The following is a 72,089-nucleotide window of genomic DNA, read 5'->3' on the forward strand; positions in this document are numbered from 1 at the left end:
CGCACGACCAAAATTCGGAATAATTTACGCATATAACTTTTAAATTTGTTTTTATTTCTTTGGTACTATGTAAAAGATTGAACTAAAATTTAAATCACTGAAACCAGAATCAAAATCTTAATAATATGTCAAAATTTCATATAAATAGCATTAGAAACAGACGACTGGTGGCATGATTTTCAAAGTGTTGTTCGAATTGAGATTGATGAAAATGACGCTGTCGAACGCGTACCCGGCGCACGGAAATGTAATAAATTGTGTTTGGCGTATTTTATATTCATCAGAGACGGGTGAAAAAGAGTACAGAAAGGACATTACACACTACATTTTAATAGAAAGGTTGTTTTTTAATAGTATGAGATTCAAAGATATTTTTTCCTCTATATCGAAAAAAATAGTTATTGCATGTAAAGTAGAGTGCTGACTGTTTAACGCAGACATTTGCGGGGAATGTTCTGGGCCATGAACGTCATCAAACAAGGTGTATTCTCTGCTGTCTAAAATGTAAGGTGATCTTTCAACTAATTTAATTTTGACTAAAATTTGAATCTACTTAAGAAAACGGACAGTAGTGAATTTAAATTATTCCCTTAGTCAAGTGATTTTTCACTATAAAAAATATTCATTTGGATGTTAATAGCCTCAGGTAAAGCAGAAAAAGGGCCCATGACGTTATGAGAGACGTAAATTACGCTTGCTTTCGTGCGCCGATGTACACTTACATTGTTTTTTTATTTTTTCATAATTTTCTTATTAAATGTGGTATCGTCATGAAACTTAAAATACATGATCATAGAATGTTACTCTTTGCTGTGAAAAGAAAAGACATTTGATTTAGCAAAGAGAAAATACACTATGTTCCCCGTCTACGACTTTTCGGGACAACCCTCGTAATTTGTGGACATTGCAATTACAGGATTAAACAATCTAAGCTATTATACAAATACTGGCTTAAGAGTCATGCGGATCGAAATGGAGGATGTTGATGGTTACAGAGGATATGCACAATACAGTATTTTCCTCGTTGGTGACATTTCAACAAAATACAAGCTTACTGTAGCGGGGTATGGCGGAACATCAGGCTGTACGCTTAATTATATATAATTAGTTTAAATTAATATAATTAAAACCACTTATTAATTTACTATAAACGTGTTGCGTAAGAAACACCAATGAATTAGCAATTTGACTCCAAATCATCAGAAAATGTTAGAACACACTTAATTTTGTTTTTACCTATAAAATGTAGATGATGCCTTCAGCTATCACAACAATATGAAATTTTCCACGAGCGACCAGGATAATGATGTTTCTCCAAATAAAAATTGTGCTTTTGTTAACGGAGAACCTTGGTGGCATAGAGACTGTGCCAGGATGATCTTTACGAGAGACAATGTCAATGAACTTGGATGGTACTATTGGGACACGGGAAGCTATAAGCCACTAACGAAGATAACCATGATGGTTCGGAAACCAGATATTGTTGATACATCAGGTAAAAATAAATTACTTTCAATTTGGTGTACAGAGATTGCAATCAATTTTTTTGATAGATTGGGTGCAAAAACTTGTTCATCAAAACTTTACTTTAAAATCACATACATGTATACCCATGGGGTAAATTTTCCGTGGTTTGATGAAAACGTTTTAGTTTGGTTGGATTTCATTTCGAGGATAGAGGATTGTAAAATAGAAAGAATTGTGAAAATATTTTTTGTTTAAACATAAATTTGTAAGTCTCTTTAAAATATCTCGAAAACCATGAAAGTTAAACCTTATGAAAAACCGTGATCAAAGTCATGTAAATTGTTAAAGATAAAGAAAACGAATATTGGTCGCTTTATTTAAAATCTATAAACAATAATACTTGGCATAAATCACAGGCCTCTGGAAATTCAAGAGGTCATATCATTTTCCTAAGAGAGGTACGAGGAAAGTTTTATGGGAATTTGCATCTACTATCAATTTCCATCACTACAAAGATATCTTCTTAGATCTTTTAATGAGTAAAAGTCGTGGACATTTGTGTAATAGATCTTAATGGGCTATGTAAGACACAAGACAATGCTGTAAATGTTGTTCTTGTGAATTTCTCTTGTCAATTTTAATCAATATTTTTTTAATACTTAGAATATATAAAGAGAAAATGAAAAACTCTAAAAAAAAAAATAAACTAGTGAGGATCGCAAACAAAAATACGTAGAACATAAAAATAAGCGGGAACAAGACTTAACAGTAGCATCTCTTTTAAGTAGGACACAAGGAAAATCCTCCGGATAAATGAAGCAATCGAGTGCTAAAAAGCATCTTGGATTATATGAATATTAATATTAACTTTTTGTTAACAAATTCCGTTTAATAGGTGCCATTTTATTATTGTTGACGACCGGTAAACAAGACTCCAATATATATATTTACTCAATCATCTTCATATTTTACAGGATGTTCAGATTGTAACTGCGTTGGGAATTTGACCAGTGAAAGTGGGGTGTATAAAATAAATGTAACTGGAAAGCCAACCACAGTATATTGTAAAATGAAAGACGGGTATAATTGGATGGTACATGTCTATACAAATGATAAATTCTGGAAATGTCATTTAGTTACTTATTTATAAAAAAGTATATTTAATTCAAATTCAATTTTATTAATTTTTTCTTTGCATTTGTAAACAGATAATGATAAATGAATAACATACATGTATAATATTAATCTAAGGTTATCTTCAGAAGAACTATTGGTGATGTTCCCTTTAACAATGTTTGGTCGAGTTATGAAAATGGATTTGGAAATAAAGATGGTGATCACTGGATAGGTAAAGCTACATGTCAATAAAATCAATAAACTGTAATGATATACGAGGGCCGTTCAAAAATTACGCGGACTGTGTTATTATTTACTCTTACAGACGTCATATAGTTATGAAAATTCACAGAAATATGTATCTTGAAGATTCCAATAAATTTTGGCCAAAATTTATGTATTTTAAAAAATTATCTACGACATTTCTCGGTATGTTGATATCGCTGATGAAGAGGTACGGAGCACGACAAAAAATTTGAAGCAAAAGCATGCGGAATCCAAAATTTAACTCATTATTTTTCGATAACTCGCGATATTTTTCCATGATTTTCTCAAATATTTCTTTAAATTGTTCTATTATTATGTATTTAGATTTCTGACATGATATTTGAAGTACTAACAGAAATATAGTGATTTTTCTCCGATGCGATTCCCGTGAAAACGACTGTGAAAATGATGTCTCCTGAATTGACGGCGCACCACACTTTTGGTAAATTGCGTGTGATGCTCGAGATATCGCCAACATAGATCCAAAATATGCATAATTGAACATCTAGTAAACTGGAGTATTTGTGACATTCGTCCACAAATACCAAAATGAAACTTTAGACCGTTAGACCTCTGTGAAGAGGCTATACGGGAGGACGGAAAGACGATTATCGACGAAAACTTTATCCGGACTGTAAAGAACGTGATTGAGACTCACCGATATCATACTATATCTCATAAATACCTGCATTTTTTGGTTTTAAAACAAAAAAAGGAATATTCTTTACTTGTTTAAAAGATATTAAGCTTGACAAGAAATGGAGTTTGGATGTTGAGTAGATAAGGTAACTTAAACTGTACAGGTACTCTTGGGAAATGTTGAGAAAATGAAAGCTAAATCACACATTTTTTTTATAATGCCTGTGACGTCGAAGATTTTGCTGCTCCGTGACTTAATGATATGTCCTGATAAATCACCCAAAATCGATACCAATTTATAACAATTTGATTCGAAATTTAGAAGACCATATAAGTAAAGATTCTTTTATATTATGTATGACATTGTGCCCGATTATGTCGTCAAATATTTTTTCTGTGCAACAAGTCCGCGTAATTTTTGAACGGCCTTCGTACTTATTGAGAATTAAAAAAAAGACAATTACCAAAAATGGCAGAAATTTGAAAAATGTAACGAATTTCCAATATAACTATAATATATCTATATATTTTTGATGTTGTAAATCACGGTGATTTTTTATTTTAAAAATATTATGAAATGGTAAATCGTTATTTCAAAATTACTTTTTTGTTAGTTAAACTAAATGCATGAAAATTGTATATATTTTCATATTAACCTATTAGAAGATTCGCCTTGTAAATTTTAATAAATTTTAATTTTTTTCAAGATCTAGTAAGAATTTTTTCAAAGTTAACATTTTTTACTTTATCTATATAAAAAATAAACATATTTTTAGCAAAACTTTTAATAAAAATAACAGAGGGTCAATGAGACCTTAAATGAAATTACGCTAATTTGGAAAAGTATGATGGTATTCTCATTATAAACTGTCGTATGAAATGATATTTATAAGAACATTTGAAGGTGATGTCCCTTATTGAAAAAAAATTATACCTTTTTGAACTTTTGGGCATATCTTTCAGAAAAGCTGCCGATATTAAATTTCATTTTTTATCCCACTACCCCCCCCCCCCAACTAATAATAATACACGATCAATAAGCTTATATCGTGTACATGTAGATTATGGTTGTACACACATTAAATTGAGTGTTACTTCTAATTCCCTAACCCACTAACCCCCATATTATATACTAAAATTCTAACTTGAAAAAGTTCAATTTGTTGTAAGGGTTAAGCACAATTAACCATTTTACGTCATCCGTATGGAGCAGGGTAAGAATTGAGTGTAACTTTTATTTCCCTAACCCTCTAAACCCCCTTATTATATACTAAATTCTAATTTGAAAAAAAAAATCAATTTGTTATCAGGTTTAAGCATTATATTTACCATTTTACATCATCCGGATTGAAGAAGGCTAGAATTGAGTGTAACATTTAATTCCCTAACCCACTAACCCCCTTATTACATGTATATACAAAAATTCTAATTTGAAAAAGTTCAATTTGTTATCTGTTTAAGCATAATTAACCAATTTAAGTCATCCAGATGGAACAGGGCTAGAATTGATTGTAACTGTCCATTCCCTAACCAACGTAACCCCCTTATTATATACTAAAATTCTAATTTGAAAACAGTTTGTTATCAGGTTTAAGCATAATTAACCAATTTACATCGTCAAGATGGGGTAGAGCTAGAATTGAGTGTAACTTTTAATTCCCTAAACCACCAAACTCCCTTTTTATTTACTATAATTCTAATTTGAAAAAGTTTAATTTGTTATCAGGTTTGAGCATAATTAACCATTTTACATCGTCCGGATGGTGTAGGCTGAGGATTGAGATGGAGGATGTCCTGAGTTATGTAGGTTACGCCCGGTATAGGACCTTCCTGGTAGGGGGCGCTTCTGAGGGATATAAACTGACTTTATCAGGATATTCGGGCACTGCTGGGTGTAAGTAAATGAATTTTTTACTACATAAAGACGTCCCAATGCAATTTAAATACTAATTCAATGACACTTCTTCGACAGATCACGAACATTTCTCTCAAAATTGCTAAATTGTCATTCAAACCAGTTGATGCCTTCAGCTACCACAACAATATGAAGTTTTCAACGAAAGATAATGACAATGATGAGTCGGCAACAACTAACTGTGCCTTAGAGTATGGTCATCCGTGGTGGAATCGAGATTGTACACGTCTTAAGTTTACCAAAGACGATTTTAACAACCTCGGGTGGTACAATTGGTATACTGGAAGTTATGAGCAGCTTACGAAAATCACAATGATCCTTCAAAAAGCAGTCAATTGATAAACAGAAGTTTAGGTTGCATTGCTATTTAAAAGCGACTGTGAAGGCCAATAAAAATGTTAACTGTTTTACGAACGAACATTAAGTATAAGTAATTATGAAAATAGGTAGATGTACATATAGCTTTTCTTATTTTTTTCGTTTTTATGTTTTACAGTCTTTAACTATAAAATCACGTATTAGGGTGAACTATAATTAACAATAGTAAATATTTTGTCAGGGTGTCTTTATTCAATTATAAAAAAGCTCTTGATCCATTGTTCGAAATTTTTATCAAATCCATCTGTAACTAAGATGGAATAAATTAATTTTTTTAAAGTATATAAATAAACTTATATTGCTTTTTGTCGTACGTTACTCGATTTTTTTCTTTTCAACAGATCGTGCTCATAAAACATGTAAAATGTAATGTCTCAGGGAAAAATCCTTTAGTGCATAAATTTTAAGAAATGATCAATGAGTTTCTAATGGGCAAAATTTAAATTTTTTTTTAATATCAGCAATTCTGCGAGCATATGTCCTTTTTTATTTGCCTTATTGCTTTTTTGTTAAATTCTACCATATGTTTGGCAATTAAAGTATGAATTCGAAATATAAATATAATAGGAAAACACCGTTCTAAATCTGATTTAAATTAATTAAATGAATACTTTGCACATTTTTCATGAAGAATTTGGTAGGGGGATATATCGACCTTAATTTAGAAAAAAAATCCTTGAGCAGTTTACGTGCTTCCAATGTTTCTATGTTTGCAATTGACTATAAAAATTTTCAATGGATAAACAGACAAAAAATGGTAAAATGTTAGGCAGATAAAGATAAGATAATTCCTTTTAACCTTTAAACGTATTTGGGATGAGGGATTGGGGATTATAACTGAACTCTTCTTGGTAAATAAAAAAAGGATTTTTGTGTAATGTTCTTCTAATAAATTTAGACGAAACAACACGGACCTACAAAGAGGTATGCTACCCTATTAATCGCTTTTCCTTTTCGATATTATCGAATATCAAAGGGTTAAATAAACTCGTGAGAACTGGAAATAATAAAAATATATAAATGAAAAATATCAATCCCATTAAAAAGTATTTCAATATACAGCCTATGTGCTCAATATTTTTTAAATGTCCACAATTGCTTTAATGATGCCTTGACCAGATTAAGGAAAAAATATTTACCAATTAAAAATCACACGATAAAATATTCAAAATAATTGTGTCCATTTTAATTGGATACATTTTCAGGGTGTTTGAATATAATGAGCAAAATGTATTGATTACTATTATGATATGTTTTATTTCTTCGTCAAATGATTTTTGCTGCATGTTTGTTAAGCTTGATTTTTGTATAGCGATTCGTCTCACTTATATTTAAAGATATGCCCATGAAATACTTTCAGAGTTTATTATTTGCGATACTTTTGCATATATTTGTGCAAGAGTATGTCAGTAAATCTGTTTCTGTTGTCGAAGACAATTACTTTTTTGTTGGAAATGCTGCAATTGATGTCATTTTTATCATAAACGAAACAATCACAAACGGCTTTCCATTAACATTATACTGCTCTTCGGCGTGCTCAAAGAATTCAGAATGTCGTGGATTTCGAACAAATTCCAATTTTGCCGTTTGTTCTCTCATTGATAATGAATTCAATGCTTCAGGACAGGACAAAACAAACGTTCAGTATTTCAAGGTATGTAGAACAAATTATTTTTAGCACAACTTTCGAATTCACAATAAGGCTAACTGCTGTATTTATGTTACGAAACACTTTATAGACACTAAGCATATTCGAGACTCCATGAACTTATATGCTTGACAACGTTACACTTTTGTTAATACCTTTTTTCTCTCAAATAATTCTGAAAGATTTTTTTTTAATTTCGGGTCATATGACATAATTTGTACTTTAAACTCTAAAATGTATGTAAATTGATCATTGCATGTTCTATATACATATGTAGTATACGGGTAAGTACTTTGTTAATTTTCAAATTTTCAGAAGTAAAACCTTATGCAAACTCTTTATTTTTTCTACTGTTCTTCCATGTTTCTTTCAGCAGCTTTGAAATTCCAAATTTATTCAATAAGAAAAATTGAATCAATACGCTTTAATATTTTATTATATAGTAGCTTTTTAGTCCAAAGTTATCTAATATCAACATGAAATTTAGATGAATTTTAATCCTTTTGTGTTCAAAAGAATGATGGTTTTACCAAGATATTTTTCATATATAATCTATATTTTGATTTCTCTTACTTCATTTTTCGGATGGTTTATTTCGCCAAATCTTTACACAACCAAATGTATTACATTTACACTGCTTTATCAACCAATGCTTTCACATTACAATACATATGAATGAAACCACAATAAATATTTTTGCATATAAAACACAATAATGAGGTTCTCATCAGAAAAAACCATAATTGATTTTTGCGAAATCAAAAAAAAAAAAAAAAAAAAAAAAAAAAAAAATTGTAAAAACAGTGTAGTCTAATGGGAATAGCTTCTTGACATACTTAAGGAAAGATAGGAACGCGCGTATTTATATATTAAAACATTTACCCAATATCTTAAACACGTCAAATATCATCAATAATTTAGATAACTCAATGAGTCAAATATAAGGGACTAGGTAAATTCCTCATTAAATCTATAACTGGAGAGGGCAGCTTTTCTTACTTCATGATTTCTAATTTTCAGAGAGAAACATCAACACATTTCGAAATAGAGGAAATGTTAAGGCCAAGTGAAATTAGTTCAACAGGCACCCACTTAGTAACCTCAGTCGAGAAGGAAACGACTATTTTATACAATACAACTAACGAGTTATCAACATTGTCATCAACTGCAGCACAGATTATTGAGAACAGTACACTCACATCAGGTAAGGCTGGAATTAATTTATCGTTAATTGAGTGTTAAGGACAGATCACTCTATATATATAATCATTTACTCAAATCATTTAAGATAAGTTAACGTAATTGCAGACCGGAGGACCGGGCTGCTCTATACATATAAGTTTAAGTGTTGGTGTATGGGGATTGGGGTGGGAGTAGTTACTTAGAATTAAAGGTTTTCTAAACATTGAAAAGTTTGGTAATCAGAATGTTCTTTCCTTTAATAAATTACGAGATACATAAGATATTTACTTCCATAAAGTGAATCTGTAAAAATATATATGTCTTTCATAATTATTTAATATATAAAGTTGCTTATCATTTACTATCGAAAAAACGACAGGTCCCTTTTTTAGAACATCAAATTTTACTTCTCGGATATAAACGTACTCTGCACAGTTCGTGTTTTATATTCTAAAATTAAAAATTAATACATTTTTAAATGTAGGTGATTCGTGTGTCTAACTTCAATTTTTATATTTTATGCAGCCAACATTTACTTGAGGAATTGATCAAATTCAAAATGGAATCGTTTTTGATTGATTTTTATCCGACTACAAGTTTTCAAAATATTCGCGACTATCGTCTCCATCAATTAGACGCATGCCTTTTCACACATATCGAAGCGGTTTGATGATCAAGACTCATTTTCATTGTTTACTTTATATATTTTCCGGGCGATAATTGATGGTTACATCAATGTTTTCTTGTTTATATATATGTAAGTTTTATTTGATTTTAAATTGCAGAATGTTCTGATTGCAAATGCATTGGAGAAACAAACAGAGATAGTGGTGCTTACAACATAACACTCGATGGAAACTTGAACACCATCTATTGTGAAATTGATCTCAGATTTAACTGGATGGTAAAATATTTCATGAAATTGTGAAAAATTAGTATATTACGTATATTTCATTAAAAATAATTTAACTACTTTGATTTTGGTCTTTTATTTTAACAAATCATAAGGAAAACTTTTGTGTTTTACTTAAACGTCAGTGATTGAGAGATTTGTCGCTGTTATTGCAGAAAAATTTGCAATCATATGTAATATCTTAAAGAAATTCAGGTTCTATTCTATGAACGTTTGATTTTTGATGACTTAACAGGTTATCTTCAGACGTACCCTAGAAAATGTTGCTTTTAACAGAATATGGGATGATTATGAAAATGGTTTTGGAGACATAAATGAGGACTTCTGGATTGGTAATGTGCAATCTCCTTTATTTAACTGAATCTTATTATGTTCCCCAAACGAAGTTGGGGAACATATTGTTTTTACTCTGTTTCTTCTTCTTCTTATTATTATTATTAAGGTCTTCCGTCTTCACGGAAGACCTTATAGTGATTCTATTATTTCTTATTAGGGTCTTCCGTCTCCAACGGAAGACCCTTCTATTATTCTATTGTTTCTTTTTCACTATTATTATTTTTTTTTTTTTCGTCCAAATTTTGTGCAGACGATTTCTAAGAGATGCATGGACGGATTTCTTTGAAATTTTCAGAGATAATGTATCATGATCTAAACTTGATCCATTTTTTTTAATTTTTGAAAAATCACTTCCGGTCGGAAGTTATCGACCTTTAATCGAATTTTTAGTGACCATTTTGTCGACATAAAAACTCAAAAAACGACAAAAGCTAGAATGTTGTCATTTTCAGGACTAATAGATGACATGTTGTAGTTTTGCACCTATACTTTCAAATTTTCGTCAGTGCTTCCGGTCGATACCGGAAGCGAATTTAAAAAACTGCAATTTTTCAACTTTTTTGTTTTCCAATATTTTTCTTTGATATTAGACATCTTAAAAGTGACTCTTTTGCGAATGTGAAATATGTAATTTGTTTTAGAATCGACAAAGGCAATCTCGAGATTTTCGTATTAAAAAATTTGAAGCGGTGTTTTCAATGGCTGAATGGTTAACGCGTCGGATTGTCACGTGGGCGACCCGGGTTCGCTCCCCCGAATGTCCAATTTTTTTTATCACTTTTTCTGCAAGATTTTTCGTTTTTTACTTCAAAATCGGACGGAAGACCCACTCGTTGCTCACAACGAGATCATATCTAGTTATTATTATTACTCTTTTTTTTGACAAAATTTTGTGCAGGCGATTTCTCAAAAACTATTCAGCGGTTTTTCATGAAACTTTCACTAAATATGGTCCATTATATGAAGTTGTTACATCCGAAGAGAAATTTGGAAAATTCTCTTCTGGTGCCAAGTTATGGACAATTTTCTGATTTTAAAATGCGATTTTGTCGCCCCTTTTTTTCGAAAATGGCTAGGTATATGATATGGAGACTTATTGGAGATGATAGATCATGACTTTCTGGTTTGCAGAATCACCTTTTCGTGCGTCGTCAGTACTTCCGGTCGTTACGAGATGCAAATTAAAAATAATCGTATTTTCTAACTTTTTTGTTTTTCAATATTTTTCATTTATTTTTGGTATGTTAATAGAAACCCTCCTCATAATGCTTACTATATAATTTGTTTGAATGTTGATAAATCTAAACTCTAGATATTAGCATTCAAAAATCTGAAACGGGTCCAAAATGGCGGCTGTCTCAATCAACGCCGACATTTCGCAATAGGGGTTTACGGAGTTCGCCGAGCGTTTGTTTGAACGAAAGTAACATAAGGATAAATGAAATGTTAAGGAATACTTGGATTGTCACGTCGTAGTAACGTTGCAGTTTTGTGTCAAACTAACGTCTTCTATAATTGGTTTTGGCTGGTTCAAAGTAGAAAAAGGAAAGACTAAATGTGCAAATGAAATTCGATACCTGATATATTTTGTGCACCACGGAAAAACAGATCTTAAATCATACTTCTAAGTAATACGTTCTCAAAAAAGAATATCAATTAGAATTGTAAGTATAAATATTAACCACTGTTTTTTCTATGCACACTTGTGTCATATTAAACAAAAATAAGACAAAAATAAGAAAACAATTTTTTAAAAGATCGCTTCATGAGTTTATTTAAGCATTCTTGTCTCAAAGACCTGATTCAAGTTATTGAGCATAAATGATATCTGATTCCTTGACTGTCGTAGGGCGAGCCTTGTTTTTCGGCGAAACGTTTCAACTTTTTTCGATTAACTAGATTAACTAGATCGGGATAGTTCACTTTGGGGATAAACAGGAAATTAAAAAAAGTTAAAAATTCATAAATGTTTCATCGCTTTAGTGTTACATGCATATATACGATATGGAATTTGAAAAATGTGTTAAATATACTTTCTTAACCTCGAATCTTAGGCTGTAAGAATGTTTTCTTTTAATTTCATTGAAGCTATCACACCTATTGAATAGAACATTCCAAAGAAAAGGCGCGAAGATTAACTCGTGGTTTTTGGCGCTAAATTTTGAATAGTGACCCGACTTTCATAATTTTAAGAGAAAAGCACTGTTTCGTTCATATATACAAGTAGATTTAGAGTAGAGGTCCCGATAACGTAATATTTAGTGCGTTGGAATTTCATGCTGGCGACTTTGATTCAATCCCCCTTGTGTGCAAATCTTTTTTTTTTTTTTTTAATTTTTCAGCTCGATTTTACGTTTTCTTTCAGGAATCGGACGGAAGACCTCTCGTTGCTCGCAACGAGTTTCACATCTAGTTAAGGTCTTCCGTCTTCAGCGGAAGACCTTCTTGTTATTCTTAGGTTTCTTTTTCACTTTTATTATTATTATTGTTTTTTTTTCTTACCGATTTTGTGCACGCGATTTCTCGAAAACGGCTCGATGGATTCCCATGAAACTTTCAGGACTTATGTAACATCACTTGAACCTTATGCGTTTTTTTCTGTTTTGATGACGTCACTTCCGGTCCGGAGTTATATGCATTTTAATGATTTTTTAAGGGTCAGTTTGTCCGCACGATTTCTCCTAAACGGCTTTAGATAGACACATGATACTTTCAGGTATGGTAGACCGATGTCTGTAGATTTGCGGAATATATTTCATTTCTATCGGAAGTACCGTATGTCGGCGCTCGCTACGGCCCGAAAATAGTCGTATCGCAAAATTCAAAATTTTTAACACCTTTTCTACGATATCTTTTTACCTGGAAATATTTTGTTAAAACATATAGAACAAAAGAAGTGTAGAATTTCGCGATCTTTCAAATGACATCTTTTAAAAAGGGCTGGCCCCTAAAATTAAGGGCCTAGAGTGGCCAAAAGTTTTACTTTTATATCTCATTAAGTATTTAGAATTTGTAATACCTGAAAGAAGCAAAGTTGTTCAAAATGTCAAGCTCAATCTATTGGAGTCATCAAAATACGTCCGTCGTCGTCACTTCCGGCCAAACCGGATGTAGTCGAAAAACGCGTATTTTTGACGTTCTGAATCCGTTTTTGGGTAACATATGTCTCTGGGATCAAAAAAATTAATTTTCCGCCCGTCGTTGTCACTTCCGGTCAAACCGGTAGTAGCAAAAAATGGCTTATTTTGACAATAATTAGCATTAATTAAGGTGATTAATGCATTTTTGGCGTTGTTACTCATTTTTGTACAAAATGAAAGTTACTTCCGGTTACTTCCGGTCAAAAAGAACGGAAGACCTACTCGTTGTTTTGCAACGAGCTTTGCTCTAGTTATTATTATTTTTCTTCTTCCTGGGAAAAATTTGTCCACGAGTGATCTTGTAAACTATACATCCGACTTAGGTGAAACCTTTTTAGGGTTAGTAGGCATGTTGTGTATAGTTGCCAAACGAAGGTCATTTTGCGCGCACGTGCTGGCAAGAGCGCGCACGTGCAACACGTGAAATGACCAATATAATGGATATCGCCATAACTTTTCTATTTTTTGATGAAATATTTTGAAACTCATACTGTAAGGATATATTAGAATTATAAACAAGATGACATGGTCAATATAGCAAGATCTCACGCGCATGCACGTGCGCTTCGCTCTGATTGGCTGAAACTAAAGTCTCAATATCTTTCTTGTTGTACGTCATAATCATTTGAAATTTTGAACTTAGTCACACATTATGGAGATCTACAGCATGATATATAAGGATTTTCATGAAAGCATGTACATACACGTGTGCTGGCAAGAGCGCGCACGTGCAACACGTAAAATGACCAATATAATAGATATTGCCGTAACTTTTCTATTTTTTGATGAATTTTTTTGAAACTCACATTGAAAGGATGCATTAATAGTATCAAAAAGATGACATGCTCAAAATGGCTAGATCTTACTCGCATGCACGTGCGCTTTGCTCTGATTGGCTGAAAAGTCTCAATATCTTTCTTGTTTTACGTCATAATCCTTTGAAATTTTGAACATGGTCATACATTATGAAGATCTACAGTATGATCTATAAGAATTTTCATGAAAGCACGTAAATTTACGTGTGCTGCAATCTGATTTGTTGAAACCTTAAATGCCTATAACTTTCTTGTTTCTCAACAGAACAGGATGAAATTTAGAATATGAATAGGTATAATGGAATCCTACATGATACTACTATCAAAATTGAAGGCAAGGACGTGCTTGCATGTACTTGCGCAAGCGCAATGCGAAAAATGAACTATATACTTGAAAAACAGTAACATTTATATTTTTATGACTTTTTATTGATTCCTGGAATATAAAGATATGTTAATAGTTTAGACAACATGCCATGATCACCGTGCAATGCGTTAAATGACAAAAAGTTGATATCATTGTAGCTTTTAAAATTCTTTCTATAAAATTCTGCGATACTGAGCATATTAAAAAAGGTTTTAAAGGAAATTGGCACAAAAAGGGAGTTGGGGAGCGTTTGGGGAACATCTGTAACGGTCCCCGTTACAATTAGAACTAGTTAATCATAGTAATTTGATCATGAAGTATGAAATTGCCTTTTTGAAGAGGTCATTATTCATTTGTACAGAATCATATTTTTGCATACATGCTATAACCACTACATGTAGATGGTTATTTAAAATCACTACATACTGGCTCTAATTTGTGAATGAGTATGGTGAGAAACTGGACTACATTGAATATGTATGTTGTCAGGATTAAAGAGCTTGAGCTACTTTACAATGTCTGGTTGGAAAGTGATGAAGGTTGAAATGGTAGATGTCGATGGACTCAGTGGTTACGCACAATACAGTACTTTTCTCGTTGGTAACACTTCAACAAACTACAAACTTACCGTAGCAGGCTATGGAGGAACATCAGGGTGTAAGTGTTAATTTTTATTAATTTCGGAATTTTTACGCATCTCTTGAAAAAACTTCACATACAATGCAGATTGATCTAACTTGCTTGAAATTTACCCTACCGCTAATAAAATATGGTTATAAAAATATATGCATAAAAACTATCAGGTAAATTGATATTTAATACATTTCTGAAATGCAGATGACGCATTCAGCTATCATAACAGTATGAAGTTTTCCACAAAAGATCGAGACAATGATATGTCTACGAGTAAAAACTGCGCCCTTGTTCACGGAGAGCCATGGTGGAATAAAGACTGTGCAAGAATGATTTTTACGAGAGATGAGTTTGATGAACTAGGATGGTTCAATTGGTTTAATGGAAGTTACAAACCACTGGAAAGAATTACTATGATGGTTCGAAAACCAGAGATTGTTGATACGACGGGTAATATTTTTTCTCCATTGTCGCCCATAGCCATTATTCTGTATAAATATAAAAATAAAAAAAAAAAGACAATAGAATTTTCCATTCAACATACCTTAATCACAATTATGCAATCAAGAATTCAATATTTTCACTGTAACATTGCTCCACATCAAGATATTTATAAGTTTTTTTCATGGCTTAATGCAAATAAAAACGAAATAATACTTTTCAAAATTTATTAATGAAAAAAGTAAAACAAATAAATGTTAACCGACCAAAGGATTGTATAAGTACAATTAATAGAGTTATACAATTGTTAAAATCAGTTGTTAGTACTTGATATGTAATTTCGGCAGCTTCTTGTTTAATATTCTTATGATAGAAATCCCGATAAAATGTTTAAACCTGATCATATTTTTTGACTTGATCAACGATGATAACAATAAAAGAAAGTCCTCATCGAATCATGATGTTACCACAGTAAAAATTATCAATATTTTAGGTAAACGCATACATGTTTGAATGCCAAGAAACCTGTTCTGATCTCTAGAATTTCAGGGGCCTGTGACATTTGTCCCCCTCCCCCGAAATCGCATTGTATTTAGAAATAAAGAAGTTGGTTCACTTTAAGTATAAAATGGCCCTGTAGATATACCAATTAATTGATCAACACTTGATTTTCTACAGCTCAACAAACTTTTTAATCTCACATGGTTTTTCGCACAAATTAAGGTCACATTGTTATTATGTAATATTGTGTGTTAAGACATCAAAATACATTTTAATAGTATTTGTTTACATTATTTGAGTTTTATTTCGTTTACTAAAACATAATTCATACAAATCAACTGCTAGAACTTTGATATATTCTTGGCTGAAAAATAACAATTATTTCCATTTGATTTTTTGTAGTCTCTTGCCAATTGCAGCTGTCTTTTTATCCGTTCTTTTGAAAGCAGTAGCTCTTTGCAGATTCATAGACACAGGCACAGTAAAGCTACTGTAACTTGTATTTTCTGTATATTCTGACTATTTAGCGCAGCGCAGGACAGTTAAGGCAACATTTAGCTTAAATCAGCAATAAAAAATACCATTGAACTTTCCTCTACATTTTTTCCCCGAAACAGGCATTTTTCCAATATGCTTTCTATTTTGCAAGAACATATGGGTCATCCAAACTTTGCAGTATTTTTATCTGACTGTCACGTGACTTTTACATGTCACGTGGGTGCCTTTTATAGAAAAATCGTAAAACCTAACTTTAGTCAAAAGTTCAAGAGCAAGGCCAAAAAAGAAAAGTATTAAATACTGTTTTATTTATCGATAATCGCCAATAAAATATGAAAACCTATGCTCATTCAGTTAAAATTTATGGATATTTTTAATATTACAAATAATTACAAAAAAATCTTGAAAAATAGCGCATTTTTGTACTTCTTGGAGAATTTAACAAGGCATACTTTTAATTCTCAACAAATGAGCATTATTTTTTATAAACTACACTTAAAATGGAAGAAAATGATACCAGGTTTAATAATATTTATAATCGCCTTGCCCTTGAACTTTTTCATTTTATATATTCATTACGGGCGTTCATCAATTCAATGCACAATTCAAACGCACAAGTAACCCTAAAAAGGGAGATAACTCTAAATCCTCCAAGTACCGTCGAAAATATTACGATTTTATATATTCCTCTAATTAAGTAATATCTCCTTTACCATTTCATTAAAATTTTATTTCAGCAGTTTTTTTATTTGTTATTTTCGTTTTATTTTTCAGATGAATACGTCCAAGATGATACGATGCTTCTGCAAGAGTTCACCCGCGTTTACTCTGTTCTACTTTGTTGTTACAGAAATAAAGCATTTTCATATTTTCCTCTTTTTTCTAGTAAATCAATTTAAATCAATATCAAGAAAAACAAACAGAAATAATAAATTACAACAGATTTAATTTCATGAATTGGTACATAGTTCAATTTCTAAGTTAATAGTTCCACCCGGTGTCGGGGGGGGGGGGGGGGGGGGGGGGGGGGGGGGGGGGGGGGGGGGCATTTATTTTCAACTGTGTAATACACATATTTGAAACTTGGAAATAACAATCGATGCTTAAATAAGATCAGATTCATTACATGAACAAAATAATATAGTATACATTATAGTATTAACCATTATGTAAACACAAGCAAACATAAGCATACAACTTCAATATAACAGGACTTGTAGAATGAATATTGCCTCCCCTCACCCTATAAATATGTATACATATTTTTTTGTACATTTTTTTTTGCAAAATGAATTAGAAAACAAGCAATGGAATTATCGTGTATTATTCAATAATTTTTAGTTGGTTAAACTACAAAAAAAAAAAATAAATAAAATAAAAAAAAAAAAAAAAAAAATTTAGTGGAGTCAGAAATAAATAAAAAAAAAAATTGTACATTCAAAAAAAATTTTTTTTTATTTTAATTTTTTATTTACTGCTGGACTTCCCCTCTACATCAAAAACATCCTGTATTCCAGTTTCAAAGGTTGTTGAGTCCATGAGTATAAATTTCAACATTCAGCAGTGTCATCTTCAAAATTACAGCATGGGTAAATTCTTAACAGAGTTCTATCTAGTGGACAATCATTTTCCAAAAATTGAAATCTAAAAAATGAATTACTGCAACTTTTCAAAAGTTTTTCAAGCACGCACCTCCAAGGACAAAAATGTTTTGGACTGGTTACAAAATGACAAATCAACAGTCTATCCAACAAAACCAAAATTTGTTACCAACTTCTCTGACCAGCACAGACACAGTAATTATATATCTCTGGTCTCAAATTTCCCTGCACTTCACATGCCTTATTCAACATTTAGGCTCAATTTACGGAGGGTGCAAGATTTGCTGACTCAGCCTCAAAATTTCAAAAATAACAACAAAAACAAAGAAAGGGAAACTTTTATAAATCATTTCTCATATCAAACATGGCAAGAACTCCCTGAAAAAGAACAGAAGTCGCACACTCTCCTAAACTGTGACAGTTGTGCCAATTTCCACACAAGTTACTGTGAGCTCCACACATCTTTCCTTGGAGAGCAACAGAAAGTAAACCAATCATGCATCAATTTAGCAGAACATGTCATCTCAAAGTTTCAAAAATCAAAAAGCCCTACATCAATACATAAAAAGGGAATTAACATGATGAAAAGTGTTGTCAACATCATACAACCTGTAATTGAAGAAAAGGTAGGAATAGAGTTCAGTGGCCAATTGAGCCAGAATATCAAGTCAAAAATTACCTCCCCTGAAAGTCAGAGAAATGCAATAGTTCAAAATGTAAAGTCATCCAACAGAAATGTAGAAAAAGCAATGGCGGAAGATAATGTTGATGTTATGCACTTTCTGGCCTCAGGTAAATCCTACAATCTGCACGACAATGACAGAATGATGCACAGTTTCATTTCCAAAGATACAGCAAAGAAAAATGTTGAAAAAAAACTGCAAGTAGAAAAAACTGGTAAAACAAAAGTCAAGGTCCACCATGGGAAATTTGAAAATTATCAATTTGACAAAGAGGAATTCTTGTCCGACCTACAAAATTATCCCCCAAATAAACCAATAAACTGGACGCGGCTTGCGAGAAAATACAATCTAAAAACAAGAAGGGATCAAATACCCCAAAATGCAGGACAGGTTCTCATGCAATATGCGAAAAGTAAAGGCATAGACGTTTTCAAATTCAATAAAGCACAAAGAGTTAGTGGTAGAGACTATCTGCGTAGAGTTCGCCGCAGTAAAATCAAACTCAAACACAGAATAAGCGTTCCCGTACCAAGATCAGCCAAAAAACTTAAACAGATCATCAATAAAAAACTTACAACAAGGGAGCTAAATATTGGTGAAAAAATTGCACCAAAAACATTTCAAAGTACAAAAATTGATGACAAAGGTACTCTTGTTTGTTCCAGCAAAGTCATTTACGGCAGAAAGATCCCTCTGATCAACATCTTAAGGGAGGAAATAGAAAGATTCAAAGATGCAGGAATTTTAAAAGGTGAACATGAACCCTCAACAGGAAGACAAAACGAAGTTCAAAAAACCTTAAACATCAAAGTCTGGCATGACCATTCTGAAATACTCAGCCACTCATATGTAAATTTCATGGTTTCATTTCTATTTGACAACATAAATTTTCTAACAGATCAGGAATTCAAAACCAAATTTCCGCAAAAGCCACCCCTTGATGTCCAGTCCTTTGTAGAGAAACCAAGATTATACATCTTTGGTCAATCAGGTGAGCAAATATATCAGTATGCAATAAATTTTGTAAAAAAAATTATGTATACAAACAAAAAATTACATTCACAACAAAGCAATGAAAATTGCTTGGAATCTAAATGAATGATAAAAGATTTTTTTTTGACAAAGCTAAATCAATCATTTACTTTAAGATATACATGAATTAAATTATGTGTTAAGAAAGCATATTTAAGAGAATTATTTGCCCCCCCCCCATCCCCTCCACTCTAAAAGAGAAAACTTCCAAAACAAGAGGCCCAGGGGCCACATCGCTCACCTGAGCAATCGGCTAGGAAAAAGTACATATCAGATCAGAACTGAATGTTTATTGAGGGGTGGGGGCTTGAATTTAACCCCCAAGGGGTCATGATTTGAACAAACTAGAATCTACCTTACCTGAGGATGATTCCCTATATATATCACTAAGCATGGCTTTGAAGTACTTGAAAAGAAGATTTAAAAAGGTTTCCCTAATACAATGTATATATTCCTATGTAAAACTTTGATTGGCCATTTGGCTCCACCCTACAACTCAGGGTCATGCTTTGAACAAACTTGAATCTACACTACCTGAGGATGAATCCACATGAGTTTCATCTTTCCTGGCCCAGTGGTTCTTGAGAAGAAGATTTTTTAAAAATGCCATTAATTTTTCTCCGATTCATAATTATCTCCCCTTGGAAAAGGGCGTGGCCATTCATTTGAACAAACTTAAATCCCCTTCACCCAAGAATACTTTGAAGCAAGTTTGGTTGAAATTGACCCAGTGGTTCTTGAGAAGAAGATGAAAATGTGAAAAGTTTATGACAACAACGACGACAACAGACAAATTTTGATCAGAAAAGCTCACTTGAGCCTTAGGCTCAGGTGAGCTAATAATAAAACTATGAATCTCATCTCTATTAGCCTCCCCCTATAAATATTTTCTTTTCTCTCCAATACAAAAAAATATATATATGTACCGTAAAAAAATTTTCATTAACTTTAAAACACTGGTCACCTTACTTCCATCAAAGCACTAGAACAAACTGTAAACAATGAAATAATATGTAGTCTATGTAGGTCTTTTGCTCCCTTGTAATAATTTAAACATATGTAACAATCTGCTGTCATGTAACCAATATATCAAACATGTATCTAGCAAACAAAACAATTACTTCATATAGGAACTAAATTATACTAGGCATACTATTCACTTCATGGCACATGTCTTCCTAAAACTATGAATTCTATAAATTTTAGGAAGTTCAGACAAGGAGCAACTGACGTATACAGAAACCAGGCTGAAAGATATCGAGGAAATTCAAGAACCTATCGAGGGGTACAAAGCTCAACTGAGAGTATTTACAGGGGACAATCCTGCTAGACAATTTGAGTCCGGGCAGCAAAGGGGAGGCAACTACAGTTGTGTATGCGGTGTGAATGCAGCAGATCACCAAAACTTGGTATGCTGCTACAGGATACAGCCTATGTCTTTAGAAGATCGCAGGAAGTTGGTGACAAAAGGGGAATTATGGCACAAATTACAACAAGGAGAGACAAACCCGTTCCAAAAGCTAAAAAAAGAAGACCTTCAAGCAGAGCTAGACCATCATGAATATTTCTCAACAAATGAAACCAAAGGAGAACTACAAGAGGTAATGACCAAAATCCTCCATGGGATCTGTAGGCCACCTGCTCTTATGTGCCATGAGCCAAGCAAGTCAGCAGAACAGATACATATAGATTATTATGAGGTACTGGGCTGTGAGCCACTACATGACATCTGTAATGTTATACAAAATATAATTACAGAATTGCCTACCCATGTCCCAGAGCATCTAAGGAAAGAATTTGAAACTTTTTCTCAAACCACAATTGGCGACAAGAAACAACTAAAGGGTTCAGATGCAAGGCTCTACGCAGTAAAATTATCAAAATTCATGACCTCGAAACATCAAGAAGGGAAAATCGCAGAGAACTTTTTACAGCTCGTCAATAGTCTAATTGAAATAATTCAAATTAGCTATTCAAATGACAAGTCAAGGAACTCCAGACAAATTCTTAGATTATTAAACCAATGCTTCATATTTGCCACATTAAGTAAAACCATATTTGGAAAACCCTCTAAAATGACAAGCAGAAAATTCTTTGGGAGCCATTTTCATGGAATAACAGTTCACCTCCCAGAAACTTATCGACTGTTTTGCTTACGATCTATCATCCCGGAGCAAGAGGAAAGAAGCTTTGGTGACCTGAGACAAATTTCCCTGAGAACAACTAACAGGCAAGCAGAATATGTAATAGACAATGGGATACTTAGATTTAACGCCCAGCAAAAGTTCCAAACTAAGCAAGATTCCCTCAGGAAACAGAATTCAGTCATTAGTCACCAAGCTAAGCTACTGGAAAAACGGGGCAACTCTCGATTCACACAGAAATTCATCCAGCAGAATCCAATTCTTTTCCAATCTCATCTGGAGCGAATTGCAGACTTCATGCTGTGTGGGGAGAATGAGTGGTGGTCAAAATGTGAAGGTGGGATCCAATTCCATGACAGCCTGGATGAAGTAGAAGTCAGAGATGTAGGTCCTCCTGTCCACCATTTTAGGTCTTCCAACCTGCAAAAAGAACGACACCACATCAATACTGACTGGAAGACCTGCTTAGAGAAGTTTAGAACAGGAGAATTGGTGTTACCACTACAAAGACTGAGAGAATACAAGATCGGTGGCAAAATGATGTACATCTACCCCCCTACAGGTAAATAATTTACGATAAATTTCAAAATCATGTCCATGATAAGAAATCATCATAAATACTGTGAATGATCTAATCTTCACTTATGAACTTGTATCATTATTACTTAATATGCAAGTTTTTTTTTTTCTAATCTACAGTGAAAACTGTCTAATCCAACATCTGAATAATCCCACACACCATGAATTCCAACATTAAATTTCTTTTCCCATTCTAGTATTTTCATTAATTTTAACACTGTGCTATCCGACATCTTGTCTATTCCGACAAAAAATCTGTCTCCCAGTACATGTTGGATTAGACAGGTTTCACTGTATTTATATAGTAAATAAGGCCATAATAAAAATATTCCTAGATTCTCAACTCCGCTCGTCCAGATTTTTTTTAATCCCTGCCTCGATTTTTTTTTTATTTCTGTTTTTCTTTGTCTTAATTCTGATCGGGATCGGTATTTAAGTCTTGTTTTTAATCCCGCGATTGACGGCATGATTTTGACAGCTGAAAAGATTGTCATTGCTGAAATATATATTAAACAAGATAAATTGATTGTGAAAGATTGGTGATTATGTGAAGTAATAGATAAACAGACCTTTACTATGACTTTCATTTGAGTATTATAGGTAAATCTACATCAATTGACTACTGGGCAGGTAAAAAAAAATTTTTAAGGTGAAAAAATATAAAAATAAAAGCCACCCGCCCACCCCAATTTTTTAAAAAATTTAGATTTAAATCTAGGAATTTATTTATTATAGCCTAGATGACAAAAAAAAATCCTTCAACAAATATATTTTCAACTTACAGATCCAAGACCAAGTCACAGGAAAGATCATCTCAATGGACCCAAAGAGGATTTGTCCGAACAGCAGGTAACCTACAATTAAGGCTGATCATAATAATTTTATGCTTCATCTTTGACATTCATTAGATTTAAGTTCTTATTTTTCTATTGTTTGTAATGTTATTTTAACTTCTGACCTTAAATTAAAAAGCAATAAGAATTATAGAAAACTGAAAGACATTGCTATGAATTTGTTATGGACAGATAATCTTGAAATTTTTCTACAGGCTGTGGTGGTAAACTTTCTTTTTTTTTACTGGATGAGCCATTACATTGAATAACAGCAATTTACCAAATATTTTAAATACAAATGATAGTTTAAAAACTTATTTATTTTTTAAAAGGTATCTCTTGATGTACCAGAGCTGCAAACAATTCTAGTGGAGGTTGATCATGTGACTGACACAAATGAAGACACACCATGTGCTTATCCAACGACAAGTCAGGTACCAGCTAAAAAAAAAAAAAACTGCCATGAATATTTAAATTACAACAGGTGAGATGACAATTTTTTTTTTACTTACATGAAACAAAATACACAAAATTTCATTACTTACAATTTTCTGTTGGAAACAGGAAACACTTGATTCTCGGGAACCACAGGCAGGTGTTAAGATGAAACTAACCGTCATGGATGATGGTATGGAGCACGACACAGATAATGGCATGGATCAAGGAACTCTCCATTGTCTTGTGCCACAGGTATGGCCTGAAACATAATACTATTCTAAATTCCATCTTAAATTCATGAAGAGGTATATGTTTTGTAGCAAAATATTTAAACTTTTCACAAATTGCAGAGCTCGCAGAATCCAAACTCCTTGATCGAGAAGGAATTAAACAACAATATGCCTGTTTTTAATTCCAAACAGGTAATTACACACAACAATTTTCTGACTTAAAATATTGTTACAAATGACAAAAATTATAAAATGACCAGAAATAGGGTGTGTGTGTTTTATTAAAGATGAAATATTTTAACTAAATTTTTTTTAGAGAACAAATGTCATGATTATAATTTACAAAAAATTACAATACTTACCTGTAGTATTTTGTACAGATGATGTTCAAGGATTCCATTCTCTCGGAATGTGACATCACCGGCCAACCAGCATCTACAATAAACCAAGACAAACCTAAGTCAAAGGTATTTCTATTGAAATTTTTTTGAGTCATTAAATTTCATAATTGCAATTTACCAAATATTTTTTAATACAAATGATAGTTTAAAATCTTACTTATTTTTTAAAAGGTATCACTTGATGTACCAGAACTGCGAACAATGCTAGTGGAGGTTGATCATGTGACTGACACAAATGAGGACACACCATGTGCTTATCCAACGACAAGTCAGGTACCAGCTAAAAAAAAAAAAAAATGCTATGAATATTTAAATTACGAACAGGTGAGATGACAATTTTTTTTTTACTTACATGAAACAAAATACACAAAATTTCATTACTTACAATTTTCTGTTGGAAACAGGAAACACTTGATTCTCGGGAACCACAGGCAGGTGTTAAGATGAAACTAACCGTCATGGATGATGGTATGGAGCATGACACAGATAATGGCATGGATCAAGGAACTCTCCATTGTCTTGTGCCACAGGTATGGCCTGAAACATAATACTATTCTAAATTCCATCTTAAATTCATGAAGAAGTATACGTATTGTAGCAAAATATCTAAACTTTTCACAAATTGCAGAGCTCGCAGAATCCAAACTCCTTGATCGAGAAGGAATTAAACAACAATATGCCTGTTTTTAATTCCAAACAGGTAATTACACACAACAATTTTCTGACTTAAAATATTGTTACAAATGACAAAAATTATAAAATGACCAGAAATAGGGTGTGTGTGTTTTATTAAAGATGAAATATTTTAACTAAATTTTTTTTAGAGAACAAATGTCATGATTATAATTTACAAAAAATTACAATACTTACCTGTAGTATTTTTTACAGATGATGTCCAAGGATTCCATTCTCTCGGAATGTGACATCACCGGCCAACCAGCATCTACAATAAACCAGGACAAACCTAAGTCAAAGGTATTTCTCTTGAAATTTTTGTTAGAAATATATATAGAAAGTACAACAGTTGGGGCAAGTGCAAACTTAATAATCAGTTTTAGTTTAGATCAGACTCATCAAACAGCACATGGCATTTGGTGCATCTAGACTCTGACGTCACATGACATCATGTGTAAATTGCATTACCAAAACCATGTCTGAACATTTCTGACTTAATTAGAGTACATTTTTTTCCCATTTATCTGCAATATTTCCAATTAAATCAAGGCGAGTTTTTAATTATTTGCTGAACTTTTGTTGTAATTCTCACGAGAACATAGCTTTATGAAGCAATGTATTGTCGGTACATTTACTGCAGACAAGAGGCCCATGGGCCACATCGCTCACCTGAGAAGATTTGACCATTCTGTTCTTTACCAGATTTCCCCCTTGTTATACATAATGCATCCCCACCCTACCCCACTGATCATAATTTAGACATTTTGAAATCTACACTACCCCATGATCCTTCCATGGGCACATATGTTTCAGCTTTTTTGGCCCAGTGGTTCCTGAGAAGAAGATTTTTCCTATATATTTCTATATAAAACTTTGATTCCCCATTGTGGCCCCGCCCTTCTCCCGGGGGTCATTATTTGAACAATTTAGAATCTACATTATACCAGGATGCTTCCACATAAGTTTCAGCTTTTCTGGCCCAGTGGTTCTTGAGAAGAAGATTTTCAAAGATTTTTCCTATATATTTCTATAGAAAACTTTGATTCCCCATTGTGGCCCCGCCTTTCCCCTGGGGGTCATGATTTGAACAATTTAGAATCTACACTACCCCAGGATGCTTCCACATAAGTTTCAGCTTTACTGGCCCAGTGGTTCTTGAGAAGAAGATTTTCAAAGATTTTTCCTATATATTTCTATAAAAAACTTTGATTCCCCATTGTAGCCTCACCCTTCCCCCGGGGGTCATTATTTTTACAATTTAGAATCTACATTATACCCGGTTGCTTCCACATAAGTTTCAGCTTTTCTGGCCCAGTGGTCCTTGAGAAGAAGATTTTCAAAGATTTTTCCTATATATTTCTTTGTAAAACTTTGATTCCCCATTGTGGCCCCGCCCTTCCCCTGGGGGTCATGATTTGAATAATTTAGAATCTACACTACCCCAGGATGCTTCCACATAAGTTTCAGCTTTACTGGCCCAGTGGTTCTTGAGAAGAAGATTTTCAAAGATTTTTCCTATATATTTCTATGTAAAACTTTGATTCCCCATTGTGGCCCCGCCCTTCCCCCGGGGGTCATGATTTGAACAATTTAGAATCTACACTACCCCAGGATGCTTCCACATAAGTTTCAGCTTTACTGGCCCAGTGGTTCTTGAGAAGAAGATTTTCAAAGATTTTTCCTATATATTTCTATGTAAAACTTTGATTCCCCATTGTGGCCCCGCCTTTCCCCCGGGGGTCATGATTTGAACAATTTAGAATCTACACTACCCTAGGATGCTTCCACATAAGTTTCAGCTTTACTGGCCCTGTGGTTCTTGAGAAGAAGATTTTTTAATGACCCAACCCTATTTTTGTCTTTTCTTGATTATCTCCCCTTGCGAGGGGATATGTCCCTTCATTTTTACAATTTAAATTCCCCTTCACCCAAGGATACTTTGTACCAAGTTTGGTCAAAATTGGCCCAGTGGTTCTTGAGAAGAAGTCGAAAATGTGAAAAGTTTACAGACGGACGGACGGACGGACAGACGGACAGACGGACGGACGACGGACAAAATGTGATCAGAAAAGCTCACTTGAGCCTTCGGCTCAGGTGAGCTAAAAAAATACAATTGAATGAAAAAATCAAATGTACAGCAATCCAAATTTTTTTTCATCCAGGTGTGGTCATTCGAACTTGCAGTGACAAGCGTCACTTAGCGACGCTCACTTTCAGCTTTTAAGAAATAATGATTGAATTGTTTGTTACTTTTTTTGACAAAGCATTTTGTAAATATTCTTAACACAGAAACCTTGGGAAAAAAGATGATCAAAATGCCATGAATATATTGAACAAATATCGAATAATTACATATTTAGCACTGGCGTCTGAAGCAAATTGAAAGTGGGGGGCTATGTGTAAAAAAAAAATTGTACCTTCAAATAAAACCTGACAAGCAAAAAAAAAAAAGGAAATGTTCATTTCCCAAACACGAAAATCCTATTTCATGGGGGGTGGGGGTTAGGGGTTAGGTTCGAACTTCACTACCAAAAATTTTCCAATCACCACTTCTTTCCCAAATTTTAACCTATACTAAGACGTACCTGTGAAAAGTGGGGGGGGGGGCTAAACCTACGAAGATATGTTCAATGTCTATTCTTAGCATATATTTGGAAAAAAAGTTGGGGGCTAAGCCCCCCCCCCCCGGTTCCGACGCCTATGTTTAGGAAATTGTGAATGATGATGTTCTTTCTACTTTCATTATCGACAGTTACATATTAATTTCACTTTTCTATTGAATTGAAGACTTGCAAGAGAAAAGAGGCAGGGCCAGCAAATGGAGCTCAAGTTATTGGTACGTATTTCTCACTTTTCAGTAGATGTACTTAAAATAACTTTAATCCAAATCACATACTGATTTTTATCCACAGAATTTATACCTATCACGTACACCATAAAATTGAAATTTTTGTTAATGCATTTAAAAATTTTATATATATATCATTTCTATTCAGACAAATATGCATCAAAAAAATCTTGCCAAAGGAGATTGTTTGTTTGTGAAGATAGTGAAAATATTCCAAGTAAGTATATGAATGATTTAAATTATTAAAATTTATTATATTGTCTTCTGAAAACAAAAATATGTATGGACATTGTTAAATGAGATGTGAACAGGTCTGAGATAAAAGTTAATCATTTTCTAAGCCCTTTATAGTAATTCGGCTGATTTTTTTCAATCACAGATAGATTACAAACAACCACAGAAATGCTACATTTCTTACTTGGAGACTCGGGGCTCTTCACAGAATACCAAAAGTTCAGAAAGCTCTCTCGGATGCATCCCGCTGACAAAAGTTTTAAGCAGTGCTACGACTCTGTCCTGGCTCGTGTTCAAACAACAGTCTCTAAAATTCAAAATGATGCTGGCAAGAACCCCCTGCAAATGAAAGAAAAGAAGAAAGTCTGTGAACAGCTGATGTTACACTGGGGAATGTACTATTTCTAAATATTCATTTTGGTCAAAATTGTACAATTAAATGATCATATCTGACAGTTGTGTTCTGTTTACATAAAAATAATAAAAGTGAGCTGAAAATAATCAAAACAGTAATAGGCCTATATTGCACGGAGTGATGGGATATTTTCATACCAGTATCGTCATTGTCCACAATTTGGATATCAAAACGGTCTGCGTTCATTCATGCTGCTTGATACCCTGTGCACATGCTAAAATATAGTCTTCGGAGTGTATTTGCTACGATATATTGAGCCCTAAATGATTATGAAGTTGAATTTAAAGGCTAAATTTTAAACAAACAAGATGTTTTCAAAATCAGTTTAACACTTTGCAGACATCGCAGTCTCGATTTGAAACTGGGTCACCACATGGTGTTGTGAATGAAACAAAACTTCGCAATTAGGCCCCTTTTTGACCGACAAAATCATTTCGCTGCTATATAAACTTAACAAAATTCAGTTGCAAACCTTGGTTTAGTAAAATATATAAGTACCTACCCGATTATTCATCACAAATGCTGTTAAATCATCAATACAGCGAGAGCACCTGCACCTCACGTCTTTCCGTGTGAACGAGTGTTGTCAAGCGCCCTCACGACGTAGAATCCGAGTCATAAGACAATTCCATCGTGCTGATTCTTCGTAAATTCTGCCTCTTATTTGTCATAAGATGCAAATATGTGTAATTTGATAGTGAATTTTTCAATTTTTATATTTATACAAGCTTATTTTACTTCTCAGACGCATATTTTTCCGATTTTTCCTTATATGGAAAAAAGAAGGCGGAGCTTGCGTCGTTACGTCACATCTCATTATCCCTCATTAGCATATCGTTTTCAATGGGTAACCTTAACTGTACTGCGAGGGAAATAATAGTATCTTTCATCTGTATGACTGCTTTGTATGTTAATAAGGTCGCCTTTTCAGAGTCACCTTCTAAAAATCTAGAATCATAAAAGATTCATCCCACAACAAAATTTTAACCTTTCAAACCGTACATGCAGAAGAATTTTCCTTTTCAGAAAAAAATTTACTATAAAAAAACCAACAATACTTCATTATCCTACCCTGTAGTATGGTTTCTCTCTGCATTGTTATCCCTTTTCGGTGCTACATTTCGACAAAACCCAGATGAGTATGACAAATGAGCAAGAATTTTAAAAAATACTCACCTTTAAGAGGAAAATTTTAAATTTTCAACTACATTGTATCAAAGAAAGCACGTTTTATATTATTTGTAAAATACCTATGGTAGAGGCCTATAGTAGAAACATCGTACCATTTATTGATAAATTCCCCTCTAAAGCATCCACTTTGGAAACTTAAGATAATACTTTTAAAGGACAATCATACTTGACATTATATATGTAATATAATGTAGGGCTATGTCATCGTTCAGAGGTTCGAAAATAGTAATTTTTATTACAAAAATGTGACCTTAATTTGTGCGAAAAACCATGTGAGCTAAAAAAGTTTGTTTAGCTGTATTTGAAGCATTAAATAAAATAGAGACCTGGTGCTTTCATACCCCATTAAAACATTTCTCCTAAATGTTCAGGTCTTGGAGAACTGGCTTTATGAAATTGCAATCATGTTATTGATGTTTTAGGTAAACAGGTATAATTGAATACTTTCAGTGAAGAAAAATAATATGAGCGTACTTTCTAATCTAAAATAAATTAAATCATGTCCATTAATCCTCAGAAACAGTTCTATCATTTACTAGTTGCATACATGTATTTTAGATCAGAGGTTGCGCTCTGTATCAAATATCAAAAAATAGCTTTAAAAATTGGCCGTTTTGTAGCCTTTTTCAGAATATGAGGAAATTGACGCATTTCGTGACGTCATAATGCATTGACTAGCCAGAAAATGACGTCATTTTTGATAGATACGCAGTCGCCAAAGATCTAAGTGATATTTAATGCATTGTTAACTAAAACTATGCAGTTTCAGTTTTTCAGAAATTCACAGGGCCAAATAAGGCAAAAGTGAACATTGTTCTTTGAAAATGGATCACCGTTTGTTTTATGAATTTCATCTTACAGAATGTTCAGATTGTAACTGTGTTGGTGATAAAACCAGCGAGAGTGGCGTTTATGAAATAACTGTTGACGGAAACCTGACCTCTGTTTATTGTGAAATGAAAGATGGTCACACATGGATGGTAATTGGACAAGCAAATGAAATAGAATTTCTTTTATCTAACTTGATATTTTATTTTAATTGAAACAGAAAGTTTCTTATTTTAATGTCTATGATCATATGTCGTGTTATTAGATAGGCTTACATAATCAGAAAGATACATGCACTTGTATTTTTGCCTTTTCAGACCATTTTCAGAAGAACGATCGGTGATGTTCCCTTTAATGTTGGTTGGTCGAGTTATGAAACTGGATTTGGGAACAAAGAAGGCGATCACTGGATAGGTAAACCTTATTGTAATTAATATTGGGTTGTAATGTATTGCTTTTTTCATCGATTTTAACATGTTGAAGTGGTGACTATGATTAAGAAAAAAGTTGTTCTTACAACTAATTGTGTTATTTTTCCCAGAAAAAAACCAATAATTTTTTTTCATTCATTATTAAAGAAATAACACTGGTAAAAATGTACACTTATCTTAAAAACAAATATATAATGGTAATTGAAAAACATGGGAGCGATTTATGTTACATGTATAATGATATCGATATAAAAAGTGTTCGTTCGTTCATTTCATAATCAGGTTTAAAGATTATGAACCATTTCACGACTTCCGGTTGGAGCAGTTTGAGAATTGAGATGGAGGACATCGTTGGCTATTTTGGTTATGCTCAATATAGCAGATTCCTGGTGGACAGTGCCTCTGTTGATTATCAACTGACATTATCAGGATACTCTGGAACTGCTGGTTGTAAGTTACCTTTCAGGAAAATCAAGTAAAACTTTTTAACTCAAGGTCAATCGGAATTATTCCTATCGACCCTGAAAAATTATTGATTTCCTAAACTGTGTTTTTTTGCAATATGTAAGACTTAAACCAGATATTCCAACGATAAGTAATCCAAATATTCTTTACTTAAAGGAAAAATACTTTTTATTCTTATTGCTAGTGTTTTAAAGATGTAATACATGCAGGTCTTAGAAGAGGATAAACGTGTAAAACACAATGCAAACTTAGTGACAGCACATATCTTCAAACACAATGTGACAAAAAGAATTTGAACATAATCTTTCCATGTCAACGTATTGTAAACATGTCTTTAACGTTTCGAAATAAAATTGTCTTAATCTGTTAAACTGATTTTTTTATATGTAATTTATACCTACCTTATGCACCTTTCATACGAATCTAAGTGTAAGAAAAAAATTAAAAAGACGAAGTGTATGTATTCATTATGCAGTATCTTTGTATAAGCGGCGCACATGTATACAACATTACGTATATCTCACAAGAGTTTCATTTTCATTAACCAGTTGATTCCTTCAGCTACCACAACAACATGAAGTTCTCCACAAAAGATCGAGACAACGATTTATCAACAACGAAAAACTGCGCGTCAAATTACGGCAATCCATGGTGGAACCGAGACTGCTTCCGGGTCAAGTTCACTACCAACACCTTTACCAGTCTCGGCTGGTACAATTGGTTCACCGGAAATTACCAACAGCTGACGAGGATCACGATGATTATTAGAAAACCATTCGGATAATGAACCAAAAATGTGGTATTTTTTATACTGTGAATTCTCCTTATTGCGAAATGGCAAACTGTACAATTATGTCATGTAAAAATAGTAGGACATCATTGTATATATATTTTTCCTTTCTTGCTAGATTAAAATATTGAAATTGTTTATGCAGTACTTTTTTAGCTAAAGCTGACAATAAATAACTAGAAGGAATAAAGAGCAGTCAATTTAGAGGAAATTATAAGAAATCTCAATGTGATACATTTGGAGCATGAAACTTGGAGTGGAATTTCCAAAAAATAAATTTTGTTAAAGGAAAATATTACATAGAGCATTGCATCTGGTGGAAATCTATAAATCAGATCATATAGCAAATGTTCTACCACCAGGTTTCCGCCAGTACTCTTGTAGGAATTATCACAGTTCCGGGTCTTAGTTTTATTATGCATGGAAATAAAAGGTTCAATAGACCTATCAAAAACTTTTTTGTTGCAACATAATACAGTGGCTGCAACGGTATTGTTGACAAACCAATCTTGTAAAATCGTTCGTGTATCGTGCGTGATCGTTCGTGTAACATGCGAGATCGTGCGTGTATCAGATTCAATCGTTTGCTTTTTTAATCGTGCGAGATCGTGCGTTTAGAATCGTGTAAATTTCGTTCTGTAAATTTTTATCAGAATGTTATTTGTTAAATAAGCATTTATATTGTTGTTTGTTTTTTAATTTTTTTATTTAATTGCAAATAAAATGAATGAAGCACAATTTACATAAATAAATGCAGATCGAACTAATTATTACTCGTAACAAGCAATATAGTAAGTCGTACATTAAGTTCTCGTAAAATAGGGCGATCAATAATGTGATACACCGTACTTAGATCTTGAACGTTTTTTTAAATCTAATTTCATTCTTATTTACTGCTAATTTTGGTAAAGATATTTTTAAAATCGAGACATCAAAAATAGATATTCTTTTTCTTACAAATGCATAAATATTTCTCAATGCATACATAAATATCTAGTCGACGAATATACATGTACACGATATGACTTTCGGGGTTTTTGATTTTCTGTGTTTATATCTGGAGCTTACTTTTTAATATTTTTTTTAATTTCTGCACATAAAAAAAGTTAAATAATTGGCAAGTCCATTTTTAGAGATTCACAGACATTGAATCAATGGGAGCAGACGGATATAATTTGTAATTTAAGTCATCCATGCTGACATTTTTTTCAATCGTATCCCCCTTTCTGCATATCATGAAATACAATTCAATCAAATTATACGGCCCACATACATATACATCCTCTGATAGAACGGAGAATTACCTAAATAATTATTTATAATCTAAAATATAAAGTCTTACATGTATTTAGTTACAGAAATATCCATTTCCGGGTTTTCAAAAGTCTATGAAATATTAATATTGATAATTCTTTGAAATCTTAAATTAGTACTAAGCCATATTTCGTATTGAAAATATCGATTCCTAAATATTTTGAACTATTTTGAGTGAAGAATCGTGCGTTTGCGTTAGCAATCGTGAAAGATCGTGTAACGTGTAGAATCATGTGCGTGAAGGATCGTTCGTGTAACAGGTTTAATCGTGCGTTAATCGTGCAGGATCGTTCGTGTAACGTGATCGTTCGTGTAAGTTGTCAACAATAACGTTGCAGCCACTGTATTTTAACAGCGGATTATGTTACAAGTAGCATTTGAAGTTCTACAAAGCGTTTGGTGAAGGGAGAATATTTTACGAATTACTCTAGTTCTTGGTCAAAGGAGATGGGTGAACATGACGAGAGATAAGCCAATAGCGCGACAAACATAAAGGTGAAAAATTTCATCAAAATTTTCCTTAATATTTCATCTAACATTAAAGTATACTTTATGTAAAATCTCCACAACTTGCACAAATCTCATGAAAATTGAAATTATTTGCTTATGAAATATTATACACACACGAAAGAGGACAAAACGAGACATTTTTTTCACACTATAACACTATTTTTCGTTATGAGTGGGTCTTATCTCCATTTTTTAGAAAGGTAATCCTCAAAGTTTGCATAAAAACAAACATATTTTGGTTTCCAAAATTATGGAGCAATGACCAATTACACTTTAAAAATATAAGTTTAAGACATAACTTTCGTATCTTTTCCAGAAATACTTGAAGTCCCTTAAGTCAGTGGTCATATCACAAACAAGATTTAAATGCCACACATCATCAGGACTTATGTAGCGTAGTGGTTAGCGTGCTAGTCTCAATAGAGAATGCAACTCAGGATTTTTATTACCAGGGTTCGAACCCAATGGATACCACATCAATTTTTTTTTATATAAAAGAATAAATGTTAACGAAAAATTTTCCTCAAAACTTTTTGTTTCTCATGATTTCAAAAAAATCAATGATGAGAACTTTACTCTAAATACTAATTTCACAATTTGAATATGATTTTTATATATCTGAAGCTATTGGCCTTTCTGCACGCTAAGTTCACCCAACTCCTTATTCGAGCATAACCTGGTTTTTACGCTTTATAATCTACAGCATCATTAAAAAAAAACTGTGGGTATAGAATTGCGTTGCTTTTTATTGGGTCAAATATGCCGCTCAAAGACACAACCGTATTACGAAAGTGGTGTTCATATGTGGTAAGATCCAGCAATTGTTTGAATTTAGAGGTACATTTAGTAAATCTGGAATTTTCCAGAAATCCTGGGGACTGGAAATTAGAGGACTGCATGAATACAGATGAATCAGCCTGTTGTCGGTGGGGGAGGGGGGTTGTCCCCATACCAAAACAGGTTATGCAGAAATAATTTGTGTTCCTTTTTGGATACGCGTATTAACCAGTCCGAGGCTTGCAAACATGTATAGTGTACAAGCAATTAACTACATCAATAAAGATCAAACTAGTACTGATTTGCTAATAATGCCCCGTTATTGATCTCATGGTCTTATTTTCTGCGAAAGTAAGCAATGGTGAACGAAAGCTGCAGCTGCTTACTATTAGCAGCTGTACTTTATTCAATTTCAAATTATAATAATAAGCAAGATTTTAAAGATCTTTAAACATCCCATTTTGCTAGTCAATAATTCCCTTCCATTGTAAAATTTCATAAGTTTCAAGACATACAAATAGTACAACAAGCAAGTGTATGAAGTGTTCTTCTTCATTTTATTATGATAAAGATAAAGCTTATTTAAAAGAGCCGCCAAAGTACTAATTTATCCAGGCATATGGCCATAACTTGGCATTGTTCATCCAATACTTGCATTCTGTTTCATGGTAGTTCTTTGCAACCGATATAGTGGTATTCAGTATTGCCACAGAATTTTCGAATGTTTCCCAGGTTTCTGTGAAAGGTTTACCCGTATGAACAAAGGACAATATTTCCCTTCTCATAACCTCTGAAAACATTTTGTCCGACTGTTGAACTGTTATATAATCAACAATGGTCCCGAAAAACGCTAACATATCCCAAGCATGCATGGAATATCGAGCTGGAAAAGGTAGTCCAAACAGATGAATCGGAGCCGAGGGTGCTGACGTCACCACATAGCGGTAAACAGGTGATTTGAATGTTTTCGCTGCTTTCGTAGCTAAAATATCATTTGGGCACGTGACACGAATGTCGGAAACGAGGCTAGTAAACTGGTACTCCGGGGTAACGTTGTACATGGGATAAAATTCAAGTGCCCGTTTTGCGACATCCATTCCGAATGTTCCCAACTTTGAAGTTACGACGTTTTCATAATGTGACCAAGTCCAGTTGTAAAGATCATTATATGAAGGTTGGTAATCTATTTCTTGTCCAGTTGTACCTTAACATAATTTTTTAATAAATGAAAGAGAAGTAGCTCATCATTTATTTCATCGAAAAGAAAAGTAAGGTAAATTTTACTTTAAAATCTATACGCGAATTGAAAGGCAATGCTTTAGACTGTGAGTCTAAGAAAGGAACTTACATGTATTGTCAATTTGAAAATTTCTTCTTATGTTGAGTTAACGTAGATTTCATAAAGGAAATCCAAAACAATTCTAAAATTTTAGATATTCTCTTAATTTGTCCTATCAAATTAATCTTCTGCAATGTTTAACTGAATTGTATAATTCATATTTTTCCTTGTTAACAATATTACAATTTATTGCAGTTAACCTGATATGTATATAGAAAATTTTTGCAGGAATACGAGAATAAAGAAAACAGCCTAGCTCTGTTAATATCTGTGTTTTGACCTCAATATGTATTGTTTCAGTAGATTTTTCATGAAAGAGAAAAGTCTGAATAATTATGTAACTTACCAATCATAACAGGAACATCGATTGTTTTGCCCATTTCCCAAGCTTCAAATGGAGGACGAGGTATAATATAGCCTAGAAAATGAAACTAAATTTTATATAAATTTTATATATGGAGAAATATTCTTGATTCTATGGTCATCTGCCAAGACCACGAATACATTAATTTCCATTTGAGGTCTTCTGCAAAGATAACTATTTTGCGTCAATATTTTGATACGTCAAATTGATACGTATACGTCATTTCCGTCCATAATAATGACTGCTTTGTAAGAACATGGATATTTTGTCAGCTAAATAATGTTATAATCTAAATAACTTTTAATTCAGTAAATTTTGTAATATGCATTATACATGTATTACATAACAAAACAAAGTAAATTATTTTAATTTTAAAAATCGCTTACCGTCGACAATTGCCATGGCACCGTCAAATTGACCTTTGACCGGAAGATCACCCTGATCTAACATAGCCCAGAACGGATAAACGTTCCAAGGAACAGCTTTAATGACGTCATCTACCGGAAGATCATATAAACATTGTAAAGTGGAACATCCGGATCGTTCTAGAAAGATTTGATTATCCCGAGATGCATCGTCCAGAGTTTTATTTAAAATGGGTGAAGCACTCAGCATCCATGCTTTTTGGAAGAGACCACTTGAGAATGGAGAAGCTAGAAGCGCAAAAACACTTGTTCCACCTGAACTTTGGCCATAAAGCGTTACCTATTTTTAAAAAAGTGTTAAAAAAATGAACACTATACATGTATTTGCCTTTCCGTCGAAAAGTTTGATCTACCTGATATATTATGTAGAAAGTCAGTAACAAATATCTTACAAATATTTTTTTGAGATCAATATATTATAAGAAACATTTTTTTTTATCAAAATTGCTGAATTCATATCAAGTTTATGAAGACATAGTGTTATAAAATGAAATTGAGAAGTGTGTGTTTAGTTCAAGTTCACAGAATCAAACTTTTCAAAATTTAAACAATTTTCAAACAATTCGTATGAATATTTTTTATTAATGTTTTGTGGAACTATTCGCTAGCGACAAAAATATGGATAATATTTTCACCGTCATATTTGATCAAATGCTGATATTATCGTCATAATTATATCACAGTTAAACCAATGAAAGCGCGACATGTCAATCCAAAGGAAAATAAACCCATTCACTAAAACATATTAAAAAGTAAAAACAAATTCACTCATACTTTTTAAGTATTTATATTTGACTACTTTCACCCGAAATTAAAAAAAAAAACTAATGTGAATTAACTGACAAATATATGTACATACTTTATTTGGGTCTCCTCCGAAATTTTCAATGTTTGTCTTTACCCATTGGAGAGCAGCGAGTTGATCCATAAATCCATAGTTTCCAGACGTTTTGGTTTCGGAAGCAGACGACAGTATATCCAAAGCCATAAAACCAAAAGCATGCAGACGATAATTAAAACTCACGTGAACCATGTCTGTTTCCATCACGAGACTTTCGGTCGGACAATAAGTAGGCCAATTTCCATTTGCAAATTGTAAACTCCCGCCATGGATGTATACCATAACAGGAAGTTTGGCGCTTTTGGTAACTGTGGGCGTCCATACATTTATATAAAGGCAATCCTCGCTTCCTAGCGTTAGACTTTCGTTCAAGGGATTTTTCTGTGCGCAAGTATTTCCAAATTTTAATGCAGGGTAGATACCATGCCAACAGGTTCCCAACTCACTGTTAACGGGAATCGGTTGCTTCCATCGTCGATTTCCAACGGGGGGCAAGGCGTACGGAATTCCTTTAAATACAAAGCTCTTATCTTTGATTCCCTGAATTGGTCCACAGTCAGTAGAAATAACTAATGTTTGTCCCGCTCTAATCGTAGAGGTCCAAGAAAAAATGAAGATAGTAAATATTATCCAAGTGAAATATTTCATGGTATTGGCCAAGCGAAGAAACCAGAGACTGAAAACAAAAGGGGAAATAATAATGATAAATGAATGAATGAATAATCCCCAATTGATGGCATTTGTCAGGATTAGTGTCAATTTAACTAAATGGGCATCGACATACTCGTCATCAACTGTATTTCGCTATCTATCATAATATTTGATCTTGTTAATAATGGCAGCTGATGTTGGGACTTTGAACAGATTTGAGGAGAGGGAGAGAAAAAATAATAATGCGTATAATCTTATCTGGCAACAGAGAATCTTCTAGATTATAAAAAGAAATCTATTATAATATCATAAATGAATGGCATTTATTTTAATATTATAAATGAATTTGCAATTGGGGGGTGGGGGGCTTTTTTCCAAAAAAAAAAAAAAAAAAAAATTCAATTTAAGTTATTTAATTTTCAATATCCCACTCATTCACTTAAAAAAAGGTGCTAGTACATAAATATATAAATAGTGCTTTTTAAACTTTAATGGAAGTTACAAAAATCCAATATTCTCAACCGCATTCAACCGCATTCCTGTAAGACCGCTATAAAGGTTTAAGAAAGAGAACTTGTTGCTAATGATATTAATGACTTACACTTACAATTTCCTTTAATAAATAAATATTACACCGATGGAAGAAAGGTTACAAAACCGGTAAAATTTTACAAAGCGCATGTAGGTATTTGCCTGTCTCAAAATAGATAATATACATTTAGGTCAACTTTTTCTTAACTGTAATTTATTGTGCATACCTAGAGAGATAAGGCTTTAAAATAAATTGAGGGTACGAAGGTTACCTTAGATAAATATCATTTGCGTTTGACAAGAACGTGCCTTAAATATGCGAGTATAATGAATAGAGGATAAAATCTTCGTAACATGTTTCAAGAACAAGGGATTTTTACACTTTCACAGGATAATGGATATACCGTTTGTTTAATATGTACATGTATATATACATGTATATTATCAGCATGAAAAAAAAACCTTGATATGTTTCACCTTTTCATTGACATTTAATGACCTTGCTTGGAAAGACTAAATAACTGTTCTACTGAAATCATAGTGATAATCAAGCATCTAAAGAAATAAATGTTACCTGAATAGAAAGCACATTCACACCGGATGGAAGACGAAGAAGGTTATGTCATTTCAATAACGGAAAATCAATTTCCGAAATGCTCGGGCCGATTGCAATTCTTAACATTAGGACCAATGCCCTGAAGTCACTTGTTATTTTAACTGATCAAGAACATGATGAATTATTTACATTCATATTATCTAGATATCTAATACTATTCGGTAGTCTTCTAAATCTATACGCACAAGTTGCCTCTACATATAAAATGAAGAGTTCAAAATATCCTACAATAATTTTCATTGAGAATAATTTCTTCCGTATGGCAGCTTAAGGCGAGGGTTGAATTATCAAATTCCAAACGTCAGGGTCAAAAGGTCAAACATGTTGGTACCTAAAGGAAGGTCGCGTTTTACAAGGAATATATTAATTGTGAAAGATCCCTAGTTTTAACTGTAAAAAAGTTTTAACCAAGGTTAATTTTTTTGAAAAGTGGGTCAAACTCTAAGGTCAAGGTCAAAAATATTTATACCCACTAAAAGGTCTTGTCACAATTAATATCCGTGTGAAGAATGAAAGACCTAACTTCATATGTTCTAAAGTTGTGACGAAGGTTAAAATAGTGTATTTTTTGGTAAAAGTAGAACAAATTGAAGTTCAAAGTCAAAAGGTCAAATTTGATGGTATCCAAAGAAAGGTATTGCCACAAGAAATACACTTGACTGTGTTCATTTGATCATAATAAATCTTTGACGTTAAAATTGCAAAGTCAACATACAAAAAGAGCGCAGTTTAGAAATTTTGCGAAGTTTGAAATTTTGGCGAGTGTTTAATATTTTAATTGGTACTTATACATGATGAATTTAATAGTGTTTGTATAAATCTATATTTTTCTGTTTGTAAATTTTTGTCATGATACAAACAAAATTTCGAAAAAGATTTAATATCATCACTATCAAATTTGCCTGTAATATTTCAATAAAAAAAACAAATATTTTCAGTAAAGGTTTTGTCAGTTTTTTTTAATTCAAAAGGCAATATCACATATATTATGCTTTTCCTAATAAAAACTGGCTATAAAATCAAAAGTTTATATTACACTTTTAGCACCATGTTAACATATTCTGAAAATTGTTTATTGACAATATAATTTTATGATATATATAAAAATCAAAATATTGAGAAGAAAACTTTGTATAAAAATTCATTTTATTACTCACGCAACATACAATTTAAATCCCTACTAAACTCATTTTTCGAATATCCTTTACTGGGCTCTAATATTTCATAAAATTTTCAGAAAATGTGTTTCTGTCCAAATAAGTATTTTTATTATCAGCCTATAGTCACCTTGTGTCATGAAAGATCTATCAACATGATCAATTAATATGTAACTATTGATTTCGCATCTCGGTATCAATTTATAACATATTGGGCGCATTTATGGACTATATACTTGAGTTGTAGTCTCTTTAAACAAAATGTTGTAAAAATTCGCAAGGAAAAGCAGCTTAAATGGCTCTATGTAGTGCACGTGGTTGTTGTGTTTTCAACCAATCCATACAGAGCGGAAAACAATAACATAAAATTCAATTCTGCACTAAAATATTGCTGACATATATATCTGTACTGTGCATAATTGCCTATCGAGTTTATCAGGCATGGCGAAAATGCAAAACATAAAATTTTATTAGTAAAGGGCAAGACTAGCATTATGCATACTTGCGTTCCAGATGTGTTAAGAACCTTGGAAAAATTATAGTTAAAATTTTTAAAGGTGTGTGTTCGTTGACCATTTGAACACGTACAGCTGTAGATAAAAAGATATGTAGATATATCTTACCGGACTAACTACGTTTGGAAATTATAGAAATTATACAATTTTGAATACCTTCATGAAGTTTAGAAAACATATAATTTAATTTTGGTTGTATTATGTAGTTGTATCTTTTTAACAACGTTTAGAGGACTTAAACAAAAATGAAGAAATTATAGAATTTTCAATACCTTCATGAATTTCAGAAATCAAATGTCGTTTACTGATTTTTATTTGAAAATTAAAACAATCACAAGACAATGTATAATGCTATGTGGTGTTCTCATCTTTATTTTCAAATGAAAATCTGTAAACAGCACGACTAAAGTCACAGTCACCAAGTGATATCCGTAAATAAAAAAGAAAAGCAAATGATTCCGTGCTCCACCTTCGTGAGTATATAGATCGTTTTAGCAATCAGTACTACACACCAATAAGAGGAATATCAGCGATATTTTTAAATGTTCTGAATTTGCCAATTTGCAAATTTATAATTTTGCCGGCAAATGGTTATATGTATAACTTGAACTTGGTCTGAAAGTCTGTGATGTATCATAACTTCATAATAGTCGCGAAGAACGGAGTTGATCTTGCGTTGAAGCGTTGCAGATTCGATTCCCACTGTAGGGCGTGGGGAACGGTCTCAGGCGCAGATCCAGGATTTTTTTTCTAATGGGGGAGAGGGGGATGGGGTCCAATCCAGTTAAAAAAAAATTCAACCCAGAAATTTGTCGACAAGCAAATAAAAAAACCCCCACAAAACAAGATCTCGCCATAACGTGAAAACTCTATTTCGTGGGGCGTTGGAGGGTAGTCGTTAACTTCCAAATTTTCTTCATATGTATTAGGGCTGTCACGGTTCCAAAATTTTTCGGGTCGGGTCGGTTCTGATTTTTTTAGGTTCGGTTTCGGGTTTTTCGGTTCGGGTAGGTAATGGAAGAAAAGCTCATGATTTGTATTATTTTCAACAACAAAAAGAACATTTTCATATAATCTTAGAAATAGCAACATTATAACTTGCTTAAAGTAGCCTCCTGACTAGACAACAATTGTACCAAATTATTTAAATCACCTTATAATGACAACGTACTAACAAATGTCTCCTTTTTGACGCCATTTTTATAGCAAAATCTACTCTATTATACAAATCGGAACCGAACCAAATTCCGGAAAAACGGAACCGTACCCGACCTGAATTAATTGTTCCGCGGTGGCGGGTCATTTCGGGTACCCGTGACAGCCCTAATATGTATTCATACCTATGACCTTTCATGCCAACTTGACATATCCAAGTTTTTGAAGGGGTGGGTGATGGTTTTTGGGGGGGGGGCAAACTTTTTATTTAAAAAATTTAGTAAAAATTGCAGGGGGACCCTAATCACTCTCCCCCTCTAGATCCGCGCATGGGTCTTTCGGAAGAGACCCTATATACCGATCGAGATCCAAGTCGCGGCAGGTTGCAAGCAAATCGAAATTTATTTATCAATTGACTGTGCTTTTCATTACGTAAAAAAGTATAAATAGAAATTGGGCAGAATGTTCGCGACAATTTTTTTAATCAGCATTATCGCTTATACAGAGCAGGCTGCTCTGAATCTTGCATATAAAATACACATCAGGTCTATTTATTCTTTCACCTAAGAACATCTTACAGTTTTAAACAATTTTTTCTGAAGAATACATGTTTAGGTAACGGAAATGAAAAAAAATAACGAAATTCATGTATGTAAAGAAAATCTATCAACGAAGATCCACCCAATAAAAGATGGAGTTGATTATTTAAGATGGTTGTGTCTTAATCATATTAGTCGTGCTGAGTAGTACCAGAGCTGTGATTTTCTTTTTTATTGATAATACAAAAGATAATGAAATAGATTGAAAAAAAAACCCAGAAGAGCTAGAAAACGTGAATAGAAATAACTATTTATTTAACAAAATTTGTAAAATTACATTTAATAAAATGACATTTCATTATTTAAGTATTTTAAGAATTAACGTGAAAGATAAATGGTGGTCCGGGCAAATCATTTACTTTTCCGTAGACAGCACATTTATAGAAAGGACAGGGGCTTTCCCGCCAAGCGTATCTGACCTGTACCACGTGATTTCCATGGCCACAGGAAGAAATGTCTAAGGTTACAGTAGCAAAATCATGTGACGTCATCGTCGTGTTCATCCAATGAGTGTCAAATCCATTGCAGTAGGTTGTGGTCTTATTCACGCAACATATCTTCAGATGAAAACACATTCTATGCAATTGGCAGTCATCAAGAGCTTAATTGAGGTAATTGTTTATAAATTAAATTCATAATTACTAATTTTACACAGACAAACTTTAGATGTTTTTTTTAATACGAAGAAAGCATGTTTGAATATTGCATGTAGTTGAGTGTAACAATGAAAATTTTCACCCCAAGAAAACCATTTTCAACCGAGGGCGAGGTTGACAATGGTTTTCGAGGGGTGAAAATTTTCAATGTTACACTCAACTACATGCAATAATTATTATACTATACTAAATGTTTAATAAAAATACATATAACAATGAACCGTGCTCGCATAAATTTTGCGCAGTCGGTATTTTTGGGAATATTATCCGTCGTCAAGCAATATATAAATGGTGCCTGGTTTGGAGGGTAACAGTTGAAATTGACACCCCAAGGAAAACCATTGTCAACCAACGCGACGTGTCAACTGTTACCCTCCAAAACAGGCACCATTTATTTTATTACACTGAATGTCTTCTTAAATTAAGTCAGCAAAAAAAAAATCGTCGATCATCTTTACGTTCACGTTTAGAAAGGAAGAAACTATCGCTACTTCTAAAAAGATTTACTGACCTTTTTATTGTTTGTTTGATACTATAAGAGTCTTTTATCATATAAAGTTTTGTTGTATTTCTGCACTCGCAAGCATGTTTCGTCTGTTTTCAAGTAAGCTACATCGGACGCAAGCTTTTATTGACGTCAAGTTTATTCCAGTTCTTTCAAACGCGCAACTGACGTTTTGAGAATTCTACGGTGAACCGTACGCGCATAATATCCACGCATGTGGCATTACCGTTGTGTTATCCGTTGTCACATGCGTTGCTAAGGCTGAGGGTAATACAACGGATTGTTAACTGCGTCTAAACCAATCAGATTTTAGTATTTAACATGAAAGTATAATAATGTTGATTGTTGCTTCGCTGGAGGACATGGCTTCATTATTTAGCGGGTATAATAATGTTTTTTTTTAACAACTGATTCTCGACCTATCAGATTCAACTAATTTACATGAAAGTATGATATAAATAAATGATTTCATATGGTCTCCTGTGCAGTGTTTGCTTTAGAGTCTCTGATTAAGCTGATGATCTTGTAGACATCTTTCCATTAAGTCAACATTATAAACTGACGCTCAAAAACCATACAAACATGCGTCCAGCCTTTCAAATTCTTCACATTCATGAACATGTGAAAATTACATTAATTGGATTGACATTAATATGTACAATGTACATCTGATTTTTACCAAAAATTTTTTGATTTTACCTCAAAACCGCTGTTTGATCTGACTTCAATAGGAGTTAGTCCTCGTCCATACTCAATAGTAAGATGGCGGTGTGTGCTGTCAATCACAGCAGACGTAGGAAAAGGTCCCTCAAAATCTACATCTCTCTCATGGTAGGCCACGCCTAGGGCTGAAAGGTACAGCCGATAGGCTACGTCATGTTTGTAACGGGGATGTATGCTGTAATGGGAAAATATAGTTTGTATCATAAAAATATTATTCAAGTGATTTTTCTCTTTTAAATCTTATGAGTATAACAGTGAGCATTTATTAAAAATGAATATCTTTATGATTTTAGTGTATGTAAAGCACGACTATTGCACGAATGTATATATAGTGCACGATTGCTATCAGAGAAATGATTTTTTTTTTCATTCCCAGGCTCAATTTCGTTACGAGCTTACTAAAATGTAGCATACATATTTATGTATATGAGGATTTAATATGCAATGGATCAGAAGTGTTCGCCCCAGGCACATTACTACATGGACATGTATAAGCATAGTAAACTCCATGCATTAACACCATGTGATTAACAACATCATTTCATTTTTCAATTCATTAGACATGGAACTTATATGGATAGATAGTTGAAAATTATATATTACCTTCCGTAGGGTGATTGGAAGTCAGGGAGATCAATAGCTACAGCCATAAACACATTGTGTAGAAGTGAATTAGGAACGTATCCGATGTTAGCTGTCTGTGCCCAGCGAAGTTGTGGAAAGCCTAGATACGCCTCCCCTTCTTTCCACGGTGCCAACTGCAAAAAAGTAGAAAAGTCTTTTCAAATGCCTGAATGATTAATTTTCGTACACTGTGGAAGAATTTTTGGTCATATTGATATATTTTTGAAAGACTTTCAACTGAGAAATTCAAATGAATTTCACACATCAAATTTCCAAAAAAAAAAAAAAAATAAAAAAAAAAAAACAAAAAAAAAAAAAAAACAAACAAACAAAACAAAACCACAAAAAAAAGTCGTTATCTTCAGCCTTTTATTTTAGAAACAAGACATCGATATTAGATAAGTTGATTAACTAATTTCAATTTATAATCACCTGTACAAATCCAAAGGGAAAGGTGGGGTTGGTTGTTCCCAGTGATGCTTGGTTGAATTTCATTCTCCAGTCTTTTATCATTTCAAGAAACTGGCAAGAGTAATGATATGCGTGTTTGGCGTTAGACTCCCCTTAAAAAGAACAATAAAAATAATCAAATCTCCTGGAACTATATAATTAAAAAATTCATAGATATAAAATTTTCAGGCTTTCCTTTTATATTTTAAGATATGTGTGGCTGGCTAAAAATTGTTAATCAAAAAAGAACAGGATCCATTATACTGTATAAAAGAATAATATGCAATTCAACAGAAAATTGGAGGCATCTTGGGTAGGTTGATTTACCTTGGTACCAGATAACACCTTTGATTGTATTTCTCAGCAGCGGATAAATCATAGAATTGTACAATTGACTATTGGAATACTGGTTCCTGTAAAAGTTAATTCAGATTAATGAAACCAGAAGTAGGCCTAAATGTATATTGGATACATTTTTATTGTGATAATGTCTTTTATTTACATGGATTTATACTTCAAAGACGGTTATTGTAGAAAGGAACCTTTTTCGGCCATGGGCTCCAGAACAAGCAGATAAAGCATCGGGTGATGACCAAGCTTCTATTCTAGTACCGCCCCAGTTTGTCTCAACCAGTCCGATTGGATAGTTAAAATGCTGTGACAAGTATTTTCCATAAAGCCAGCAAACGGCAGAAAACCTTAGAAGACTCTCTGAGGAAAAAGAAACGCAATGGGAATTATCAGTCAAAAAGACATGTCCTAAAGATTTGTATATGGTCAAAGTTCAGATAGATTAGGTCATAAACATACGCTGATTTGGTTTTAACCACGCTGCGTCTATGTGTTTTACATCTGTATAAACTGTCGGCGAGAATTCCCGGTGAACATGAAAAAGACGGATGTTTTGGTAATTTGCACTGTCTGCATATTCCTCTGTCGCATTCAAAAGCTACAAAAAGCAGTATTAATTATCTGCATACACTTGTAAACACAATTTATGAGAAAGTGAAATAACGAGTGGCAAATCAATTTCGTTTTTTTAAATTTGTATCTCACCCTAGAGGCAAAAAACTCCATATTGCTTTGTCCTGAACAAACCCAGACGTCCCCAAAGAGGACGTCAGAGATTTGAACTGTTCCCAGACTTGAAGTTGCAGAGACATTGTATGGGCCATGGTCCGTGGGACTTGTAAACTTAGCTTCCCAGATCTGATGGCTGTTAACAGTAGTCCTTGCAACTTCATTGTTGTTTAGTTTTATGTGTACTACGTCACCAACTTTGGTAGAGTGACCCCAGATTGTTGTTCCTGTTGAACTCTGTTGTAGTACCATGTGGTCATGATAATAAGAGGAGAAGGTGAAAGTCGCCGAAGCTTAAAAAATAATTCGTATTTCTATAGATTTTGAAGGTAATTCCAACAGCATTGTCACTCAAGTTTGCATATCATGCAAATTAACACATCAGTTGGTCAATTTTCATGGAATATGTAAAAAGGTTTTCAAAGAAAATCAGGATGGTTACAAGTATGTGCAGCTTTAAAAAAGAAGACTTCCTTCCAACCGATTTAATACAAAACTGGTATGAGAGGGAAAGATTGCAAAGGATCGTCTCATAATATTACCTTCAGGCACAAACGCTTTTCCTTATTTTAGCGGACACAGTTGTCCTTTGCAGATGAACACTGAATAAGAATATTGACTAATTTAGCGAATAAAATTTTAGCGGGCTATCATCAGAACGCCAAAATAAGCCAATATTAGCACCTCGCTAAAATAACCCGCTATACGGTAGTTATCACTACACTATGTTTACATATTGCCATTATTTCGTTCCTCTTCGTATAAAAATCCCATTTTTACATCAATTGATTGACTTAAAACTGGTAAACTCTTTTCCAATTCATTCATGTTTCACTTTGATATATCTCGATTGACATCACAGAGCTTATATGTTTTATGATTGGACGGTTTGGCTTACAAGGGATGTGACCGGTCAACCGGTCAACAGGGGATGCTTACTCTTCCAAGAAAACTGACCCCAGTTCTGAAGTTTCCAGAGGGTCTTTTTTAATTGCCCCCTCTACAGATTTGTACTGCTTGAAGAGTTTTTAAAATGACAGCGCATTATTCGTAAGTTCTGTGAACCAACTTGAAATGATCTGTCTGTTTGTTTCAATATTTTATACATGTCTACATGTAACATAAGTGAGTTTCTGTGTAAAACGCACCACACAAAATTCGCATCAATATCGCTTTTAAAAGATTTTTAAAAAGTATATAGTAGACAAAGTGTTAAGGCGACTATGGTAGAAACGTGAATTACTTAGTAATTAAAGATACATGTAAAATTATTAAACTTTCAATTTGAGTTGCACCTAAATATCATAACCATACACCATCTCATTGTATTATATTTTAGTTCAGATTTGCCATATATACTTTTAAGATTTTGCTTACTTGTATAATTCTACGGATTAATAAAGTACAATAATTTTTTTTACTTTCCAAAAAATCCCTGCAAAATGATGGATTCTCTGCAAAAAGGTGCGAACATGTAAATTTGATGAACTGTTACACACCTACTTGAAACACATAGCAATATCTTTTCATATTCCGAAAAATTCCAATATGCATCGAATAACAAAATAATTTCCATTCATAAAATTCCAACAGCATCACAAAACAATTACTATACGAGTTTTCAATGAAAAAATAAATCTTGTTGAGTCCTTGGCAGGTATACATGTACCGTAACTGTGTTTCAGTTTAGAAGTGGAATGTACTCTTTATTTTCCTGCAGCGGAAAGTATAATTATAAAGAGTTACATGCATACTGCCTTGCGTTACTTGTAGATTTCTAGTTATGTGGAATAGCCTTCTTGTATAAATAAGTACAATTTAAGCAGGTTAGCAGCAAAAAGCATGTTGAATCTTTTAATGGATGATCGCCTCAGAGGATATTTCTGCAGCGGAGAGGATAAAAGAACTTATATTGCCTGGCTAAAAATACAGCTTCTCTAGTAGTTTATTCTATTAATTATTTCAAGTAAGTTAAGCAATGACAAACATCTTCAACTCCTCAATGGGTGACCGTTTCACATTATACGTCATTTTTTCATATCAAGCCTACCTAATTTGTCTGGACATTTTATGGAATTAGTTTTTACGAATAAATTTGCATTTGCGTTTAAAACAACTGTGATCTTATCCGCCTTAATTACGAGGAATGACATATTTTCTTTTACACTTTATAATATTATTATATCAATATAATTTTCAAGGAAAACTTACAAGTAGGCGTTATAAAGGCGAAAAATGTGAAGAGTATCACCTGCCACATGGTCGGTATTTTTGTTCCTTATCTGGCGAGATTTAGAGATCTAGCTCTTATCGGTGTTATTTATGTCATAGATGTTGAACCCAAAGGGTCACTATGGAGATAAAACTTTAAAAAAAAATCATAAAATGAACTGCATTTCTTTTATTTCACAGTATTTTAATGACGGCAAAAACATAACAAAAAAATCAAAGCAAAATGAAAGGAAAAGTTTCCAATTTTTTGGGGATCTAGATTATGAATTAATTATTTTTTTTCATTGCTTTGAACAAAAAAGTCGCAATTTCAATTTTATTGCAGTCTGAATTGTACCTGAATATCTTTGTCTTAATTAATTTTAACCAGCTGCAAATCAGTTGATCGTAGATTGAAAAAAAAAACATCCTGGAAGAACAACTAATGAATCACCTATTCACCATTCTAAATATTGATTGCAAGATCTTACACACTGGAAAAAAAAACAACTTAGTAAAAGTCACTAAGAATACTAGTAGATTTACTGTCCATACAGTCACCACCTTAAAAGTAGTTTTTAATGGGTATTGGGAGAGATTTTCTAGATAACATTAGTAAATCTTAAATTCATAAGTAACTTTCACTAGGTACGTTTTTACCTTTCCTCTGCTTCACAGGACAGCCTCTACACACTACCCTAGCTAGTAAACAAAATGATGAAAAATAATAACGAAAGTTCTACGAAGCAAACTCGTTAATCAAAACTAGGTTTTTCTTTCAGTGTATGTATAATTTATGCTGTGTTTTGCACTTGGCTTTGAAAGATAATTAAGGATAAGATAGGAAGGAAAACTTGTGAAAAAATGATAGAATGTCATATTTCATTGCCATCTCAGGAGCTAACGTGTAAGGTGAATTGAGGGCCAGGCAAAGTGTTATTTTTTTAGTACACTGCACATTGGTGAACAGCGAAATTATTTTCCCGACAAGCATATCTGGCCTGTATCACGTGTATTCGATGATTTCGATGATTGCAAGGTAAAATATTCAGAGTTATAAAGTCATGTGACGTGATAGTTGAGTTAAGCAGTATGTTTCAGATGGGTTGCAAAATTTTGTGGCATGGTAAACAGCAGACTTAAGAAGCAAAAAATGATTTTGATTAGAAAAGTTTATAGACCATTACATATCAACTACCTTACTACATGTACTCCTTTGCAGAAAACGTATACTTTTAGTAAAATATGAATTAAAAGCAATCATTTTTATACGTGACAAAAATTTTCCAAATGCGTAATTTTTCAACATGAATTGCAACATAGCTCAACCTCTTTCTTCATTTAAATGAAGCACTTTTTGCTGCTGTTATATACTGATCTCCTAAAGAAAGGAGATAACGCATTGTTCTCTTCACTGACTTGCACTTTAAAAATCGATTATCAAGTGTACCGCAAGAAACTTTATACATTGATGACAACGTCTTATCTCACATTAACATTATCTTACACTGTCTGAGTTAGACACTTGCTTCTCATGACGAAAACAATTGCGATAATTTCTTCGGTATATAGAACCTTGATTTAAGACAATGGTGACAAAAGTATTGTTTTTTCACTTTCCTCTTGGAAAAGTGTTTTTGTAAAAACACCTGATATGCGGGGGAAACCTTGGGTATCGGATTTCAGCGATCATTGTGACGCCATTCATATGTTGTTCTGACAGACCTCAAGTGTCAAAGTTCAAACCTTTATTATGTTAGAAGAGAATTATTCATAAAACCAAATTTTATTACAAAAGAAAACCTCTTGTCTAATGTCATATTTTAAAGAATGTGAATCTTGTATCTACGACTCCGTATTATGGCTGTCATATATATACATATATATATATATATATATATATATATATATATATATATATATATATATATATATATATATATATATATATATATATATATATATATATATATATATAGGCATATTTTCTAGTATTTACATTTCTAAGTTATTTTTTAAAATTTTATATTCTAATCGCTAAAAATATATATTCGTTTTTCTTTTAAAAAAAAAAATAATTGTACACACATAAATTATTTCAACTTTTGAAAATTAAATCCAACCCAAAGTCTTTTTCTTTTTAAAGATATCAATATTCAAAAGTTAAAAAAACAATTTTTGTTAGGTCACACAAAAAATAATCCTTTGTTGACATTTGTTGACATTGCGTGAAATCACCGTCGAAAAATTAAATTTATCGCTTACATGTATAACTCATGAAGAACAAACCCGAGCATTTTTTCCACAACAAAGTGTACATTATTTTTTGCCCTCGTTACTAAACTCCCTTTTTAAAAAATCTTTTAAAATATCTGAGTTTCCTTTATTCTGTAAATATGCATATTAATATAAAAATTACTATGGATTATATTCAATTAATTTCTTAATTTTTAAAAGATATATCATGACTTAGGATTCTACTTAATATAAAAAAAAAACTGGGTTTAATTCTCTTCATAACTAGATATAACCGATAAAAGTATTTTTTTTCAAAGGTGACTTCAAAACAGATCTTAACTTCCCGTCAGGAACTGCAGTTTATCAACAAGGTTTTTGGTCTATGTTTTCCATGTAAGGATTTTTGTTATAAACTATTAAATCAATCTTATAATTAATTTTTATATATTATCTATGTAATGACATACTTTTATTGTTTCAGATAATATGTGCCTGTTTCGAATGAAGCGGCTTTAAGATTCTTTGCAAACAGGAAGACTGTTCATTTCCTTATTAACTACAATGCATGAATATTTTCATTTTACGTCATAATTTGACGTCAAATCTATAATGCAAACTGTTTTGCTTTCCAAATGACAGTTGAATGACATAAAATTGTGGCAAAACATCAGAGAAATAATGTAAATATAAGAAATGAATTTCATTTTTAAAGATTAATGAGCTAACACGCTTCATTAAATATGTTGTCGTGAATCTACAACAATGAAATTCATTTCTTAAATATAAGAAAATTGCTATACTGATCCCTATGAATGCAACATTCCCCATTTTTAGAAATGCTATTTCACATTTTATTTTTTTTGTTTGGTCTTTAAAATACATTTATTTTTTTCTTTTCTTACAGTAAATCTGTTCTTTTTATTACATAGTACGTACTCCTCCTTGATGGCCTGTGCTTTGGCAAGAGAAACAGATGTCTATTTTAGTACATTTATTTGTTTAATACGCCGAAGCCTCTTCTTACACTGAATCTAATACCTTTATATGTCTGTTTTCATGTCTGCCTGTTTTTTTTTTTGTCTGTCCGTTTGTACATGTAATATCTTTTTTTTATCTTTTAAATTAAAGGAATTATTTTTTTTTTGTATTTTTATCACATGTAGTATCATGCATATTGATACTGCGTTCGAAAAATGTCATAATAATCGCATCCAAATGCATACGCTATAAAGCTGTAAGGTGTAAAATTTATCTGTCCAAAACTAAATTCATATATATATTTTTAGCTATCACGTAAACATTACATGAATTTTGTAGAATACTCAAATACATGTATAATATAAAAGTTCGCTTTCAAGAAAATAATTGCCATTAGAATCAGATTTCATAGTTATAAAAAAATTTATTTTGCTACCACATTTCTCCTCATCCCTAAAACGTGATCGACCTGTTTTGAGGTGGAAGTTTTGGATTATAAAACCAATATTTTACAGTTAATGCAAAAAAGATCATTTTAGCAAATGTTCAGCACCAATACCCTACACGTTATTAGCAATAGTCTCCGGACATAATGTTGATAATTTTTCAGAAGAGTAGGAGTAGAGTAATGCAACCTTCTTTATTTATTTATCACATTTCGCATAAAAAACCGTAAAAAGCAATAAATACATATTTTATATACATAAAAGAACCCTCATCGCTTATGTTCAGGAAACCAATAATTTGTACGTTGTCTTTAGGTCCGTCATTCGTGAAATTTGTTAAATCAAGGATTTTTGAGAAGTATATTTTGAATAAGAACTCATATAGTGTGACTGAAAATCGCAAATAAAATAGGGGGTCAGTGTGCATCTTACTTATCTACGGTACAATTAAGTTGGCCTTTTTGCACTTAAATTTTGACTCTTTGGTTAATTCCTTTAACCTTTATCAAATTATATCAGATGTAACTATGGCAATAAATATAATTTTATTTTACGCAAAATAATTGAAAAATATTTATCATTGAACAAATCTTGCAAATTAATGCGCGTAAATTATTATATGACCTTTTTGCACTAAAAAAAATCATATATGAGGTATTAAAATACTAAATTGGGAAAAAAAATTTTCTTAAACCAAGCTTTTACGGCTTAGATGGTGTTCAGTCACAAGTATTGAGTACTTTGAAATAATGAAAGAAAAAGTTAGGGTCAGTGATGTTAGTATTGAAATATTGGTCAAAATATGTGATTTTCAGGCAAAAAATGGTGTAAATTTTATCTTGACTTATTTGACACATCTTCATTTTTTTGGCAAAGTTTGTTAAAGGAAGGTGTAAAACTTGTTCTAAAAATATAAATTAAGACCTATCTTAAATATTCCAATCAATATCATAACGGAAAATATTCTCCGAGTAAAAGTATGTGAGGCTAAAGTTCCAAGATATTAAATTTAATAAATTTGCAGATTTGCAGAATTATCTGCTAAATATCCTTCCACCACAAGAAATAGTCCCTAATAAATTTTGCTTCTTTGTAGCTTTTTGAGCAGTATTTTCGTTTAATGTTAGAACATTATCATTGTCAAATTTAAACACATGTTAAATATGTAATAAACATTGAATTTTAATAAATAGTTTTGAAATAAGAGGTTCTGTGTGAACTTTTCTAAAATGTGAGGAGTGACATAACTTTTAATCTTTAAGATAGTCTCTACAATTTCTACCATACCTATTTGTTTAATTATGTACTTCTTTCTACAACATCGCTTTGCTACATAATCGGAATCACATTGGTCTATTACTCATTAAAACAGAATAACGCTGCATTGTTTTGTTTTTGTGAGTTCAATCATCTCTTGATATTCGATATTGTATTGTTTAATAATTACATTGGACCTTCAGATATCCGGACTCCAGATATCCGGATGCTTCAGTATCCGGACAATTTTTCATCGGAACAGAATTTTTTTTAATGTTTATTTGTTTTGTTTATAGGGTAATTCAGATATCCGGACGCATCACATATTCGGACAATTGACTAGGAACCTAAGCGTCTGGATAAATGAGACTCCACTGTACATTTGCAAATGTTTTCCTCTCTATGACACAACTGAAAGCAATGCGTATCTATCACTGAATATTTTTAATGCACATATGCTTTTTGTATATACGGTGATTGGAAATCTATCGATCTAAAACACCATACTACGGACAGGGGGATAAAGGGTTAAAACATGAGTTTTATTTTGCCGTTACAATAATTGAACGCCGAGGATATGTCATGTCATAAGCGAAATTAAATCAAATATCATGCTCACCAGAAGTTGTTACGTTTGCTCTCCCATTAATTTTTGTTACACGACGGATAATGTTTTAAAATATAAATCACATTTGCAGTTACAATAGAGAGTTAAAAAATCTAAATATAATCAAGGAATCAATATTTTTTGATAGATATAGTTTTATAAGGTGCTAAAGCACGATACTTAATTTGATATTAACGTTCGACGTAATTCAATAGTGACGTCAAAAATGGTCGGCGCGTATACAATGGATTGCAAATATGGCATTGAATTTGAAAAAAAAAACTATAAGTAATTAGCATATGTTTTGTATTAATTTTTCATATTGTACATATGTTGTGTATATGAAAAAGTTGATCGTCATTTTGCTAATAAATGACCAATTTCGATTCAAATATGTGTTCGAGTTTAATTGATTGAAAATCAAACGGAGTAGTATCATTCTGAAAAAAAAGAGTTGACAAAAAATATTTCATGCATTAAAAATCATTATCAAGCAAACTCATATTTAAAATATGAATTAGTCACAAATGTAAATATTAGTAAAAAGGTATCATTTTAAAACAAATATTGGGGTATAAATACGTTGATACGAGATCAAATTCCCCATACATGTAACGCCCTTGTAAAAACAAATATTAACTTTAGTTCATGTAATACACCTACAATTGAAAGCACTTAAAAACTAAACGAAAATACGGCTGCATTTCATTTCCGGAATTTTTGGTAATTATCAACTTTTCATTTCCGAGATTTTCTAGTTTTCATTTCCGACATTTTTTTGTTTCTATTTCCGACATTTTTCAAATACATAGTAGTACCTATAGTTATAAATTTGATAACTTTACTTATGAAAAATTTAAAGTAATAAATCATCAATAAATCATTGAAATCCAATTTTGTAAATCTATCAGGGACTTGGACATAAGTATGGTGCTGTCACTGGCATTAAATGTGGTGAAAAAGTTTTATGCTCATTGAACTCTTTTACCTAGACTTTGTGCTACATGTATGCATATATATATATGTAGTTTTATCTTTTTATATATTAATATTTTGGTAAAATACTTTTAAAATTCCATTTTCTTTTACTTAGGAAACATTGGATTGCTGCACAGGTAAATTCCGGAAATGAAAAAAAAAATTATGTCGGAAATGAAAACAAAAAATGTCGGAAATGAAATAAAAAAATGTCGGAAATGCTATGCATATTTCCGGAAATGAAATGCAGCGGAAAATACATTATTGAGTGCAAAGACGTTTGTGTGAGGCGTCATTTTCAGTGCTTAAATCGGAAACGGCTCTTACTCACTTTATACAACGTGTAGAGAAGAATTTACAAAAAATCTCAGCATATATGGTTAGGACTAAAAGGTGATATTATCTGCTTAAGACTTACTTCGGACATTTGTATGTAAACGTTCGAATATGGAATTTAGAATCTTGTCGCGTGTTACAGCAAATAAGTTATATTGTACAATTGGACTTTTGCGAGAAGCACTGACTTTTACAGTATACAGCTGTTTACTTGGTCATTTAAATCTGAATCATGTATGAAAGTACAGAATTGATCATAGATAAGAAAACCTTTATAGCGATTTTAGTGGCACTAAAATGTGAAGTCCTGGAGATGTTGGTAGATTGGTTGTCATGTTCTTCAAGGGCAACTAATTTTTGCTTTTAAATAGCCTATGACTTTGCTTTTATTTAAATGTTAAGACAACTATTTACATCGAAAAAAAGCTTCTGCACATTGTCCTAGTGTAAAAGTAAGCCGTCAACGTTAAAGTCAGCGCTCCTCACAAAATTGCAATGTGAGTATTGCTGACAAATTGTATTAGCATAAACATTAACAGAGGTATAAAAACACACCGTACTGTTTAATAACATCAAAGAAAAAACACGTAACGCAATTTCTTTATATTTAAAAAAACCCAAAGAAATCCCTGTCAAAACCAAAATTCTGTACGAAAATAAATTTGAGAAGTGGTGTTAATCAGATATTGATTCTTCAAAATCCCAAGGAACTTTTGAAAATCGATATGGCGATACGATATACTAGCATCTCGGTGAGATGGAAGAACTTTTTATAAGCTATGATTGAATCAAAATTACATTATTGTCGTCCTGTACATAAATTTTTATCTTAAAAACTTTATATATTGGATAGTAAAAAGAGGTTTTTCTTCTGCTTTATTTAAGTCTAATGGATCATTATGTTCAAGTTACATACAAATTTATCATAACAGCACATTTTAACAGCAAAATAAAATTTTCAAAAATACAGCTCATATTGTTTTAAACTTAAATTAACGTACTTCAAATAAATCTACATATTCTAAAGTTCATCGTAAAAAATCTGAAACTATTAAATATGAGAAATATTTCTACTTGAAAATACCTACTTTTTCCCAAATACTACTTTGAAATGACCCATCTTTGCTCATTTTTATTACAAACAGTAATGATATTATCAGAGAGGAATTTTGGCACATTTAGTGTGCTGAAATTGATGAAGCTCAATGGTAAAAAAAACCAAGATGTGTTTGTGAAACACTATGCGCCCGGCGGCAACAGAGTTCTAAAAAGCAATTATTAGCAAATGGGTCTAGATCTCGGTCAAGGTTACACAATTATTGTCCTTATTGTCAGTTGAAAGTGTATGCATACCAATTATGAAGTACCTATCTCTCACGGTTCAAAAGTTATGGCGAAAATTCGAAAAAGATATTTTAAGCATATAGGTCACAGACAACGTCACAAGGTCATTGACCTTGGTGTCAATTGAAGGTGCTCAATTAGTGGAGTAACACAATCCAAAACAAAAAGGGAAAATCAAAATTCCCTTTTTTTCACCCAAGGTTTACAATCTGAAGTCATTTTGGTCTTAAAATCCTTATATGTGTCTCCACAAGTTCCCTTTTTGAAGATTTTTTTTTAAGTATTTGAGGAACGTTCCTCTTTCTACACTTCAGATGCATTTGTTATGACCAGATTTTTGAGGAACGTTCCTCTTTCTACACTTCAGATGCATTTGTTATGACCAGAGATTTGAGGAACGTTTCTCTTTCTACACTTCTGGTGCATTTGTTATCACCAAACATTTGAGGAACGTTCCTCTCTCTCTCTCTCTCTCTCTCTCTCTGAACTTAAGATATGTTATGACCAGGCATTTGAGGATTGTTCCTCTCTCTGAACTTCAGATGCATTTGTTATGACCAGACATTTGAGGAACGTTCCTCTCTCTGAACTTCAGATGCATTTGTTATGACCAGACATTTGAGGAACGTTCCTCTCTCTAAACTAAGATGAATTTACTATCACCAGACATTTGAGTAACGTTCCTCTCTTACATGTGCACATACAGCGTGTATTTTTAAATACTTTAAGAATCTTAAAACATGAGACATTTGAGGAACGTTCCTCTCTCAAATTCACTTTTTCTGAAGACATCTCATGAATGGTCAAACATCAGGCATTTGAGGAACGTTGCTCGCTCGAATTTAATTATTACTGTAGGCATCTCAAGGATTGTCAAATATCAGGCATTTGAGGAACGTTCCTCTCACAAATGGTTGTCTCATGAATTGTCAAACATTAGGCATTTGAGGAACGTTCCTCACTAAAATTTAACATTGTTCACACAGGATACGTACATGTATGAGGAACGTTCCTCTCTCAGATTTGTATATGTTGATACCTTATTCATATTAAATCAGGCATTTGAGGAACGTTCCTCTCACAAATGGTTGTATTTCTGCAGCTGTTAATTTATACCTCATGAAGCTTGAAACCTGTGCATTTGAGGAACGTTCCTCTGTCTTGTAATGGATATCTGTTGATACATTGTAAAGCCCATTTAAAAATAACTTTAAAGAAACGTTCCTCTCTAACATTATCATGTGTTTTGTGATATTATATTAGTTTTTAACATTTTTTATCTGTACACACTCTACAAAATATATATGAAAAATCAGTTTGTCATTTTATAAAGTACTTTTTGAATTAAGGCTTTCATAAAGCATAATATAAACTAGGTACAGGAACAAACAAATTTTTCACTTCAGAACAAGCATGTGCAATGTGCAGTGTTCATGTATCAACTCAAAGGGCTTTTTCACTGAATGGCAGTGTGATCACATATTATAATGTCTTGGTTAACAGGTTAATACCCACAGTATTTTTCCTTTCTACCATGAAATTAAACCATGTGATGAAGGTCAACCATGTTTCTTTCTCGGTTACATCTTTCCCTCATAATAGAGACGATTCCAATTCCTTGGTCTCCAAGGGTTAAATTCATAGCATTTTTTATCAGTCACAGTAAAACAGCCTCAATAAGTTTCTTGGGTGTCATCTTCTGTAGGAAAAATCTCACATTCAATACAGCGGCATGTAGTATTATCAAAGATGTGATTCAGGCAAAGTTAGAATAATCAAAACAATGTGTACATAATAACAAGTTTTGATGTCTCATCTAAAAATTAAATAGACTGGAAAAATTGATATAAAAAAAATAGCAAAACTTAAATTAAAATTTTGAACTTTAAATTGCCCATGAATTATGAAAGCATTTCCATACTGTATTAAGAATATTGCAAAATTGACACTTTCTATCTTTCTCATACTATTTTAATGAAATACTGTAAATGTTTTATATTTAGAGTGTACTATATTTGGCGGAAGTTGATATTTTAAGAAGTTAGCGTAGGTATGATTTAGCCCATTTTAATGTTTTATGTTTAAGATATTTAGCATTGTACTTAAATTAGCGGATGTTTCTTTCCGCCAAAAAGCTAAAAAAAGAATACACCGCCAAATGTTACACGTTTACAGTAATAACTCTGATTTGCAAATTATATCTGAGAACAGTCATTCTCCTTTATATCTTGCATGTAACACTAATTTTAAAACTAAGTGACAATTGGAAATGTAAATTATAATAATATATAGGTCTTAAGCCCCGTACTCCTCCAATGAACATTTTATATACATGTATGATAATATAAGTCATCAAGTTTAATTTTTTTTCTCTTTTTCCATAGTGCATGCAGCTGTCATATAATATTTCATGGGTTTTATTAATGTATTCTTTAATTTACACGAACCTATTTTCATTCTGAATCTCAATTAATTTGTATTATATTGTAGTACTATTGTGTATTTCTTAAAACTGAAGAATTGATTCTTTAATAGGGATTTGTCTAGTAACCCTAATTCCTGCATCATTCTCTACTTTAAAGATAAAGACTTTGAGACCTTGATGTCTTCCTGGCCCCAGTTCACAGTGTAATTGTTATTAATCACTGCCAATCATATATGCTCATGGAACACTAGCTATAGGCGATCAGCTCTGGCAACTATCTGTCCCCTGTGACTTCATGGACAGTAAAGATCAGTGCTGATGCTATGATGACTTGATCGTGTTATAGATAAACATGTCTCTGCAGTCAGAAGATTGAAGCAATTTACATTGTAGAACAGAACTCAAACAGTGAGAGAATTAAGATCTTGTTAGAGTTTAAAATTTTACTCCCTTAAAATCTGGATAGTTTCAATATATTTAAAAAACAAAAAATGTAATGAACTTTATATACGCTGTAAAACTTTACTAATTATTCTAGTTCGGGAATAACAAATATCAGGCTAAAATCTGGTTTGTACATATTAAATGCAAAGAAACATTACACAGAATTATTTTGTAAAAAAAAAAATAATAATGTGAAAACAGCATCTCCTGCACTTAATTGTCAGATCTTAAGGAAGCAGGAATAAGAATCCATATTTCCAAAAAAAAAAAAACCACCTTAAAAAATGTTTTATTGATTTAGAATATTTTATTAAATTATTAGCACATGTATTAAAAGAAATGTTGTACTGAGTAATACAGGTATACAATTGTATGTTTTATTGATTGGCTATTGCTCATCTTCCTTCCCCCTTTTCAAAGTTAGATACTTTGATAATGAAACTATCTTTGATTTAATTGTTAATTTCAGAGACATACACTCTGAATTTCACAGATTTCCTATATCTTGGATTGCAGTGTGGGTCATTTGGGATTTAATAATTTAGCCAGCTGCAGCAAGGTCAAAAGTCTATGTTATCTGTAAAACTTGAGGTCAAGTGATATAACCCCGGTCTTATCTGCTTTCATTATTTAGAAATAATTTAAGAAGATTTTCTTCAACTCTTTGAAATTACATTCACCAACACTGGAACACTGAGTTTCTAAGAATAAAGAATTTCATTGGTGTACATATCAGCCATGTGTTATAAAAATGAACCTTTCTAATGAAACTGAATAGTGCATCTTTACTCCGCTTTAACCTAATAAATAAATAATAACAAAATTACGGTTATACATGTATGCATAAAATGATGGAAGTATCAACTAGTGAAACTGTTACTCGTATTTTTAGTAATACTATTTTTCTTTTATCAGGGACCGGACACTGAGTACACACGACATGATCTGCCGATCTTAATAACCATACATATAACATGTATAACTACCGTAATATACAATTTTTTAAGATCTGAATTATAAATACTTATTTATAATTAAATAATACATGTACTTAAGTTATTGTTAAAGTATTAAACTAATCCTTAACAATAGGTGTAATTTAGGGCTGGGCAATAATATCGATATTTCAATATATTGCAATACAGTGACAAAAAATATCGTATCGCAATACGATTTTGTAATATCGATATATTGGCAATATGCTTAGATTAAGGAATTTTGTCATAATACACATATATTAATATAAAACTGGACTTATGAAAGTTTGTTATTAAGCCAAACAGTAAGTCAGAAGTTGTTTTGTGGGTATATTCAGAGTATAACTTAAACGAAATCAACAACATTTTTTTCCGTGTTGGTTACCTATCATAGTTATGTACATTCTGCATGTAAATTAAAGTAAATATAGTAAGAAAATGCCATTTTTATTATATTGAAAATATTGCAATACATATCGCAATACAGTTGAAAATATCGCAATATATCGCAATACGAAATCTCAGGTCAATACCCAGCCCTAAGGTGTATGTAGGAATATAAATAAGATGCCACCTTTGGATTTTTTTAGAATAAAATATATTTTTCAGTGGGATAGTGATGATTGACAACTAAAAGAAACTTCATATTCACTCTATTTTGGACTGCATTCCATTTTGATTAATATTAAAAATCTGTTAAAACAATTAATGAAATACATAAAATGTGAGTTTGTATTTAATTATTTTTTTTTTTTTAGAAAAGATTAATATATAGAATGACAAAAAACCCTTTGAGATAAATTTGTTTTGTTATATATGTTTCTTTAAATTGTACACGTGTACTTAAGCTTTGATCATAATCCTTGCAGTTGACAACACAACAAAATATGCCTAGAATTTTTATAAAAATTAAAAAAATTTTCCCGGTAAATTGTTTCAGAAAAGTGTTTAAATCTTTTATAATTAGTTTTTTTTTAAATTTTATCCTTATTCTAACCGCAGCATATAGTTTAAAAGGATACAATATTGGGATAATAATTTATTGAATTTGTGTCTTTTTTTTCCATAATATTTCAAGATAACCAATTTAGAGTAAAATTTTAACATGTTTTTATAGGAGGGTATGATATCAGACAAGGTCACTATATTGCTAGCAAAGAAAAACACATGATTTTAATATACATGTATTAAGTACTCCTGTTCATACACACAAGTAATAGAGCTAACGATATCTTGGGAAAGAATAAACATTTTACCAGTGACCACTTAGTGAAGCCGATGAAGGGATAATTGTCTCAGAGTTTAAGATTTCAGCATTGGCCATACATAAACAAACTATACGGCTCTGTTTCATCTAAACACATTAATTCTTTGACACACTAGATTATTCCTTTGAGCCTTGTTGAATGTGTTCTGCTCTGCTCTAAAACCATCAGAATTAACAGTGCTGAGCATCTTGTGAAGCACGGATGATTTTTGGATTGAACTAGGTGAAACACAGCTATTGTTCTCTTTATCAAATCAATTAATGTTTGATTTAAAAAAAAGCAAATAAGACACTGACTTGACATATAAAATATACCAGATCTGTCCAAAACTTTAATTGAACATAGAGTGTACGTCTCTTAATTATCATATTAAAAGATATACCCGGTAATACAAATTAAAAACACTACATAAATATGTATATTTTGCATATTTTTAAAAAGTATATAGGATACGTTCAGTGGCAAGGGGGGGGGGGGTATTTTTTTAAGGAGCAAATTCTCAATCAAAGTTTCCTGTGTTAGGAAGCCAAAAAAATTAGTATGGGCACGGACCCCACCCATCCCCACTCCCATCCCCCAAAAAAATAAATAAAGAAATTGAGATAAGTAAATGATGAATAATAAAAAAAATTAACAAAATACAGTAAAAAATGAGTTTTGCCAACACACTTATGTTGAATTGAGTTACACAAAGTGCTTTTATTCCCTGTGACTTAATTATGTATTTTTATCTTCATAACTAATTTCGCTCATAATAATGCAAAATCATCCGTCGATCCCTGGCACTGCTTTTTATACATGTTTTACTTGTATTCAACATAATTAATCTATTTCCTGCCATGTACAGCATTTGATAACATATAATATATTGGAATTCATAGAAATTCTAATTTTCCCAACTACCGGTAATAATGAAAATTATGACTACTGTACTTACTTGATTTGTTTAGGACATTTTAATCATTTCTCTGAAATGTTGCTGCAAGTGGTGTCATGAGGGTATTCGTTTTCTTTTACATTGAAATCCAGGGCATATCATTTTGTCTAAAATTAAAGTAAATTTCTCATTTTAATATACTGGTATTTGGAAGTGTCTGACAGCTTATATTTCAGCAGGATTGATCAACTCTGACTAAGTTATTGATAAAATATTTTAGTTTAGTTTTTATGCAAACAAAGCATACAAAGAATTTTCATAAATTGATAATATTATTATTTGCATATATACCTTGATAAATCCTTAACTGTGAAGAACTGCAACATCCTGTTTTATTCAACAATCTTTCGATGTGATAATCATCTTCTGATTTGAAATTGTGAACATTTTGGTAGGGTTGAGAGATGGATGTGTCCAAGACTGATAACACACCCAAGATTATCAGTGTGCAGTGTTGATTGACATTTCTTCAGTTAGTGGCACCACATGTGTCCATTCAAATATGTATGGAAGGGTCGCAGTTGCACATGTGAACAGCTATCATTTAAATGCAACTGTTGTTTGAAGGGGAATTCGAAATTGGAGAAATTAGACATTGATATATCTGTGTGTTATACTGTGTTATACTGTGATAAAGTTATATAATTAGTTTTGGTCAAAAAACTGCGTGATGAAGTAAGTAGAGACATACATGCATGATTTTCAAATGTCAATGGATGTTCAACTTATAGAGAATTTACTGGTCAATGCACTGACTTTTCATAAATTAATCTTGGATGAACTATACTAAAAAAGCTAAGGGTAAGAATACTTTTCCTGAAAGATTTTTTCATTTAATAAATATCATAAAATTTCAATTGCTAAAGAAAATTGTTTATTTTAGTGTAAGAAAGCATAATGCTTTATACAACAGTTATTTATATCATAATGGGAAATGCAGGGGACCAGGGGAATGGTATAACTTTTTTGATCAATTCCTTGTTGTAGATTTTGTCTCTTGCACGATTCAAACAGTTGCCCTTTTTTCTCATTTAAAATAAAAATAAACATTTACTCTTTATTCAGCAGATATACATTCCTATATCCAGAGATATGACCTCAAAATAAAATGTGATCATGTATACTCCTAAGGAGTGGTACCAACGAGTTTAATGTCTGTAATAATAAGAGACTTTTCACAAAATTGAGTGAAAAATGATTTCCTAAAATATTAATTGTCAAGAATGACACGTACTTGATCTTGTGATCGAGTTATGACCCCCAAATTAAAAGTGGTCATATATTTCTTAGGAGGACTACAGATCTAGTGAATTAAATTATTTTTCAAACATTAGAATCTCAAGTTACTAGTACTTAAATATTGAGTAAACAATACTTTTCTTTTTCTAGATCAGTTTGAGCCTTGTGCTTTCACCTTGTAACCCAAAATCAGTAGGGTCTTTATTCCTTTGGGAGTACCAGTATACTAAGTTTGATGTCTGTAAAGCAAAGGGTTCCCAAAATTTTAAGCAGACATTATTTTTCTGTGTCAGAATAGTCTCAACCTTGAAATTTGACTTTATGAAATAAACAGGATTATCTACTCTTTTACGTTAGGGAGTACCTGGGTGTATAGCTTTCTTCAAATCCAATTATACTCTGATTCATGTATAAGTTATATAATAACATTGAATCTCAAGTTACTTAACAACATAACAAAGTATTCTACATGAATCCATTGTCAACAGTTGGAAGAGGAATGTTCCTCCAGTCCAGTGTCAAATTTTGAAATGGGGAGAGGAACGTTCAGTGTATTAAGATTCATGGTAGTAGTGTTTTGATAGGAATTGGTAGAGGAATGTTCCTCAAATGTACTGTTTATATACAGTCATGTAGTATGTATTATCAACAGAAATTGACTGATGAACGTTTGTGATATTGTGTGTTAAAACTTGTAAATACAGTGTCAAGTTGAAAGAGGAACGTTCCTCCAGTGTATATAGTATCAATATTTGAAATTGGATGAGGAACGTTCCTCAAATATGTTGTGTTTAGACTAGTAAATCCAGTGTCAATAGTTTGAAGAGGAACGTTCCTCCAGTGTACATGGTGTATATAGTATCAATATTTGAAATTGGAAGAGGACCGTTCCTCTAATGCCTAATATTTGAAAATTTATGAGATGCCTACGGTAATAAGTAAATTTGAGAGATGAATGTTCCTCAAATGCCTGATGTGTTCATTCATAAGGTATTATAAAATACACACTGTATGTGCACATCTTTAAGAGAGGAACATTACTCAAATGTCTGGTGATAATAAATGCATCTTAGTTTAGAGAGGGGAATGTTCCTCAAATGTCTGGTCATAACAAATGCATCAGAAGTACAGAGAGAGGAACGTTCCTCAAATCTCTGGTCAGAACAAATGCATCTGAAGTTCAGAGAGAGGAACGTTCCTCAAATCTCTGGTCATAACAAATACATCTGAAGTGTAGAAAGAGGAACGTTCCTCAAAAGTCTGGTCATAACAAATGCATCTGAAGTTCAGAGAGAGGAACGTTCCTCAAATCTCTGGTCATAACAAATACATCTGAAGTGTAGAAAGAGGAACGTTCCTCAAAAGTCTGGTCATAACAAATGCATCTGAAGTGCAGAAAGAGGAACGTTCCTCAAATACTTAAAAAAAATCTTCAAAAAGGGAACTTGTGGAGACACATATAAGGATTTTAAGACCAAAATGACTTCAGATTGTAAACGTTGGGTGAAAAAAAGGGAATTTTGATTTTCCCTTTTTGTTTTGGATTGTGTTGGAGTATGCATACCAAATATGAAGCCTCTATCTCCCACTGTTCAAAAGTTATGGCGAAAGTTCGAAAAAACTATTTTTAGTATAAAGGTCACAGTCAAGGTCACAAGGTCATTGACCTTGGTGTCGGTTGAAAGTGCTTAATTTGTAAAGTTTGCATACCAAATATGAAGTCTCTATCTCTCACGGTTTAAAAGTTATGGCGAAGGTTAAAGTTGACAACAGACAGACAAACAGATAAACAGATAAACAGACAAAGACAGACAAACAGATAGACAGACAAACAGACAAACAGACAGACAGGACAAAAACAATATGCACTCCGAATAAATTCGGGCGCATAATAATTGGACTGCACTATCATGTCCGTTTGTTTTAGCAATCGACAGAGGACTGGCTACATTCTTGTTACATAAATTATTCATTTCCATAGTTTAGCAAGAGTTTCACATTGCTGTTATGTCCAATTTAAGAACCCGTATGGAGGGGACTGTCCCCTTCGATGTCAGCTAAATTGATTTCGGCACCATTGTCAAGTAAAAGATGTACCGTGCTTTCATGTCCATTTTGACAAGCTATATAAAGAGGACTTGTTCCATTCTTGTTACACAAATTGATGTCGGCGCCGTTGTTCAGTAACTGTTGTACCGTGCTATCATGTCCTTTTTTGCAAGCTGTATACAGAGGGCTTTCGCCATCTTTGTTGCATAAATTGATGTCGGCGCCATTGGTTAGTAACAGTTGTACCGTGCTGTCATGTCCTTTTTGACAAGCTATATAAAGAGGACTGTCGCCATCAATATCACATGAATTGATATTGGCGTCGTTGTTCAATAGCAACTGAACCGTGCTATCATGTCCATTTTGACAAGCCATATAAAGTGGACCGACTTTATGTTTTATATCGGAATCGATGTGTGCACCATGATTTAGTAATAGTTGTACTGTGTTATCATGTCCATTTTGACAAGCTAAACAGAGGAAACCGACTCCATCGTCGCAATATAAATTGATATCGGCACCGTTGTCCAGTAACAGTTGTACCGTGCTATCATGTCCATTTTGACAAGCTATATAAAGAGGACTGAATCCATTATTATCACGCGAATTGATGTCAGCACCATTATTCAGTAAAAATTGCACCATCCTATCATGTCCATCATGACAAGCTGCAAAAAGAAGTCCGACTTCATTGTTTTTATAGGAGTTGATGTCGGCGCCATTGTTTATTAACAGTTGTACCGTGCTATAGTGCATATTTTTACAAGCTATATAAAGTGGACTTAATCCCTTGTTATTACGAAAATTGATGTCAGCACCGTTGTTCAATAACAGTTGTACAATTGTATTATGTCCATTCTGACAAGCTATATAAAGAGGACTAAATCCATGATTATCACATGAATTTATGTCAGCACCATTATTCAGCAACAATTGTACCGTGCTATCATGTCCATTGTCACAAGCTATGCAGAGGGGACTGACTCCATCGTTGTTACATGAATTGATGTCGGCACCATTGCTCAATAACAATTGTACATTGCTATCATGTCCACTTTGACAAGGAATAAAGATGGCTGTGTTTCCATCATTGTCACTTAGATTTATGTCGGCACCATTTTTCAATAAAAGTTGTACCGTGCTATTATGTCCTTTTTGACAAGCTTTAAAAAGAGGACTGAATCCATCATTATCACATGAGTTGATGTCAGCACCATTGTTCACTAACAGTTGTAACGTGCTATTATGTCCATTTTGAGAAGCTATATCAAGAGGACTTGCTCCATGTTTTTCACATAAATTGACGTTAGCACCGTTGTTCAGTAAAAGCTGCACCATGCTATTATGTCCATTTTGACATGCAATGTAAAGAGGAGTGAGCCCATTGTTGTTACCTAAATTGGTATCGGCACCGTTGTTTAGTAGGATTTGTACTGTGCTTGTATGTCCATTGTAACAAGCTGTTAGAAGGGAACTGTCTCCATTCTTATTACAAAAATTGATGTTGACACCGTTGTTAAGTAAACGCTGCACCATGCTATCATGTCCATTTTGACATGCAATGTAAAGAGGAGCGAGTCCGTCGTTGTTTCCTAAGTTGGTATCGGCACCGTTGTTAAGTAAGATTTGTACCGTGCTTTCGTGTCCATTGTAACAAGCTGTAAGAAGGGAACTGTCTCCATTCTTATTACAAAAATCGATGTTGGCACCGTTGTTAAGTAACAGTTGTACCATGCTATTATATCCTTTCTCACAAGCAATATTAAGAGGACCGACTCCATCATTATTACATGAATTGATGTCTGCACCTTCATTCAGTAGCAGTTGTACCGTGCTCTCATATCCGTTTTGACAAGCTAGCCACAGTGGAGTAGATCCACTTTTATGGCAAAGACCGATGTCGGCACCGTTCTTCAGTAGAAGATTTACCGTGCTATCATGTCCATTATGACAAGCTATACAGAGGGGGCTAACCCCATCATTATCACATAAATTGATGTCGGCACCGTTGTCCAGTAACAATTGTGCCGTACTATCATGACCATTTTGACAAGCTATAAAAAGGGGACTGAATCCATCATTAGAAGACGAATTAATGTCTGCACCGTTTTCCAGTAACAGCTGTACCGTGCTACTATGACCATTTTGACAAGCGATATGAAGAGGGCTGAATCCATTATTGCTACATAAATTGATGTCGGCACCATGGCTCAGTAAAAGCTGTGCTGTGCTATTATTTCCATTTCGACAAGCTATATGAAGAGGACGGACTCCATTCTTATTATATGAATTGATATCAACACCGTGGTTCAATAAAAGACGCACAGTGCTAGTTTGTCCGTATTCACAAGCTGCAAAGAGGGAATTGAATCCATCGTTGTTGCATAAATTAATGTTGACACCGTGGTTCAGTAAAAGCTGCACCGTGCTATCTTGTCCATTAAAACAAGCTGCACAGAGGGGGCTGACTCCGTATTTGCTGCTTAAATTTATGTTGACACCATGGCTCAGTAAAACCTGCACCACGCTATCATGTCCATTATAACAAGCTGCGCAGAGGGGGCTGACTCCATCAGCGTTACATGAATTGATATCGGCACTGTTGTTAAGTAACAATTGAACCGTGCTAGCATGTCCTTTTTGACAAGCTATGAAAAGAGGACTGATTCCATCACTATCATATAAACTGACATCAGCACCGCTGTTCAGTAATAGTCGTACTGTGCTATCATGGCCATTTTGACAAGCCATATAAAGAGGACTTAATCCTTCCTTATTACATGAATTGATGGCAGCACTCTTGTTCAGTAACAGTTGTACCGTGCTATTATGTCCACATTGACAAGCTACGGAAAGAGGACTTAACCCATCCTTGTTTTTGAAATTAATGTCGGCATTGTTGTTTAGCAAAAGCTGCACTGTGCTGTAGTGTCCACTTTGACAAGCTACATATAAAGGACTGACTCCAGTCTTGTTACATGGATTGATGTCAGCGCCTTTCTTCAATAACGAAGCAATAGTTGCGTTACGTCTTTCTCCCTTATTTGTATTCATTCCAGCTTCTTTCAAGTGTTCTTCGTCATTCCAAGCAGCTAATGATAATGGGTTCCACAAATATGTTGTTAACTTGTTTACGTCAGCACCAAGTCGTACTAATTCCCCAATTATTAAAAAATTATGAAATGCAGAGGCAGTGTGAACTGGTGAAAATTTGCCCCAGATTTCCATCATTGCTGATTTTTTATATTCCTCGCTAAGAATATTTAACAGTTTTAAATCACCATTCGCACATATAGCAGAGAATATAGGAAATCCTTTCAACTTTGTTTCAGGGATACTATTTAAGAAATATGAAGAAATATCTGTATGACAAAATACGATGAGCCCGACCAAAGGACATATTTTATCTTCTGCTTCAAGGAAATCAAGCCTTGAAAATGAAGAACCACTGCCCTCAAATGATTTTGAAAATTCCGACCTGTCCAATTCACATTTAATTTTGACAAGAAGCTTCCCGAATGAATCCACTTTTTCCTTAAAAGATTTTATCACGCGTTTATTTCGTAAGCATGGATTGAGAAGAACATCTACAAAGTGTTCTGTTTGTATGTCAGTAATAAACCTTTTCACAAGATCACCAATGTATTCTTCAGGCAAGTAAACAGTTAACGGATCTCGATCTTTCTCCTCTTTATTGCCCTCCATTCTCATCCGACGTCTCAGAAAACCACTGTCTGCGTACTGAATTAATTTTCTTGGACAATCAACACCAAACACCAGAATCGCTATCTCCATTATAAAGTCGTGAAGAAATTGGAAAGCATTTCCAACACGTTTGACAAAAGATCCTGTAAGTTCACGTAGAGTACTACGAATAACTGAAATATCTGTGTTTTCTTGTAACTCACACGTTGCTAAAATGTCTTTATATTTCATCATTGAAATTTCATTTCTTTCAATATCATCGATTTTCAGATTGTTTTTAAAAGAGAAAATCAAGAAAAGAGAGCAGAATTTTTTCTTGTCTGTTTTCTTCCAAATTTCTATTTCCTGTTTAATAAATCTGTATGGATTTTTGAAGAAATCTACCCCTTTTTCTTTGAAATTTGTCTCCCTTGAATAAAGCTTACAAAGCAATGGAAAGTAAGCTTCTGTTTTGATTATTTCCGTTACAATGTTTTCTGATATTTCCCGATTTTTTGAATACTGATAGTAAATCGCTCTTTTCTCTTCAATCGTCAGTCCATTTTCTTTGTTGTCAATTTCTACTGCAGTGGATTCGTCCAAAAGGGTACCCATGATTCTCTTGTCATAAAAAACGCATCTTCTACATGATATCAATAGTTTACAATTATTCAAGCAAATCTCAAGCGTTTTCTGAAAAGTTTTCCATGAATGATATGCAATTTCATCAAACGATTCCTTACCAAAAGGATCATTGAATACAAATAATGTCCGATTTTCTGAGACTCCAGGTGAACATATCTTTTTAATTTCTTTTACCGTATTCACTGGTATGACATTCCACTCATGGTCTTTAAGATAGAGTGCAACATGTTGAATTAATGCAGATTTGCCGGAACCAGAATTTCCAACCACTGTGATAAAATTTTGACTTTTAAGCTTTTCATTCACCACTTCACTTGCCTTTGTAGGGATGAAGGCAATGTCGTCTTCCCGCCAATTCTCGAGAATGTCTTCCACAATTCTGGAACGGTCACCAGGGTCGGGTGCAGAAGCCATTCTTTTGGTTTTTGAAGTTTAATTACCACTCTGAAATTTCAATGCTATAGTTTATCAATTTGATCGGTAATTAAAGCCTAACATACGTACTTAAAGAATATTTTTTCATGTGTTGCAAAGGTTTTTGGGGATGTATTCTTCTCAGGTTTTATAGCGAGACGTAACGAAGTTGGGAGACCGTTAATTCTCTTTTTTTAAGATTGTGCAACTTGAAAGGAGATGGTACACATGGGTTCAAATTCTAGCAGGGACGTCATGAATACATTTATTTCTATTTTGTCTGTTTATCCTCAAAAACGTTAACTTTGTCCAAAACATTTAAGTGAGGCTATGGCTTTCATATTTCACAGGTGTATTTCTCGTGACAAGACTTTTCTTTTGATACCATTGACCTTTTGACCTTCATTTTAGAGTATGGCCCACTTTAAGATAAAAAACAATATTGACAATAATTTTTGAACAATTATTACTAAGGCTTTCATTTTTCACAGGTATATTCCTTGTGACAGGATCTTTCATTGGATACCAAAACGTTTGACCTTTTGACCTTGACCGTAGATTTTTACCACTCAAAAACTTTAATCTTTAAAAATTTAACATTTTGAACCGTTAGTACTACATCATCCATATTCCAAATGTGTAATTTCTTATGAGGAGAACTTTCGTTTCAGTGTATGCCAGCTATTTCGACTTTTTGAACTTGACC

At 32.8% G+C, this 72,089-nt stretch overlaps 6 protein-coding genes across 6 annotated transcripts in view; 3 read left to right on the plus strand and 3 right to left on the minus strand.

Annotated features, from left to right (window-relative positions):
* The window catches only part of LOC134273572 (tenascin-like), a 7,737-nt gene extending 1,952 nt beyond the window's left edge, over positions 1-5,785 (plus strand). Inside the window, exons 4-9 of the mRNA XM_062755765.1 lie at positions 917-1,084; positions 1,250-1,495; positions 2,442-2,560; positions 2,719-2,815; positions 5,216-5,383; positions 5,508-5,785. Of these exons, the coding sequence (XP_062611749.1) occupies positions 917-1,084; positions 1,250-1,495; positions 2,442-2,560; positions 2,719-2,815; positions 5,216-5,383; positions 5,508-5,743 (1,034 nt within the window). The 3' untranslated portion in view covers positions 5,744-5,785. The remainder of the gene's footprint in view (positions 1-916; positions 1,085-1,249; positions 1,496-2,441; positions 2,561-2,718; positions 2,816-5,215; positions 5,384-5,507) is intronic.
* Positions 5,786-24,840: 19,055 nt separating this feature from the next.
* On the plus strand, positions 24,841-28,470 carry LOC134273584 (uncharacterized). The gene is made up of 5 exons (XM_062755776.1): positions 24,841-24,897; positions 25,086-25,172; positions 27,660-27,708; positions 27,869-27,937; positions 28,100-28,470. The coding sequence occupies exons 1-5, from the start codon at positions 24,874-24,876 to the stop codon at positions 28,360-28,362; spliced, it is 492 nt and encodes a 163-aa protein (XP_062611760.1). The 5' UTR covers positions 24,841-24,873; the 3' UTR covers positions 28,363-28,470.
* Positions 28,471-30,384: 1,914 nt separating this feature from the next.
* Positions 30,385-32,086, plus strand: LOC134273576 (fibrinogen-like protein A). Its single transcript, XM_062755769.1, has 4 exons — positions 30,385-30,540; positions 30,706-30,802; positions 31,102-31,269; positions 31,833-32,086. The coding sequence occupies exons 1-4, from the start codon at positions 30,385-30,387 to the stop codon at positions 32,066-32,068; spliced, it is 657 nt and encodes a 218-aa protein (XP_062611753.1). The 3' UTR covers positions 32,069-32,086.
* Positions 32,087-35,213: 3,127 nt separating this feature from the next.
* On the minus strand, positions 35,214-39,497 carry LOC134273585 (para-nitrobenzyl esterase-like). The gene is made up of 5 exons (XM_062755778.1): positions 39,401-39,497; positions 37,663-38,320; positions 36,765-37,083; positions 36,361-36,432; positions 35,214-35,879 (listed from the first exon to the last, which is right to left on the minus strand). The coding sequence occupies exons 1-5, from the start codon at positions 39,415-39,417 to the stop codon at positions 35,278-35,280; spliced, it is 1,668 nt and encodes a 555-aa protein (XP_062611762.1). The 5' UTR covers positions 39,418-39,497; the 3' UTR covers positions 35,214-35,277.
* Positions 39,498-43,162: 3,665 nt separating this feature from the next.
* Positions 43,163-49,172, minus strand: LOC134273574 (sialate O-acetylesterase-like). Its single transcript, XM_062755766.1, has 9 exons — positions 49,118-49,172; positions 46,883-47,199; positions 46,637-46,775; positions 46,369-46,537; positions 46,154-46,239; positions 45,809-45,939; positions 45,356-45,510; positions 44,729-44,927; positions 43,163-43,425 (listed from the first exon to the last, which is right to left on the minus strand). The coding sequence occupies exons 1-9, from the start codon at positions 49,164-49,166 to the stop codon at positions 43,180-43,182; spliced, it is 1,491 nt and encodes a 496-aa protein (XP_062611750.1). The 5' UTR covers positions 49,167-49,172; the 3' UTR covers positions 43,163-43,179.
* Positions 49,173-66,607: 17,435 nt separating this feature from the next.
* LOC134273577 (serine/threonine-protein phosphatase 6 regulatory ankyrin repeat subunit B-like) lies at positions 66,608-71,383 on the minus strand. Its single transcript, XM_062755770.1, has 2 exons — positions 67,261-71,383; positions 66,608-66,912 (listed from the first exon to the last, which is right to left on the minus strand). The coding sequence occupies exons 1-2, from the start codon at positions 71,381-71,383 to the stop codon at positions 66,608-66,610; spliced, it is 4,428 nt and encodes a 1,475-aa protein (XP_062611754.1).
* Between the last annotated feature and the right edge of the window lie 706 nt (positions 71,384-72,089).

The sequence above is a fragment of the Saccostrea cucullata genome, unplaced genomic scaffold, assembly GCF_032062105.1.
Source record: "Saccostrea cucullata isolate Sc308-1 unplaced genomic scaffold, CSIRO_AGI_Scuc_v1 ctg981, whole genome shotgun sequence".
In the NCBI taxonomy this organism is placed as follows: Eukaryota; Metazoa; Mollusca; class Bivalvia; order Ostreida; family Ostreidae; genus Saccostrea; species Saccostrea cuccullata.

Coding starts and splice junctions, on each gene's coding strand:
- LOC134273577 (XM_062755770.1), bottom strand. CDS start 71,383: ATGGCTTCTGCACCCGACCCTGGTGACCGTTCCAGAATTGTGGAAGAC. Junction 66,913..67,260: donor GCAATTTTTACTGAATAATG/GTGCTGACATCA, acceptor CTCTTTATATAG/CTTGTCAAAAAGGACATGAC.
- LOC134273585 (XM_062755778.1), bottom strand. Junction 37,084..37,662: donor TCGGAGGAGACCCAAATAAA/GTATGTACATAT, acceptor TTTTAAAAATAG/GTAACGCTTTATGGCCAAAG. Junction 36,433..36,764: donor TGCCATGGCAATTGTCGACG/GTAAGCGATTTT, acceptor TTCATTTTCTAG/GCTATATTATACCTCGTCCT.
- LOC134273584 (XM_062755776.1), top strand. CDS start 24,874: ATGCCTGTTTTTAATTCCAAACAG. Junction 25,173..27,659: donor AGGACAAACCTAAGTCAAAG/GTATTTCTCTTG, acceptor ATTGAATTGAAG/ACTTGCAAGAGAAAAGAGGC. Junction 27,938..28,099: donor AGATAGTGAAAATATTCCAA/GTAAGTATATGA, acceptor TTTCAATCACAG/ATAGATTACAAACAACCACA.
- LOC134273574 (XM_062755766.1), bottom strand. CDS start 49,166: ATGTGGCAGGTGATACTCTTCACATTTTTCGCCTTTATAACGCCTACT. Junction 47,200..49,117: donor CGCCTTTATAACGCCTACTT/GTAAGTTTTCCT, acceptor TTATTTTTTAAG/CTTCGGCGACTTTCACCTTC. Junction 44,928..45,355: donor TTCCAATCACCCTACGGAAG/GTAATATATAAT, acceptor TTCCCATTACAG/CATACATCCCCGTTACAAAC.
- LOC134273576 (XM_062755769.1), top strand. CDS start 30,385: ATGGATCACCGTTTGTTTTATGAATTTCATCTTACAGAATGTTCAGAT. Junction 30,541..30,705: donor AAGATGGTCACACATGGATG/GTAATTGGACAA, acceptor TTGCCTTTTCAG/ACCATTTTCAGAAGAACGAT. Junction 31,270..31,832: donor ATACTCTGGAACTGCTGGTT/GTAAGTTACCTT, acceptor TTCATTAACCAG/TTGATTCCTTCAGCTACCAC.